Genomic DNA, 72,089 nt, shown 5'->3' with positions numbered 1-72,089 from the left:
CACCGTGGCTGTCATCAGACCTCAAACGACCCACTATGTCAAACGTCAATACTCGGTCAAAGCCCTACGTTGGTTACATTACTTGTGCGACAAGGAAGACAAGTGGATTCAGCATCCTCGCAATGGAGGGGGTGAAAAGACCATCGGAACGTATTCGGTAGATGGCTGGGACTTAGAAAACCCCAAGATCGTGCACGAATTTAACGGTTGCTTATTTCACGGATGTCCCGTCTGTTACCCTGACCGTGGCACTAAAAATCTGTTTTTGCAACGAACCATGGAAGACTTGTACCAGGACACTTGTCAGCGACGCCCAAAGTTAGAACAGCAAGGATACCAAGTGGTGGAAATGTGGGAACACGAGTACGATCACCGTATGAAAAACGATCCCGAGTTTAAACGCATCGTGGAAAGTTACCAGTTCATGGACCCGCTGAACCCGAGGGATAGTTTGTACGGAAGAAGGACCAATGCCACCTGTTTGCTGTACCAAGCCGACGAAGAGAAAGGAGAAGAAATCAAATACTTGGACGTGTGTTCGCTGTATCCCTTCGTGTGCAAATATTGTCGCTTTCCTGTATGGCACCCGCAATTTTTAACGGAACACATCGACCTGAAAAACATTCGACAATACGAAGGCTTGATCAAGTGTAAAGTTTTGCCGCCCACGGACTTGTACCATCCCGTCTTACCTCACCATTGTCAAGGCAAACTGATGTTTCCCTTGTGCCGTACTTGTGCCGAAACGTGCAACCAAGATCAGCCTTGTCATCACACCCAGGAAGAATGGGCTTTGACGGGAACCTGGGTCGGAGTAGAATTGTTCAAAGCTATGGACATGGGATACCAACTGTTAGAAGTGTACGAAATTTGCCACTTTCCCAAGATACAACAATACCACAAGGGTGACCCCACGCAGAAAGGCATTTTCGCCGACTACGTGGATGCCTTTTTGAAACTGAAACAAGAAGCCAGCGGCTATCCTTCCTGGTGTCACACTCCCGAAGACCAAATACAATTCAAAGAGAAATGCTATAAACAAGAAGGCATCTCTTTAGACCACATCGAGAAAAACGAAGGCAGGCGATCGTTTGCCAAAGTGATGTTAAATTGCTTGTGGGGAAAAATGGCACAACGACCGTGTTTACCCAAGACGGAGTATTTGACCGAACCTTCCCGCTACTTCCAGATGATTCACGACAAAACCAAATACATGAAACACGTGGACGTCGTTCGTGAGGATTTGATCTTGGTCAATTACGAAGTAGATCTGGACTTTGTACAAGATGACCCTTTTGGAAATGTCATCATTGCGGCTTACGTGACAGCTCATGCTCGCTTAAAATTGTACGAAGCTTTAGAACTGTTAGGGGAACGCGTCCTGTACTTTGACACGGACAGTTGCATTTACATCCATCACCCGAGTCAACAGCACCCTGACATCGAAGGAGACCGTTTAGGAGACTGGACAGACGAGCATCCCGACGACAAGATTCTAAGTTTCGTCAGTGGCGGCCCCAAAAATTACGGCTACGAATACCGGGACAAACAAGGAGAAGTGCACACGACGTGCAAAGTGAAAGGACTGACTCTGAATTATCGTACCAGTCGAGTGGTGAACTTTGGGGTATTGAAAGAAGCCTTGCAATCGGGAGAGGATGGAAACTTTAAAGTGACCACCTATCAACCGAACAAGATTGTACGTTTACCCACTCACCACATCGTCAGTCGGCCCTTGGACAAAGTCTATCAAATCGTGTACCAGAAGCGAGTGCGACTTCCCAATCATTTCACCTTACCGTATGGACACGTCGGTATTGGTCTGTAAATCAAAAGGAACCCTAGGCAAGACTGATAGTTCATTGTGACTACCAAGACCAAGCGAACAAGATGAATACTTTCAGAGAAACACAAAACAAGTTGTTTAGAAAGGTACAATTCAAGTGTGAGGCTTCTGAAGTGGAATGCGATTGTGAGCCTTGGGATGGGTACGATGCTGTACGTTGTGACCTGAGCGATGCCGTAAAGCATCATGGGAACTTTGTTCTTATGACCCCTATCATGGAAAGTGATGCTGTGCGTGTCAAACCTGAGGGATGCGAAAGTGATGCCGCTCGTCCTCTTGGACATTTTGCTGGGTTTCGTTTTAAAGGGGAATGTTCACCTTCACGTCTACCCCCCTACGGATGTCATCCAGCCCTGAGCAAACTCCTGCCCATGTCACTCAACCCTCATCGAAACGAACCTGTGAAAGACGAATATTCGTTCCCTGTGCGTTTGTCGGAATACTGCGACTTTGAAAATCGTCTTCAATCGTTCAAAGGAAAATGGCCTAAGTATCTGGGAGGACCGACCCCCGAAGAATTAGCCAGAGCCGGATTTTTCTACTTGGGCGAAGGAGATAAAGTCAAGTGCTTCAGTTGCGGTGTGTCACTTCAACACTGGGAACCGCAAGATTCGGCCTACGTAGAACATGCTCGATAGTCACCGAATTGTCATTACTTACCCTTAGTGGGACCGAGACATTGAAGTAACTTACCATAATCTGTTCATGGATACTTTACAAGAGAACATTCGTGCTCTGCCTGTGGAGTTGAGAGAACGCATTTACCGAGAGCTGGTCAAAATACAAGTGAAACGTAAAGAACAATTGCATCCGTTACGTCACCGGTGCTTGAACCACTGGTACCTGAAGGCTATACAAGGACTGATTGAGTTGAAAGTGTTCCATTGGACAGACATTGATCAACGACACCCTGGTTTTAAAAAGGAATGGTTTGCTCTGGATGATTCTATCTACTACATTGTAAACGTACTGCATCGAATTCCAGAGGAAGAGTTAACGAATTACCAACATCTTTTACGCAATGTCGACTTAGTGAAAGAGGAAACTTCTGAACGAATTGTAACGTGTAAATTAGTAACTAAACGATTTAGATTCGACAATGAATTAAAACCATGTCTGTGCAAACAGTACATGTCTTGTGTCAGACCAAAGAGGATTTAATATGACCTATTCATGGATACTTTGCTAGAGAACATTCGTGCATTGCCTGTGGAGTTGAGAGAACGCATTTACCGAGAACTGATCAAAATACAAGTGAAACGCAAACTCAAAGTTATTGAACCGTTTTTAAATTATGCTCTGTTCCAAAAGTATAAGAAGACTGATTATGAGTGGATATTACATCAGGCACAAAGGTAAACGAGGCTATTGGCCACCACCCAAGGATTCCAAAAACAGTGTATATACTTATGGATACTTTACAAGAGAACATTTTGGGCTTGCCTGAGGAGTTGAGAGAAAGGATTTACCGAGAGCTGGTGAAAATGCAAGTGAAACGTAAAGAACAATTGCATCCGTTACGTCACCAGATCTTTAACCACTGGTACCTGAATGGTATAAGATAACTGATTCGTCAGAAATTGTTTCAATGGTCAGACATTGTTCAAAACTTTGAGGTCGCCAATGATCGACATGTTCATAATTTTGGTTACTTCGACATTCACCTAGTGCAACGCATTGAGGAAGACAAGTTAAAGGATTACCAACATTTGTTACGTGGAATCTGCTTAGCGGAAGACGAAACATCTAGACAAACTCTGACGTTTCGGTTACAGTATGCAAGATTTAGATTCCCTACTGGAGAACGAAGATATCTGCCTAGAAAGTACGTGTATTGCATCCGAAAAAAAAAGAGAATATAAAAACAGGCTGCCATGCCACGACTTATGTCACATGTCATTGAACAGATTCCGTGGAAGGAACTCAATAACCATATTCAAACCGTGGATCATTACCATCGATTATTACAAGAACTGTATCCATTCTATTTGGGTCGACAAGTGGTGTGTGTCTTAGTGACTTGTTTTCTGGGATTTCGTTTACCAGCCGATTCTTTGTGGACTCTTTACGATCAGTACTTACCACCTCAATTGCCTTAAATGGTCACGAAAAACTCCTTTTGCTCAAAGCCTTGCGTTTTCATCTGGATACTTCTCGACCTCAACAGGAAAAAAAGATTCGTCAACTTTTAGCTACCCAAGACGTGTATGACGATGTGTGTGTAGCTTGTGACTTACATCCCCATTGGACAGATGTCCGTGCCTGGAAAGAATGGGATTTTGAGGCTTGGACCCAAGAAGTGGCCCAGTATGCACGAGAGTTGTTCAAGGAAAAAAGTTACTTTTCAACTCGTGTTAGTGACGGTGCCAGAAGAACCCGTCACCCAGGACGAGACTGTCGTGGACAGGCCTGAAAGACCCTTTCGGGAGGACACTTGTGTGACCTTACCCCCCTACTATAGAACTGGTTAGAACATTACCCAACATTACCCAAAACATGTTGTTGTACAGACACTTGTTTTTATTCCACGTTAATGGTTATCATGTGCCTTTTATTCTTGTACTTAAGCCTTTGGCTTTTTTGTACTTTTGTCTTTCGTATTCATGTTTAAAACATTCAATAAACGTGTTCTGAAAAAGTATATAAACTCTCGTCTTGTTTGTTTTCGTGTCACAAGTGACATTTCTCACACTATGGCTACCTCTGCTGTCTCTGCTCCCTCTTCCTCTACTGTCAAAGTCATCGACGAACACTTAGATCGTGCCAGTTGGGAGGCTTTGTATCTTCGCCATCCCTTTAACATGCTCATTGCTGGACCTAGCGGTTCGGGCAAAACCGAATTCGTCAAACGTTTGATCGAACATAAGCATCATTTGATCGATCGGCCACCTCAGCGGATCGTGTGGTGTTACAAAGAGTGGCAATCGGCGTACAGCCTCTTGCGAGAAAGTCAAGGCGATTCCATCGTGTTTGTGGAAGGCATTCCTAAAGAAGACGACGGCATCGTCTCTGACTCCCGTCAAACCCATTTGGTCATTTTCGACGACATGTTAGGAGAAGACGAAGATGAAATTAAACTGTGGTTCACGCGCAAAGGGCATCACCGTAATGCCAGTGTCGTTTACATCACTCAAAATTTGTTTCAACAAAGTAAAGCCCATCGCACCATCAGTCTCAATGCGCATTACGTGGTCTTGTTTAAAAGCCCTCGAGATAAATCGCAAGTGCAAGTCTTAGCCAAACAGTTAGGAACGCCTTGGCTGACTCAGGCGTACGACGATGCCACTCAAACGCCACACGCCTATTTACTCGTCGATTTGAAACCTACGACTCCCGAGGATTTGCGATTTCGTACCCACTTGTTTCACCACTGGTGCCAAGACGGAGGGCCTGTCCTGTACACGTCTCCGTCCTCGACTTAATTTCACTCCACATAAAAACCTCAGACCCTTTTTCGTCTGTCTCACACAACGTCAACATGACGTCCCTTCAGTCGCATCTTCCCGTCAAATTGATTCGTGCCTTGTATGGCATCAGTCGAGAAACAAATCCACAAATACGAGCTCGTGTCTTAGAAGCTAGTCTCAAAGAAGACTTAAAATGGTTCACGGTGAAGCACGTCAATTACTCCAAGGAATCATTCAGATTCCTCATCAAACCAAACGCTTTTTCGATCGAAACAAAGTCGCTTTGGTTCAACTGGACGATCCCCGCATCGACACTCAAACCAAAAAACAAATCATTTTGAAACCTGGAGGGAGCGGTACTCTAGAAGGGGTCATGATTCGCTCTCTCTTAAGATGGGATCCTAATGCCCCCAAACTTCTCCCCAAGAAAAAAGTCCAACGAAGCCCCAAGAAGAAAAAGACCAGGTCCCCACGAAGAACTTCTCCAGTGGCGGGACCCTCCTCTTACCAGACACCACCCCGGAAAAAGAAAAGAAGCCCCCAGAAAAAGAAACAGAGAAAAAGTCCCCAGAAAAAGAAAAGTCCACAGAAGAAAACTAGTCGCAAGAGAGGCACTTCGGCCAGGACGCAACCTTACACTCGCAAACCACGACCTGCCACGACTGTGACTGCGTCTCCGACAGCCTCACGTTCATCCACTTCTCCGTTGATGACAGCAAGAACTGAAGAGTACTTGGAGACGTTGATCACACCAAGAACTTCTCCGTTGATGACCTCAAAAAGAACTTACCCAGTGGCAGGACCCTCCCATTTAGTGGCAGTGGCTGCTGCTCACAAAGCACCTTCTCCCAAAATCAAAGTCCAAGAAAGATCGGGCATGTTACAAAGTTTACTGGATTTGTCCAAGCAAGAACTGGTTCGATTTAGTCCGTTGCGTACCCCTGCACGACGTGTCATGCCTGTCCTCAAACTGATACGACGTAAAGACAACCAGTGGCGACGCGTTCCAGCATAAAAAGGCCTGTGACCAAGTCGGGGTATCAGTGTGTTTTTGGTGCTCCTGAAGACTCAAAGATGTCACCCTCCAGAAAACCCCAAGGAAAGAAAAGAAAAGGACTACCACCACGTTTAGGGGACATGTTATCTGTCCTGTCCAAAGCTTCTCCACCCCTACGAAGAAAACTCATTCAATCAGCCTCCAAAGAGGTCATCGATACCGTGTGCGAATGTTGTTTGAACGTCTTGAAAGGCACGATCCCTTTGTCCAAACACCAGAAACAATGCTTAGGCAAACATCGTCACATTCTTCGCCAAATGGTTCAAAAGAAAATTCCCATTCGTCAAGAAAAGATGTTGGTCCAACGTGGAGGCATTTTACCCCTCTTGTTAGGTCCCATACTGAAAGGAGTCTTGGGAACCATGTTGGGAGGACTGGTGGGACAAGATAAAAAGGCCTTCGGAAGTCCCAAGATCTCAGAATCGACCCCTGACCACCCCATGGAAGGACGAAAACTGGCTTTAGTGCCTTACAAACGATGGATGGAATACCATCGGTGGCAAGAACAACGCACCTCGCATTTACCTCCCAATCCCAATTTGAGCGAGATGTCCCAGTTACAACACGAATTGCAGTCCTTAATGGATCGCCAAGATTTGTCCGAAACAGAAAAATCGCAAAAGTACGGTCAACTCTTGCAACGATTGCAACTCTTTCACCAGAAAGCTTTAAACGAAACAGCTCTACCAAATCTGAAAGATTTTAAGACCTTGATGAAAAGTCCAGCACCATCATCATTACCACCACCACCACCACCACCACTACTACCATCCCCAGGGGTCACCAGAGATGCTACCCCACGAAGGCCTGAGAAAGAAGTGATGTGAGAAGTGTTTCAAACACCGTCAGCAGCTCCCATTTCGAGTAAGATTGCAGCATCCTTGTTGACCCCGTCCCCCACACCCGAACGAGAAGAAATGAAAGCTTGGGTTAGAAAGATGATGTCCACTCCTCCTTCGACAGAAGTGAAAAAGAAAGAAGGGAAACCAGAAGTGAAAAAAGAAAAGAAAACCAAAGCCATTCCATTGCCACCTCCACCACCACTACCATCGACTTCTACTCCCGTAGCCCATCGGACACGTAAATCCGTTTCTAAACCACCCTTTCGACCCACCCAAAGTAGCATCACCGAAGAGTGGGTAACTTACTAACACACCAAAAATGGAAAAAGTCTTAGCCAGCATTTACTACGATCCCTCGCATCCTGCAGGTTACGCAGGAGTTCAAAAATTGTATCGTGCTGCCAAAACTCGACTGAAAAGTCTCCGTTTACCTCAAGTGCAACGATGGTTACAAGAACAAGCTACCTACACTTTACACAAACCCATTCGACGTAAGTTTGCCAGAAGTCGCACCCGAGTGGAAGGCATCGATCATCAATGGCAAGCCGATTTAGCCGATGTCTCTCATTTGGCCAGCTACAATCGTGGCTACAAATATTTGTTTTGTGTCATCGACGTCTTTCCCAAATTTGCCTGGGTCGTGCCCTTGACTTCCAAATCGAGCAGCGAGTTAGTGCGAGCCCTGCAACGGGTGTTGAAACAAAGCGGTCGTCACCCTCTTCGATGGCAAACGGACAAAGGCACCGAATTTCTGAACCAAGCTTTCCAAAAAGAATTAAAGAAACGTGACATTCATTTTTTTACCACCGAGAATCCCGAAACCAAAGCCAGCATCGTGGAACGTTTCCAACGCACTTTGAAAGAACGCATGTGGAAATATTTTACGCATCACCACACTCTGAAGTACATCGACATCTTACCGCACCTGGTGCAAGCGTACAACCAATCTTACCATCGAAGCATCGGACGTGCCCCGCAAGACGTGACTCCCGACAACGAAGTGCTTGTGTTTGAGCGCCTGTTCGGTACGTCCCCAACGAGGGCTGTCCCCAAGAAAAGTGGAGAGTTGGCCGTAGGAGATTGGGTGCGCATTGGCAAAACCAAACGCACTTTCGACAAAGGTTACTTACCTAACTGGACGACCGAATTGTTTCGTGTCACTGGACGAGTGCATGGCCGTCATCCTGCCGTCTATAAATTGGAAGACATGAATGGAGAAATACTCAAAGGAACGTTTTACTTGCCCGAGTTACAACGTGTCACCAAAAAAGAAGACGACGTGTACGACATCGAAAGCATTCTCGAACGCAGAACCCGTAAAGTGGGCAAACGACGTGTCAAAGAAGTCAAAGTACGTTGGAAAGGATATCCACCCAGTTTTGATTCTTGGATCGACGCTTCGCAAGTCATCGACTATAAAAAGAAGTGACCATCATGCCCTTTCACACAGACGCAGCTACGTCGACCACTCCTTCACCTAGTTCTTCTGTGCAAGATTTACAAAAAAAACCCTTGTGGGTGTGGTGTGGAGAACGTGTGCCTAAAGCGCAAATCGTCTTTTTCTGCCAAATCTTCATGGTATATTGTGTCATCGGGGCAGCCATTGCCAATTTGAGTTTGCAACAAGGAGACAAACAATTGTGGACCATTTTATTGAGCAGTTGCATCGGTTACCTGCTTCCTAATCCCTCCCTGAAATTCACCTCGAACGGGAACCACGGGAACCTTGTGTCCAGTGCCAGTGCCTGTCACCACTCCAACAACCCTATTTTAGGCGGAGACACGCCTCTGACGTCCAGTAACCCCTCGGACAGCCACAGAACTCTGGAATTATGAGTCACCAAAACCAATTTTACTTAACCTTACCCAGCGACAGTTCCATGGAGGTGTTTCCCCACAACACGTTGTGCTGTTACACGGCCAAATTACCTCAGACCATACCCTTAGATCACGAAGCCCATTGGGAAGTGGCTTTAGTAGAAATCATTCACCCGACCCAAGTCCTCAATGTCCTTCCCAATCAAAATAGATTTGATGTGGAAGTTCATGACGAACGAGTGCAACAGTGGTTGGATACCCATGGCAAATATGACAAGAAAACCCGTTAACAAAATCAAAAGTACACCACCTATCACTTGTTCATTCCCCCAGGCTACTATTTTAGTGGTCAACATTTGGTCAGCACCGTAGCCTCCAGGTTTAATGTCGTGTTTCAGAGAGCTTTGGAGGATGCCAAAAAAAGTGTCACCCTGGAATACCACAAAGCAGCTCGTCGCTTCTTGATGAAATTTGACGGGAGTAAAATCGTGTCCATTTTACTTTATCCTGAATTGTTTGACATGTTGGGCGGAGACATGAACCTGAGAATGACCATGATGAAGAAAAACGAATTACCCATCGTTTACGACAACGAGTCTTTTAACAAGTTATTTCGTGCCCCGGTAGAACTGAACCAAGGACTGAATTTGATGTTCGTGTATTCCGATGTGGTGGAGTACAACGTGGTGGGACACACATCCGTGCCGTTACTGCGTGTCATTCCTTTCAAAGTGGTTTCTGCCACGAACGCTGACGAGGAAGGTGGAAACACTTACCACGTCCACCGCGAATTTGTCCATCCTCACTATTTGCCTGTCAGCAAGTCGTATTTAGACACGGTCAACATTGCTATAAAAGGAGATTTGGGACAAAATATCCCATTCACCAAAGGAAAAGTCACGGTGAAACTCCATTTTCGAAAACGGTTCTCTCACGACTCGTAAGTCATGTATCCAGTGTACCGAGGGGTTGCTCGACAGCGAGGACACGGTTTAGGAGATATGCTAAAATCGGCTTTTCGTTCGGTGGCCCCGGTGTTGAAACCGATGGTGAGACGCGGATTGCACGCCTTGAAAGATGCGGCACTGACGCAAGGCAAAGAATTTCTCCAAAATGTCATCATCGACAAACAAAACCCTAAAGAAGCCTTCATGAGGGCAGGCAAAAATGTCTTGCTGAAAACGGGCAAAGACCTTTTAGGCCGACGAGACACACCTATAAATGGCCTGCACGCTACCGAGTCAGGCATTCAGCAAGGATAAGGCAGAAAGAGACGACGAAGAAAACACCCTTTCACCAGGCTTCAAGCTAGAAAGGCCATGAAAAGAAGAACCGTTCGAGACTTAGACGTTTTCGATTATTGAGACACAGAAAAAAATGATGCACCGAGAATCTTGCGCTTGTTCCAAGTCGGAACTGGATCTGTTTGCCATGCCCGCCACCATGATGACTATGCAAGAATCCCAGTGGGTGGAATTTCACCCCGTCTCCTCACTTACAGCCTCAACTCCCATCGAGTTTGAAATCAAAGGACAGCCCGAAGATTACATCGATCTGAATAGCAGTTACTTGTACTTGAAAGTCAAAGTTGTCGATGAGGACAATTCGACCCTAGATGGCGATGAGGTAATAGCTCCCGTCAACAATTTCATGCATTCCTTGTTTAGCGGAGTGGACTTGTACTTGAACAATAAACTGATCAGCAGCAACATGGATACTTATCCTCATCGCGCCTACCTGGAAAATCTCTTGACGTACGGAATAGACGCCAAGAACACTCATCTCAATGCCTGTGTGCTATGGGAAGCTGACGAAGCAGATCAGTTTGAAAATTTCGAAACTAATGCAAGCAAAACACCAAGCAATGACGGATTTGTAGAACGAAGAAACAGAATCATAGAAGCCAACACAAGTTTAGAACTAACGGATCGTTTGCATTTGGACATGTGGTTGCAAGAGAAATATTTGCTGAACGGGGTGAATGTTCGCCTGAGACTGAATTGTAGCAGTGCCGCTTTCCATTTGATAGGTACTACCGCTTGCAAAACTGTCATCGAGGAAGCCAGGCTCTACGTACGACGCGTGGAAGTGTTACCTAAAGTGGGTAACGACATCAGTCAGACGTTGAGCAGAACGACCGCTAAGTATCCGATCCGACGTGTGGAAGTGAAAACCTTCACCATTCCCAAGGGACAGCGATCCATGATCAAAGATCATCTGTTCCAAGGACAGCTACCCAAACGTTTGATCGTTGGTATCGTCGAGAATGAAGCCTTCAACGGAGCTTTGGGTAAAAATCCTTTCTACTTTCGAAACTTTGGCGTGTCCAAGATCGAAGTCAGTCGCGATGGCAAGACCTTGTGTACCCGACCTTTCGAACCCAACTTTGAGAAGAAGAATTACTTGAGATCGTACTTGTCCTTGTACGAAGCCACCGGTCAGTTAGGAACCAACACCAGTCTGGTATTACGTACGAGGATTATGCAGGAGGTTATGCTTTGTGGGCTTTTGATTTCACTCCAGACCAAGGCAGCGACGAGGGACATTTCCACCCTATAAAATCCGGCCAGATTCGTGTGGAAGTTCAGTTTAAAGACCGAGACCCTGATGTAACGTTGAACGTCATCCTGTATGCAGAATTCGATAATACGATAGAAATCAACAGTTTGAGAGAAGTCATTCTAGACTATTAGAAGTCATGGAAGACTGTTATCCCTCTTTACCTAGTGGAGAAACTTTGGAGATGGAATGTGAGGAGACCGTGGAAGGAGAATCCAAAGACAAAGTCGAAGAAGTTGTCATGATGAAGTCGAGATGGCCAGAACAAGAAACCCATTTAGTCTGCTGTTTTGCCAAACACTTGGCCGAAAAAATGACGGAATTGATCAAGAAAAATTGCTATGGATGTCAAAACGATCATCCCAGTCAAATTCAACACGATAAATGCCTGATGTTGAGTCAAGAAGAAAAATTGGACGAGTATCTGGACGAAGCTTAGAGTCTTATCTCGGACGAAGACGTGTGGCACCAGTGGTATAAAGACTTGCGTGAACATTCTTGTCCACCATTAACCACTCAAGAGATCCATCGCATCGAAGCTCTCCTGAATCAAAGTGAGGAGACGAAACGAAGAAACGGTTATTTGTCAGACATTTTCAAGCAAAAAGTCAGGATCGAATTGATGACTTATTATTACCTGTGAAGAAGAAGAAAAACACACAAATGGATACCTGGGAACTTTATTACCTTTTGAACCACAGTTCGTATACGGCTTCTTGGAATCCCGTCGTCTGTGCTAAAGATGAACTCCCTCATCGCAAACCTCAAGACCATCAAGCTTACGTGATCAACACGGACGACAGTCATCTCCCAGGAACCCACTGGGTAGCCGTCTACTTTCCTCAAGAAGGATGTGTGGAATATTTCGATTCGTACGGATTGCCCCCTTTGGAAGACGATATCATCGACTTTATGAGAAGAAATGCTCAGACCACCCGATTCAATAATGTGAAATTACAAGGCACAGATTCCTTGGTGTGTAGACAGTATTCTGTGTATTTTCTGCATCATCGCAGCCTGGGCTATTCCTTAGAACATTTAGTGACTCATTTTGATCCTCGTTCTTTTTCTAGAAACGATGTGACAGTAGATCGATGGTTTTGTGACCATTATGCTTATCTTTTGTCTCAAGCTAGGAAATGTAGTGTCCATCAATGGCCTAATGATTTCCAACAGTGGAAATCACAATTTCATTCACAACGTTGTCAGCCCTGTTTAAGGTAAAGTATGAATTGAGAAAAAATATTTGTGATTTGAAAAAATGTTTGATGTTATAGTGTTGGATTATTGTTAGAGTTATATTTGTTGTTTAGTGTTAAGTGATTTTTGAATAAAAATGTTGTGTTTTGAAAAAAATGCCTTTGTCTTTTGTTTGGCTATAAGAATGTTTGATTCATGCTCTTTCACTTCTTACTATGCCTCTCATGTCACTCATTGAACGTTGCGGCTCGAAAACCGTGGAGGGATGTTTTCCTTCACGTCCGCGCTTTGACTTTAAGAACCGGGGAAGTTTCCAGTCTAACCATCCATTGTCGACTCATCCTCCTACGAAGATGTACTCCAAACTAGCTAAGCACAACGAAGCCTACGTGAATTTGCATAGGGTCAGACACAGTCTGATACCGAAGCCAGAAGAAATAGAGAATGTGAGAATGCTAAAAGTCACTGAAGACCTGATAGAAGAGCTCTTCAGAGAAGAAGTGAACAGGGAGAAAGAAGGCTGGACAGAGAAGTACAGACTTCAGAGACAGCAGTAACAGCAACAACAGCAGCAGCAGTAACCTGAACCTGACAGAGTCTTTGTCGATTGTCGTATCGACACCAAAGAGTTCTTCTTCTCTTTCCGAAGAAGCAGACCTATTGCCAGAAAGTCTATCCTCAGAGGACATCGCATTCTTAGAAACTGAAAGATTGCCATAGCAAACAAAAAAAACCAAAAAAACCAGCCCTTTTCATGGTTACCCAATACTCAAGAAAAGAAATAACCATCAATTTGCCAATGTGTGTAGGTAGAGTAGTGTGAATATAAACACTAACTCTTTTTTAATAGTGAGAGGGTATGTGTTTGTGTATAAGATTGTGTGTTTGTAAGTGCTCACGTACGTTGGTGTGGATAGTAGATTAAGATAATGTTTTTTTTGGTGTTTGAAGTGTGGGGAGAGTAGATTTAAGGTTAGATTACTTTGCGTATGTGAATAGTCTATTGAAGTGATTCATGAAAATTTTTTTTAGAATAGGAATGGGAAGTATAAAAAAGTGAGTGAGTGTTTCTTTTAGGTCCGCGAGTTGTTTTTTGGTCATGATCTAGGTAAGATCAATTTTATGTTTTTAGGGGGATGTTTTCCTTCAGGTCCGCACTTTTAGTATAAATTGAAACTCGTTCGGCAGTCCAGCTACCCTTGTTGATTGATCAACACCAGAATGAACACGAGACTGGCGAAACTGTTGGAACTTCATGTGCATCTGGAATATGCCAGGCGCCTGTTGAACGAACTGGCCGCGGAGGCCATTGTCGAAGAGGGAAGGATGAGAGAGGAGGAGGAAAGAAGAAACAAAGAAGAGGAGGAGAGAAGATACAAAGAAGAGGCGGAGAGAAGATACAAAGAAGAGGAGGAAAAGGAGAGAAGAAGAAGAAATTTCAGAATCCCAGAGACCGAAAATTGGGATTCTGAAGCCACATATCCTGCCTCTGCTCTCTCCCCCAAAAAAGTAAAAAAAACAACTGTGGAACATAATGTGTATGTGGCGCCAGGCCTGGAAGGTGCCACCATTAACCAGGTGTCCATGAAGTTAAAAAAAAGCCCTTTTCAGGGCTACCCAATACTCTAGAAAAGAAATAACCATCAATTTGCCAATGTGTGTAGGTAGAGTAGTGTGAATATAAACACTGACTCTTTTTTTAGTGTGAGGGTATGTGTTTGTGTGTTTGTAAGCGATCACGTATGTTTGTGTGAATAGTAGATTATGGGTTTGTTTATTGATTCTTAGCGTTTGTGGAGACTATAGTTAGGGTTATGTAAAGGCTCACGTACGATTGTGTGGACAGTAGATTATGGATTTTGTTTTAACGATCTGAGTGTGTAAATAGTAGATTTCGGGTTTGTTCATTGCTGGTTCACGTATGTGGATAGTATATTATATGACATGAGAAAGTAGGGGGATGTTTTCCTTCACGTCCGCGAGTTGTTTGGTCATGATCTAGGTAATATCGATGTTATGTCTTAGGGGGATGTTTTCCTTCACGTCCGCGCTTTTCGTATAAGAGCCCACAGTATTCGTCGTTCAAACCATTCATCAAAGAAGATGGCTTCGAACCACCTTGACAAAATGCAAAAACTACAAGACGTCCTGGACAATTTAGGAATGATGGAGCAGATGTTAGTGAGACTCAATGAAGACCATTATTCCTATAGTCCCCATCGAGTAAAGATGGTGATCAACAATTTAAGAAAAGTAAAGGACATAATAAGTGGTGTCATGAAAGAGATAAAGGAGGAGAAGGAGGATGAAGAGGAAAGGGTAAAGATAAGAGAATGGAATGAAAAAATTGAAAAAGAAGAAGAAAATGAGAAGAGGAAGAAAGAAGAGGAGGAGAAGAAAGAAGAGGAGGAGAAAAAAAAGAAGAGAAAGAGTGTAGGAGAGAAAATAAGAAGTTGGTGGAGAAAAAGAAGAAATTAGAAGCAGAAGAAAGCAGAAGAAACCCAAAGGCCCTTTTCAGGGCCACCCATATTTCTCGAAAAGAGAATGAATTTCCATTGCCTAGCCCATTTTTTTATTTTTTTATTTTTTAAAAAAAAACAAAAAAATCCCATGTTCAATTCCGCTTGTCCCTAAAGTAGTTTTTTTCTCCCATGTTAAATTCCCTTTGTCCCTAGACAGACCCAAACTCTATTCCCATGTTCAATTCCCCTTGTCCCTAGACAGACCCAAACTCTATTCCCCATGTTCAATTTCCCCTTGTCCCTAGACAGACCCAAACTCTGTTCCCATGTAATGCTAATTCCCCTTGTCCCTAGAGTGACCCACGATTTTTCTCCATGTTAAATTTACATAGTCCCCAGAGTGACCCAAGGGTGTCTGTAATGGTAATTCCCATTGTCCTTAGGGTGACCCCATTCACTACTCATGTGCAGTCTCAACTTGCTGAGTCGAGGTCTGCCAAACATCAGATGACAGTCTCTAGTTTATCAAATGATTCATCTGGTAGTTCATATTGGAACCCCTAGTGGCAGAGTGGTCTAAAGTGCTCACTGTTCCGGGTCACTGCCATCTTGCCGCTCTCTGTGTGGGTTTGAGTTTCAGGCCTGGCTAACATTGGTACGTGATAAAGTTTGCCAGTAGCTTCTCATGGGTCGGTGGCTCTTCCCGTGGGTTTCCAGGCTTCTTCCGCCACCAGTTATACTAGCCGCTATGTATAGCCTATTTTGTGCTGAAAAATGGCGTTAAACCCTACAAGAACAACAACATCGGAATGATAATGATGCCAAAAGTGTCATGGGGGTATACATTCTAAACAAATGTTTCAGTATTGAACGTTTCTATTTGGCAGCCATATGGAGAGAAAGCATATACAGCCAAGCAGTGTTACTGACAAATAAGTTCAGTTCATCTTATTCAATAGAGACCAATTTCCTTGACAGCCATTACTAGTCATCTTTCAATAAAAGGTTATTTTTATTATACTGTCATTTTGTTTTACTGATACTGTGACACTTTTCTACATAGTAAAGCTTTGATTTAATATTACAGTGTATGTCATTATCAGGTTTCTTAAAAAGTATTTGGACAATGTCCAGTAAACCTTTATTCAGAAAAATTGCATATCACTCAAAAGGTCAGAAGAATAGTGCATAGTCATTAGAAAGGCGTGAAAAGATTTAAAAGTACTGAATTGATGTTCATGTTATCCAGATTTGATTCATGAACTCCTTTAATTTTTTCTCGTTAATATTTAAAATATTTATTTTTTTGTGTGTGCAAGTATGCTATCCTATTATGAGCATATGAGTTTTGGAATATCATCAGCAAATACAAAATATCAATCTATATAAATGCAATCACCACTGAACCACTGCAATGTCATTGAGGGTGGCATGCATTTCAAGACAGTCTTTATATTTCATATAAGTAAAATTGTGTTTTCAAACAATGGCTGATGTGTGTCATTAAAGAGCAACTATTGGGTAAATACCTTGAAAGCAATGTATAAAAAAGCTCCTGAAATGAATTTCTTTTTCCTAAAGTTCTTTCTAAACCAAAATTTCATATAAAACATTTAATAAAGATAGAACATCTGGAAAATGGATGGATTGACATCAAGTTGTTTACTTATTCCTTATTCCTTACTCCTTTTTCCCGATTAGATAAGGAATAAGTAAACACTAACCGATTTAATAGGAATAAGCAGTCATTTACTTATTCCCGATTAAACTATTTATTTGGTTACTGATTCCTTATTCACATCCAGTTGGGTATTCATTCTTTATTTACATTTTCATAAGTAATTGGTTATAACTTACGTATTGAAGATTAAAAACCCGTCAGGGCATGCATTGGTGTTATTCCACCCAGTTAGAGAAATAAAAATGTTCTTTGGTGCCAGCTATATAAAGCTGACTAGAGACAAATCACATATTATGTGGAGGAAGGGATTATACTATTGGATGGTTTACATAATTAGTATTTTGAAATATGATTAATTAGGTGTATTAGATGTTGTTGTCGCATCCTGTTGTTCATGGCTCTAAATATTAGCATTTGTGTTCGAAAAGCTTACTAATGACTCAAGTGAACGTGAAACCACAAAAACATAAAAGTGTGAAGATTTCTCTTATGTGGCCACGATATGCTTTGAGAGGAATTATTTCAGGTATCTACGGGCTTAGGAAGCCTTCAGTTGACATCAAGGTTAGTTAGGACTAGTCTGCCTGGTGATAATGTGACTGATGCTACATGTTTGGGGCACCATGATGCCCCAGTGCTAGACTTCACTATAGACTATCACACCGCTGACATCCAAGCAATATGACTGAAAAACTGTTAACGCTACATTACAAATCCCAAACACACACACACACACCATTTATGATTAATCTCTCTCTCCCGTCTTGCTCCCAATATAACGTTTCATTATTTAGTCTTCAGACTCAAATTCCACACACATAATGTCATGGTCATCATATTTAAAGTGCCCTGACCTGTCACTCAGTATCATGAGTACACTGCAGCATACTGAGTATGACATGTATCACCATTCCCTGGGAATTAAGGTGTTGTCAGTATTAATACATCCTATGCATTAATAAGTAACACTTTAGTTCTGTATTTCAAATTCTAATTGATCACATATTTATATAAACACTATTCATTATATATGTCGCTTTTGAAAATCCCTAAATCAATTACAATCAATAATTTTGGGAATTATGTTTTATTGGTAGCCAACCCCCATCGCACCGATCTCAGTATACCACTGCCAGTGTTACACGTAAGTTTGGTTACTAACCCTTCCTAGTTATGTCAATTAATCTATCTGTAAATAAAATACTTATAAAATCTATGTGAGGCTCAAGATAGGATAAGTCATTATGGCACACACCTGCACGTGACTGTTTAGGAAGAGAAACACTGTAGGAGAGAAATAAGTATAGTAAGACAAACACTTCATTCACTTGTATTTCTATAACTTACAGATGTTCCAATCTGATACATGTAAAGCAAAGACAATTCTAATTGCACTGATACATATTTTCAGTTTTTATATTTGGAAAGAATGCAGTTTATCAGTGCATTTCATGGGCTCAAAATATTGAAATACACTATTGCAATAAAACACGTTGTTTGCATCACAATGATTAGATAAGAGAGGGTAAAATATTCCAAGGATGTCAGTGTTGCTGTTCAAACTACCTAGTTGTTGCAGGATTTAGCTTAGACTTTTCACAACATTCATATTCATCTAGCTTGATCGGTAAACTAGCTGTTGTAATCATATTCATGTAACTTGATGCTGAGACTTGGCACAACATCCCTAGTCATCTAGCTTGATGGGCAATCTAGGCGTATTAATCGTATTCATGTGGATTGATGGTTAGACATGACACATCATTCATAGTCATCTAGCATGATGGGTAATATAGGCGTATTAATCGTAGTTATGTGGATTGATGGTTAGACATGACACATCATTCATATTCATCTAGCTTGATGGGTAAACTAGGCGTATTAATCGTAGTTATGTAGCTTGATGGTTAGACTTGGCACAGTATGCATAGTCATGTAGCTTGACTGTTAGACTTAGCACAGCATGCATAGTATGTAGCTTAATTGCATATAGATATTATGAAGTGGCCCTTTTCTATGTTTCACATTGTCGCTGGTCAGATCTGTTAATGAAATCCTGCTCCAGATATAAATATTTAAAATACATGATTTGTTTGTGATTTTATTATCCAGAATTTTCTATGAGACCAGACTTTCAAAATAGACATTCTTTGCTTCACTGCAGTTGCAAATATCTGTCATGTCAGTATACTACCAAGGCACTTGGCACATGACATTTCATCAGGCTTCCAGGTATTTGAGACATAATATGCAATGTCACTGTTCTTAAAGACACTTGACACATACTATGTCATGTTGTCGGACTTCCAAGTCACTTGACACTTACATGTGATGGCATCATGCATCCAGGTATTTGACACTTACATGTCATGTCACTGGACTTCCAGGCACATACCGTGTCATTTCACTGGGTTTCGAAGCACTTGACACATACCATGACAGATCATTGGGTTTCCAGGCACTTGACACATACCATGTTGTCACTGAGTTTCCATACACTTGATGCATATCATAACAGGTCGCTGGTCTTCCAAACAAACGACACATAACATGTCATGTCACCAGGATTCCAAGGACGTGACTCATGCTATGTCATGTAATCGGCCCTGCACGCACCTGGCACATACCATATCATGCCACTGTCCTCCCAGGCATTAGACACATGACTACACAGCATATTTTTAACTTTAACAATATCTTTACCATTTTAGAAAGAATAACAATTCTAGACGTGCGGTTAATTTTGATGCCATTATATATTATACAGTTTATGTTTATTTCAAACACACATTTGTAACAATATGTAAAAGTTTAAAAGAAAATAGACTTTCTATTGATACGATGTATAGTGCCTTTAAAATTTATGTTTTTGTTATAAGAATAAATACGAATTTAATAGGTAACGTGACAGGAAAATTACTCCAGGAAAGAGGTACTCATTAATTCTTTGAGGATCTTTTGATCACAGGTCTTGAAACATTGACTGGGGGCCTTGTTTGCATGTTTGCAAGGAATCAGACAGGTTTAAAAAAGCTTAGATAACAATCGCTTTGTACATCTAGGCCTGGATTTCCTCCTATAAATTGTAGGTCCAAGTGGTCAAATGTTGTCAGAATAATGGTTCCTGGTTAAGATCACACCCACTACCTATTTCCTGGAGTAATTTTATGTCACGTTACGCATGAAAGTAGCCTTTCGAATGTGAATTTGGGTGCTGTGATAGTGTTAATATTATTTATTTTGTTCTTAAAATTAACCCGAGCTCTAAGTTGATTATTCTTTCTAAAATGGTAAAAATATTGTTGAAGTCAAAAATATACTGTATAGTTATGTGTCAAATACATGCAAGGACAGTGATGTGATATGGTATGTGTCAGGTGCCAGGAAGGCCGATTACATAACATATCATGAGTTAAGTCCTTAGAATCATGCATGCTATTTTTCATTTGCCTGGAAAGTCAGTGGTTTGACATGTTATGTGCCTGGAAGTCTAGTGACATGACATGTAAGAGTCAAGAACCCGGATGGCTGATGACATGACATGTAAGTGTCAAGTGCCTTGGAAGTCTGACAACATTACATAGTATGTGTCAATTGTCTGGAAGGACAGTGACATTGAATGTTATGTCTCAAACGCCTGGAAGCCCGATGACATGGCATGTCATTTGTCAAGTGCATTGGAAGCCCACTGACATGACATATACTTTCCACTGCAGTGAAGTAAAGAATGTCTATTTTGAAATACTAGTCTCACAGCAAATTGTGGGGAATAAAATCAGAAACATACAATCCATTTTAAATGTATTTATTTCTAGCAGGATTTCATTAAGAGATCTGACCAACGAACATGTGAAACACAGAAAAGGGCCATTACATAATATTTATATGTAATCAAGCTACATGACTATGCATGATGTGCCAAGTCTAACCATCAGGCTACATGACTAGAATTACTACGCCTAGCTTACCCATCATGTTAGATGACTTGGAATACAGCGCCAAGTCTAACCATCAAGCTACATGACTACGATTACTAGGCCTATTTTACTCATTGACCTAGATGACTGTGAATGATGTGCCAAGTCTAAGCATCAATGAGAATGATTAGTATGCCTTGTTAACCAATTGGTTGCACGCTGTGCCTAATGTAATGCAGCTATCGTACTTATGGTCATGCCCCATGATAACGAGGGTCAGATGAGATCACTTTAAAATGTGAGAAAGATGATACAATTTGTGAAGAATTTAAATTCTAAAGAACAAGTGCAAGATTGTGTGGAAATAATCAATGGGGTTGTGAAATGAAAGATAAAGAAGAGAGATAAAAATACTGATAAAGAACTGGCATCTTGAATAAATTTATTATGCTATGAATTATCTTAAACTACACCGGTTTCTTTTATTTATTTACTCATTAATTTATTTGTACTTAAAATCCGATTTGCTATAAAGAATTTTTTAAAAAGACATTTAGTTTGTTAAGCCCTAACTATTCTTTTCATGAATGTCCGCAACATGTGATATAAACTGGAGTCGAGTCTGTGGGTATGCTATGTCAAACAAATTATTAACCATTCTATCTATCTATCTATCTCTTTATCTATCCATCTATATATATCTATCAATCTCTCTCTCTCTCTCTCTCTCTCTCTCTCTCTCTCTCTCTCTCTCTCTCTATATATATATATATATATATATATATATATATATATATATATATATATATCTACCTACCTATCTATCTATCTATCTATCTCTCTCTCTCTCTCTCTCTCTCTCTCTCTCTCTCTCTCTCTCTCTCTCTCTCTATATATATATATATATATATATATATATATATATATATATATATATATATATATATCTTTCTAATCCTATCACATGCTATCAGAATTTGAGGTACGAAAAATATTGCAAATAGCTGAGTTTTGATATTCATTTTCATCATAAATTGTTCTTGTTATGACAATGGGCTGACAGATTTATAATATTTGATTCACACCATATTTGTAAAGAGAAGGGGTAAAATCCAACATTATGTCGTCCAAATTAGCATGATTTTTTGTATGACAAGGAAAACAAATATACGACTGACTATATGCCAAAAGATTAAATTCCGGATTAACTGGCTGGTTAGAACTGACACAGACATCCGTTTGATTAATTGTTCCCTCTTATCTAACTTTGCTAATGTAAAAAAGTGTTTTATGAGGGAGATACAGTATCTCAATGTTAAAGGCTCATGAAAGGCACTGGAAGGTTTCACCACTTAAAATAGAAAACAGTTAAAATGTATATCAATGTTCAATTAGAATTGTCTTGTGTTAACCTGTAACATTTTCTAAATACAATTTAGGGAATATCTATTTTTGGCCTTCTTTCACCACTTTCTTTCCTCAATATTTTATCTTCAGAAACAATCATGTGCAAGTACGTACATTGATGACCTAACCTATTTTGAACCTCTCTACATTTTCTCAGTATTATATTTACAGAATAAATGACACTGCTAGGGAACGTTTGTATTAACTGTAATTTTCATATTAGTAGTGGTCTACAGAGATCAGGAAGTTTAGGGTAGAATATTAATACAGCCTCATTTCCATAAGCATTGGTTGCAATTGATTTTGAAGACATGAAAAGTGATATATATTACAAATAGTCTGGTTTCAAAAATACAATCAATTGAAAGGTGATATATATATATATAATTAAAGTGTTTTTTTGTAATATATCGGATATATTATTGTTGATATCATCCCTTATAAGTCCCTGGTAAAGATAAGCTATACGACGATGCACGTTCTACCCAGTTTGCTGCAGTTATCTTTATCTTCCTTCCTCTCATGACTCACACGACCGAGGTCAAGTTAGGGCCTTTTTAAATATGGCAGCTGTAAGAAAACGTGTCTGTAATTTAAACATGAAGAATAAGACAAACGGTTCGAATTATAAAAACAAGGGGGTGGGGCAAAATGGAATATAAATTGTCTCAGTATGAAAATGAACTGGTGTCTTTTATGAATTTATTGGATCCATGAATCTTTATTTTGTTTTTATTTGTTCATCGGTTATTACCTTTAAATATTTTTTATTTAATTTGCAAACAAAGTTTTATAACACTTCACAATGTATCCTTTTGACATTTGACAATACAGAAAAACTTAATGTGCGTAGCTATGTTCATATGCAACGTTTATAAAAAGATGTGAAGAACATGTGGTTAGTTAAAATATATTAGGTTTGCGTTCGTAATAATTGTACGTATCATTACAACTCATAATGCATGCAAGGCATCGGGATTGAGCTGTGCCAGTATGGGGTGGAAATGGGTCTATAAGGCCAGGCATATGACTAACCAATTTATCTACTTATATATCTTGTTTACAAAATTATAATTCTTTACCACCTTGAAGTATTATTTGTTATGTTCAAATCGCAATATGACTGAATTGTAAGATAAATATTGCAAATAGCTGATCTTCAACATTAACTAGTCTAGTTCAAATCTTGGGCCTACACATTCCGGTATTTTGGTCAATACTTCCTTCTAAAGTTAAGAGGTAAAATCCAAGATTATCTTAGACAACTTGGCATGTCTCATGTTATAACAAGGAAGTACAAATACATGGCTGACTATGTGCCAAAGATTAAATCCTGCAATAACTAGGTAGTTGGGACTGAAACACTGATATCCTTGGAATATATTAACCTCTTTAATCTAACCATTGTGATGCAAACATTGTGTTTTATTGCAATAATGTCTTTCAATATGTTGAGCCCATAAAAGGCACTGATAGGTTGCATACCTCCAAATACAAAAAGTGAAAATATGTATTAGTGAAATTATAATTGTAATTTCTTTACATGTATCAGATTGGAACATCTGTATAATATAGAAATACAAATGACTGAAGTGTTCCTCGTCCTTTACTTATTTCTCTCCTGCTGTGTTTCTCGTCCTAAATAGTCATGTGCAAGTGTGTGCCATAATGACTTACCCTATTTTGCGCCTCACATAAATTTTCTAAGTATTCTATTTACAGATAGATTAATTGACATGACTAGGATGGGTTAGTAACCAAACTTAAGTGTCACGCTGGTAGTGGTATACAGAGATCGGTGAGACAGGGTTTGACTATCAATAAAGAATAATTACCAAAGTTATTGATTGCAACTGATTTAGGGGTTTTGAAAAGCGACATATATAATGAATAGTGTTTCTATAAATATCAACTAAAATCTGAAATACAGAACTAAAGTATTACTTATTAATGTATATGATATAATAATACTAACAACATCCCTTTTTCCCCAGGGAATGGTAATACATGGCATACCCAGTGTGTTCCAGTGTATTCATGATACTGAGGGACAGGTCAGGGCACTTTAAATATGAGATGCATGATATAATGCGTCTGGAATTTAAGTCTGAATAATAAAAAATGAAAAATTATAAAGAGAAAAAGATGGGGGAGGGATATTAATTATAAATGGTGTGTGTTTGTAGCTTTAACAATTTTTGTATGTAGCTTATACAATATTTTAGTCATATTGCTTCGATGCCAGCGGTGTGATAGTCTATAGTGGTGTTTAGCACTGGGACATCATGACGCCGCATAAATGTCCCACCCAGTCACATTATCCTGACAGTGACACCAGACAGACCAGTCCTAACTAACCTCGATGTCAACTGAAGGCTTCCTAAACCGGTAGATGCTTGAAATAATTCTTCTCTAAGCACATTATGACCACATAGGAGAAATCTCAAATTTCACACTTGTTTTTTTGTGGTTTCACTTTTACTTGAGTCAATAGTAAGTTTTTCGAACATAACTACTAATATTTAGCGCCATACAAAACTGGGCGTGACCCTAACATCTAACAAAACTAGTTAATCATATTTTAGATTACTAATCATGAGTGCCAACCAATATCATAAACCCTTCCTCCACATAGTATGTGAGTTTTTTTCTAGTCAGCTTTATATAGCTGGCACGAAAGAACACTCTTATTTCTCTAAGTGAGATAGAATAACATCAATGCAAGCCTGAAGAGCTTTTAATCTTTAATAAGTAAGTTATAACCAATTGCTTATGGAACTGTGAATGAAGAAGAAATACACAACTGGATATGAACATGGAATCAGTAACCATATATGTATATATAAATAGTTTAATCAGGAATAAGTAAATGGCTACTTATTTCTATCTAATCGGTAACTGGATACTTATTCCTTATCCAGTCGGTAACTGGTCACTTATTCCTTATCCTCTCGGTAACTGGTTACTTATTCCTTATCCAATCGGTAAATGGTTACTTATTCCTTATCCAATCGGTAAATGGTTACTTATTCCTTATCCAATCGGTAACTGGTTACTTATTCCTTATTCAAACTGTAATAAGGAATAAATAAAAAGTAACCAACTTTATGTCAATAAATCAATCTTCCTCTTGGTCCATCTGTATTAAATAGTTTATATGAAATTTTTGTTTTATTAAGAACTTTAGGAAAAAGAAATTAATTTTAAGAGCTGGGTTTTACATTGCCTGCAGTGTATTTACCCAATATTTGCCCCTTGAGTATATTGTTATAAGAAACCAATTTACTTGTAGGAAATATAAAGACTGCGTTGAAATGCATGCCACCCTCAAGTACATTGCTGTGGTTTAGCTGTCTTTTTACATAAATTGATATTTTGCATTTGCTGATGATATTCCAAAACTCATATGTTCATAATAGCATAGCACACTTGAAAAAGTGTTTTGTTTTTTCTTCATTTGAAACATTAACGAGAAAACAATACAGATATTTCATGAATCAAGTCTGGATAACATGAAATTAAATTCAGTACTGGTAAAGCTGTTAACACCTTTCTAATGAACATGCACTATTTAGCTGACCTTTAGACTGATATGCAATTTTTCTCAATAAAGATTTACTGGACATTGTCCAAATGAATTTTAAGAAACCTGAAGACATACACTGTGATATAAAATCAAAAGTTCACGTTGTAGAATAAAGTCACAGTATTGGTAAAACAAAATAACAGTATAATAAAACTAACCTTTTATTGAAAGATGGCTAGTAATGGCTATCAAAGAAACGGGTGTCTATTGAATAAGATGAATTGAACTTAGTTGTCAGTAAAACGGCTTGGCTGTATATGCTTTCTTTCCATATGGCTGCCTAATGGAAACGTTTAACATTGAAACATTGTTTTAGCATCTATACTCCCATGACATGTTTTGCATCATTATCATTACGATGATGTTGTTGCTGTTGTAGGGTTTAACGTCATTTTTTAGCACAAGATATGCTATACATGGCGGCCAGTATAACTGGTGGAGGAGGAACCTGGAAAACCCCGGGAATAACGACCGACCCATGAGAAGCTACTGGCAAGCTTTCTCACATACCAACATTAGCCAAGCCTGAAACTCATAAACACACTGCGATGAGATATCAGTTATCCAGAACAGTGAGCGCTTCGGACCATTCGGCCACTCGGGGTCCCATTATCATTGTGATATAAAGCACAAATTGGAATCTTCATTTTCAGTACACTGAATCTTATGATTGCAATTAAAGTTTTTTTTTAAAGAAATATGAGATTGTCTCATGATGATGCAAAACATTTGGTTGTGATGAAGATGATTGATTTAAGACATCAGTACTTCTTTGTATCTTGGATGCAGCATAACACATGTAGATGTAGACTAATTAAATATCAAATAACGGAGGACATAAAAAGCCTCCAGTTATAAAAGCATTACTTATTCCACAATTTGCAAGAATTTCTAATTAGAACTAAACAAACGGAAAATAAGAAAGACAATTTTCGTCAGCGAAATGTAACCGACACTGATGCTCTAAAAGTGCAAACATAAGAAAAAGTACTTCTCTCAGTAGCGCTAGTACAGAAGAGGTATTTTCTCTACTTTATAACACAAATTGCATATCAACTGATGTGATATATTTTATAACCTGTAAAATATTTAGCATGCAATATGTTGGACAAACATTTCAACAAGTTTCAACAAGTTTCTAAAACAATGAATAATCATCGCTTCCATAGAAAAAAGGAAAGAGATCCTCACTTTTCCTATAATATTTCAACACACTTTAACACCAATGATCGCCCTCTGCTCGATTTTTATTTCATGCCAACATATATTGTGCATGGTGTCATGCATAGACTCATAAAAGAAACTTACTGGGTTCATAAGTTAGATAATTTGTATTCTAATGGCCTTAATGCCAATGCACTATTTCAAATTGTATAATTTTTTAAAATTCATATATTGTATATCCATTATAGGAAATTAATTATATGTAAAACTTTTTGTCTCTATTTTATTATTTTATTATTCCACAAAGGAAATATACTCTTAGTTGGAAAATGATATAATTTATGAGAAAATAAAGAGTCATACCAAATTCAGTCTTATAAATAAGTGGTATTGATAATTGGATGTTCAAGGTATTCTATATTCAGTGGTGGTGAGATGGTTGAAAACGTCCGGTACAATTTTTTTTAGTGGTACCCTACCAAGGTTTGGAGAGCAGTTGTTCTTCTGTGGTTCCCCTACATTGCTATAGATAACAGTTAAATATGTCAGTTGCCAACCTCGCTCCTCCCACCACCTTATTCAATATCAGTTTTGTTATGAATTGTCCCATTATATTAAGGTGAAGATGACATAGAGTGAAATTTTCAGCTGTAAAATTAAACAAATAATGACATCCTGGCAGCTGGTGACAATGGCTTTCTCTCAATTTGCAACCCCTTTAGCTGTCCTATGTCTCTATTGACATGCCCAGAGAAAATTTGAATGCAGTAATTTGTTAAAATAAGGCTTTATTATTAACAAACCCAAATTTATTTATAATCAAAAAATCACTGCTAAAGTTATTAAGAAATAAATAGTAGTCGATGGCTAAAACTTCTGTAAAGCAAATGTTTATCCAAACATATATTATTGCCTTTGGAGTTGAATGTATAAGTAAAACAGCCAGCTGTTGGCTACCAAACAATTACTTGAGATCTGATATCTGTTTTGAAGCCATATCCAGTGAGCATAACCACTGGCACTGCAGACATTAGCCAAATTCTGGCCAAGCATACATTTAGCCAAAACAGATTTTAGTTACTATGTCTGTTATGTAAATGGACATTACAAATGTAGCCAAGTCTGTGTTTCTCATAGACATACTTGTAGGTTATAAATAGGAGGCGTTTCAGAAATATACAAATCTGGGCTAAGCATAAATTTATCCGAAATTGGTTTCTGCCTAAAAGTCATACCTGTACATTATTGAAAGAGATAACAAATCGATAGCCACATTTAGGAATGGGGTTTGACGCCCAAGTTTTATAATTGTTTAAGATGAGACTTTCTAATCTTATTCTGATACATTAATATTCACCGGTAATGGTGGTGGTTTGAGGGGTGAGTAGATTTCATTTAAGCATTGCATCCCCTTAGTGGTGTGTATGCTAGAATAACAAACACATTAAGTAAGTTATGCATTTTTGGCACTTTCATTTTTGTTTCTGATTACACTCAAGAATCAAGGGAAATTACATTATTTTTAGCACACAGAAAAAATACCTACAATTTTTTCTGCTTATAAACAATACAAACAATACAAACCTCATATTCAGGCAGCATGTAAAATTTTATATCTTAACAGATGACATCACAACAATGCATGATATCAGACTAGGTAAACCAATCTGACAATGTATAAATTGTTGATTAAACGATTGTACATAAAAGGATGATGATTTCATTATACTTCATATCTGATATCATGCAATCCGTACAAACCATATCATAAATAATATGAGAGCAGTATGGCCGTTTCACTATGACGGTCAAAATGTAGATTAGTACAATAATATTAACAGCATTGCAGAAATAAAAAGAGCACATTTTGTGACAATCTATATATTGAATTATTAGTTCTTATATTGATCGAATGAGGCTACGCACAAACACAAACACAGGACTGCTCAGAAGGCCTAGTGGTTAGAGCGCTTCCCTTGAATTCGGAAAGTCGCGGGTTCTAACCCCGGCGAAGTCATACGAAAGATTCAAGAAACATGGCACAAGCATTTGCCTCGCTTGGCACTCAACATTAAGATGATAGTGTTAGGACTGGCCTGCCTGGTGTCAGGATAATCTGATAGGGTGGGACATAGTTCTACATGTCTGCGGCATGAAGCCTCAGTGCTAGATATCACTATAAACTGTCAAGCTGCATACATCGTAGAAATTTAAATGAATTTCTTTTTAAAGATACGTTAAAAATCCAAAACAAAAACACTCACATACACACATACACACACACACATACACACACACCTAACTTGTCAATGGCAGCCAAACATTGGAAAAGGCAGAACTGGCCTTTATGCAAAAGTTAACGTTTCAAAATTGTTTATTAGGTATTAGTGAGTTATCAAGATTATGTTATGTCCACTATTGAACAAATCCTAAAATATGCATATATCGTGTTATTTCTGAGAGCTGGCACACGGTAATACAGAACCTTGTGCGAAAGAGTCGTTTGGCATCGCGCTATTATTGAAACATTTGCTGATAAGAAAGCTTGTAATAAATTGATGTATATTATGACCGAATAAAAATATTATCATATGAAGAAGAAATAAAAAGTTTTGTTTCATTTTAGCTCTCTTGTCTGATTTTGTACCCCAATTATTTGATTTGGTGCCCTTCTAAACATTGCTCCCTGTGGAAGCGCACTCCTTTCAAATATATCGTACCATCCATGCTCTCTCCAAAAGTTAATACAATAATTAAACTATCTGTCATTTAAATTGAATTGTCAACTATCATTTTGGACCAAAACGTTCTTTCACTACTGACTGACAACAAACTGTAGGTTTTAGGTTTTCCTCTTTGTGTAAATTATGCTTGGAAACAGTTGTTCATGATTCCAAAAAAAATATCTGGATTATCCAGTCACAGTCATCGATATGAAAAGAGAGACTTCTAATGTTCGAGGTCTGTCGTCAATAAGGAATCAAAAAAAGACATACATAACTATTATTCATGTCTGATGAACCAAATCTTAGCCAGCCTTTACAGTCAACATTGAATATTGAATAATTAATGATCACAATGAAAATTGTGAATTCCATTTCTGCTGGAAAAACACGAATTGCTTTGGCCCTATAACTTAATGATAGAAAGTGCCTCACTTTCGAATATGACATATTTTAAACTTTAAATTACACTGACAATATGACTGGAGTATGGGAGCATGAGCCACACCTAACCTGAAAGTAAAGTATTGTTTAAAACCACTTTTTAAATCTAAATATGCATAATGGGAAATATAAGGCAAAATTTAAATATGAGAATGAACACACACACATATTGCATTTCTGTTGTTCTGGCCAAAAAGGATAAGCCACATCTCCCTAAAATTCAGTTCTAGCGTGACCCCTGCACACTATATATACAGAGGGACCCCGCTATAACACGGTAGTTGGGAGCCATAGAATCCGACCGTGTTATGTACCGAACCGTGTTATATGCAACCAAGTCAGTTAGCTGAAGAAAATGTCCCCCTCCAAAAAAAAAAAAAAAAATCAAAAAAAGATTGTGGGTGGGTGGATGGGTAATAAATGCGCGTGGTAAAATACGTGCTTCGTAGGCACATTTGCTATCTTGAATTAATGCATATTAAATGAGAATACACCTGTAGTGAAAACAGAGAAGACATCATATAATAGTTTACTTTATTTAGAGAACCATGAATTGGTACATATACGTGAATACTGTTCATATATAAATATCTAATGTATAGCATCATCAGAGTATCAACGCAGTGTACTCACCTGCGAACCTCATCATATACATTGAATCCACAATACAAGTGATTCCATCGAAAATATGCATACACAGCTTTAAAATATTCATTAATTTTGTAACAGGTCATATTGGTCTGAATTCAGTGGAAAAGCATAGCACAATCACGTAACGAATGACGAAGCACATTTACTTTGAAGTATATTCGAAGTCTGTAAAAGTTAGTTTGCGTTTTAAGCCGCCGCTGGCATAAACTTTTTCCCTACAAAAAGTAACCTTTCACAGCACAGTTAAAGTGTTCCAGTCATGTTGGAAAATGCAAAAGTCCATCAGATTCCATCACTTTTATTTAAGTTTGGTACTGACTTCCTTTGAAGAAAAGTTCTTTGCTGTTATTGAAAGATTGTAGTCGGCTTTATTTGATGAAGGGTGCATGCGCTAAAGACCAGCTTTGGTGAACCAAACGAATGCCCATTTCTTATTGTGGCGGCAACATCAAATAATTGTACTGCATGATTGAGTCGGGGATTTTTTCCATTTGCTAAGTACATTTTCATAACAGTCGGTGCTTCAAAGGTAATCTGTTTCCTTTGAAATTTCAGCAAACTGTTTTACCTGGATACATTTTTAAAAGGAATTGGCCGTCGTTTAGACTATTCTAGTTACTGTCCCTCTGTGCCTGCTGAATAAACCAATAAGATTTTTCTTTTTTACATTTGTCGTAGCAGTGTGATCCTGCCTTCTACGCATGCGTCTGAAAATTAACAAAGGGTCAACGGACGATAGAGACGCAGGTGTTTTCATGACATAGATTATTACAGAAAACATGAGTGTTCTGAAGGATTTAATTCAGAGTGAAAAGAAGAGGAATTTTACTTACCATCCACACACAAATGCCAGTCTTTGTAAATATATTAATTACTAGCGATCGGCCTAAAATCCGATGAAAGACATATTACGAGAGAATGCCTCGTCCAGTTGATCTCCGTTCCCAGAAATGTCAACAACAAAAAAGCGGATATTTCACAACATACAGAACTTATGCTAGATGTCAGGATAAGCGGATTATGATATAACAATGCACTGTTTAGATGGTTTGTCAGTATAGACAAAGAATTTGTTTATGTAACAATAGACAAATTTCAGTGCATTTTATATCCAGTTTGCAACTTCCTTTCATGGGGCCTCTGAATTTCTGCACTCCAAACCAATGGTTGTATATAAAATTTTAAACAGCCAACAATGTCGCCAACAAATAAAAAATCCACATGTTTTGCAGCCAATAAGGAAAAATAATCCAAGTTTGCGATATTGGCGAAGACCTAAGCGATCGCAGAATAAAATTTATATGCGTTTTTTTCTTCTTCTTACTCTTAAGAAGAAAGAAAAAGTACTTTTTCGTGTACGAGAAAAATACATATAAAATTTCAGGAGCCAAGCCACGATCGTCCTGCATTTTTTATTCATACGCGATCTCTATCTCAAAATGATAAGCAACTTTTTAGGTTTTTTTTTGTACTTTTTAAGAAACAATTTTGTGCACAAGAAAAATACATGTATATGAAATTTTGGGAGCCACGCCACGACCGCATTATATCCAAATTCGCGTTATAACGGAGCGCGTTATAGCGGGGTTACACTGTATATCACATTTAAGTCACATAACAAATACACGTATTTGCATTTCCAGCAGAGTTAAGACTGACAACCGGCAACTGTGTATTGAAGGTGTGAATGAACTCTTCACATTACTGTCCAGTATGCTAGCTACTAAATACAGTTCTGTACGTTTTGTGGCTGCTCATGATTCCTCTTTGCAATTAATAAATTGCTTCTTTCCCTTTTTAAGCCAAAGGCAACAGAGTATCCACCGAGCTCTTGTACGTGGCATCATAGGAGCCAAACATAATTTAGGCATAGGCGTGCAAAGTAAAATGAAAATGTCAGCAGAAGATCTTTCGAAACTGAAAGTTTTCGCATAAGAACTGCATAAACCAGTGTGCAAGCATTTTATACTACATAGAGTCATCGCGGTCTTGGCAGGCGATATATGGTCGGCAGATCTCGTCGATATGAGATTACAACACGTACAACGATGATTTCAACTATCTCATGACGGTAGTCGACGTGTTCAGCAAGCATGCTTGGGTAGTTCCTCTCCAAAACAAGAACATTCTATCTTTGAACCGTTTGATAGGATTGTGGGTGCACGAAGGTTTCATAAATTTTATATCAAAACCGTCTCAGATTGGCTTGAGCAAAACAACATTGACCCTTGATGTTAGATTGTCATTTTATTCAAATTCTGCTTTTATATTTAAAAAAAACCTCATTAATTGTGAAATAATTGGCGATGAACCGTGAATAATAAAGCTAATAATTAATTTTTGTGTTATCTTTAATGCAGTTTACAATCATCCATGCATCATTAGTCTACTGGTGAAAACCCTATGTTGATATAGAAATCCGTTTGGAGAAGACATTCCAATAGTTTCGATATATGAATTTACATCCAAGAGGGGTAGCAATGATAATTTTTTTCAATATGGTTTATGTTGCTGCCAAAGTAGACATCAGATCGGCACTATGTTCATTGATGACCAACTGGACAATATATGATATCCTTTGGTGAAAACCCAGAGTCAATATAGCCTTATTATTCCAATAGAGGTGTGATGACAAAATTTTCAACACAGCTGCTATTTATACTTACAACATATTAGACACCATATACGACAACCCCTTCTGCAACGGGAAAGTGACCTCTAATAGTGGTGACCTTTCCAGAGAGATCTATATTTGTGAGAAGCACATGCATGTGTATGTAGTAATAGCAACACTTCTAACTCCATGGAAAAACCTATATCTCCGAAAACTGACTAATGCATGAGATGGTTATGACGTGTTGCTGTTGCCTTGGGCTGAAGCTGCCTTCCAAGCATGTGTCAGCAACTAAAATATGAGGTCAATTGGCACTGGATGCACAGGTATTATTTAGAGACAGCGATTCATACGACAAAAGTGTGTGTTCGGAATAATGTAACACATTGTCTCAAGAGGGATTATTATATATTCATTTTTGTCCCCTTCAACTTTACATTGTCGAAATAGTGCAGTATTTTACGATTCTGAACACCTTGATATTGAACACACTTGTAAACTTGATAGCCTTTTCGAAGCACTTGGAAAGTTGTTAATGTACTTATGTTGGCCAATACAAATACAGATGTCAAATGATTCTACATCAAAACAAATGTGTCAAGCAATCATAAAAGTTTAATGAAACGTTATTAGAAGTTTTGGAAGGATAAAAAATTCCACGTGTTACTTATAAGCTGTAGCAATGTTTGTTTAAAGAGTAATGTATTCTTCTGGAATCATAAATGTAAATGTTGCTTAAAGATTAATTTGATTCTTTTGACAAAATAATTAAGTACGGTCCATTTTGGAAGTGTGCTTGGCGATTCTCATCCATATCACGAGCTTTACTACCGTTTTGTAATATTCTGAAGGTCATCATCATATAATTAAATTAAATGTATGACGTAGTTTAATTTTAAGAAGACTCTGGTCATGTTTGACTTTAGTATTTTATTTTCATTCACTTTAGAGCAAGGTATGAGCCTTTATTCATATAATTTGTATTTTTGTATTGAAGTAAGAACCCTGTTTCAATGGGTAAAAGGTGTCCTTGTGCTGATGTTGATGTGTTTGACTTATTTACAACTTATTATTTTGTACTTAGCAGAAAAGCTTTACGGGGTCAGATTTCAGTGAGCGAGAGTGCGTCCCATTGTTTTGCAAAGGGGATTGGGAGTTATTAATAGGTTTCCGTTCATTTACTGACAGAAACAAGTGCCCTTGTATGTTCAGCTGTTGTATCATTTAAGATTGCATCTTTTGTTCCAATATAGTCACAGTGTAGTTAATTCTTTACTAAAATAAAACTGAATGTAATACGAATTGTTTTAAGTGATTATAGACAATACCCAGTTACCCTTTCCAAAGTTGCTGTTGCATATAGCGATTGCATTGATGTCTACGATAGGTTGTAGTTATTCAGTTTAGTTCCTGGGACTGTTAACGGTACAGTCATGACATTTCGTAAATAAATCATGTGGAAAACTGCTTAGGACTAGCCATAGTATGTCATTGTAAGTTTGTTTTTGGAAATGGGTGGATGATATTAGGGATCAAGCAGAAGCGGCACATAGTATATCACATTACAAATGCTCGAAATTGGATTGGCTGACTAGATAAATATATTTTAGGACAGATTGCATTTTCTTATTTCTAAGATATATTGTACTTGACTACATGAAATATATTTGTTCTTGAGGCCCTATGGTGACGCGTCGACGTTATATGAACTTCCATGATGTCATGCAATGTAATAACCCTATAACTGACTTTTCCTTGTCAACAATAATGTTACAGTTTTGTTTGGAGCAGTATATGCCTTTACATTACACACTGGCAGCACACCAAATTTGCACCACTCTCCTTGGACGAAAGAAGTGGGAGACTAGTATATATTTATCATGTCACATCAAATGTTTAGAAATTTCTGTCCACCATCCTTTCAATTCTCCTCTCATTACATGAATATCGAAAAAACAAGAATTTAATAATTTCATATATTTGGTACATGATGTAAATGTCATATAATGATGCATAATATTGTAATATACCTATAAATCGCTACCTATCCAACAATTAACGATACAAATAAATCTAAGATATAGATGAAGTGCACATAAAATGTTGACTGTACTTGTAAAAACTGTTTTCATAATTCAACTTTTATTATTTTCAATTCAAACTTGTAAATTTTAATGTCTATTGTAGAAATGAAAGTTATAATTTTTGTTTCATGGATATATTGAAAACAAATATTGATATATCCCCAATATTTTACAGTAATATAGGCCTCATTACACCTGCTTTTAACCATATTGCCTTTTCTTTGTCCAGCAATCAAGCTGATGGAAAGCGATATTTGCAAACAATTATTGTATCTTTAAAAAATAGTTGTTACAACATTTGTTTATTTCAGTAATTCCAAATGACCGCCATGAACACGTTATAATTCCTTTGTGCCCGTGGGTAATACCCAGATGCAAAGTGTGAGATCATTGCTATATTTACTAATAATAGCTATATGCACTGACAGTAAACGTAAAGCTTGACTAATTACTTATTTAACAATTGTTAGTAGTTGTATTTGCACAAAGTGCAGCAAGAGATATAACAATCCGATATTGTTTACAACTGAAACTGATTAAAGGATAGCATTTCAACAAATAATCACAAACAATATTATATGTCAACGGATATAATTAATGTCAGAAATCTATCCATATAAATTATTGATATATGGATGTCTCAACAGGTAGATTGATACAGTATGAAATTTATCAGCATATAAGAAAATATTTATAAAGTTATAAATAAGTCTGACTGACCATTGGATCTATCAACATATATGACCAATGCATAAGTGTGTGATTTGGATTTTAACCTAGCTTTAACAATTGTTCAGTCAAATCACTACGATGTATGCAGTGTGGCAGTTTATAGTGAAGTGTAGCATTGCAGCATCATGTCGCAGACAATATCCCGATACCAGGCCGACCAGTCCTGACTTCTTAATGCTGAGCGCCAAGCGAGGCAGCTGTTAGAACCATTATTAGAAGTCTTTAGAATGATTAGGCCGGGTTCGAACCGGCAACCTCCTGCATTTGAGGATGACGATCTAACCACTAAACCACGGTGATCCATAATGTAACAAGAATACGAGACATAGATATGTACCTAATATAGCCGTTTTGGTATACCATATGAATACGTATTTATCTTAACCGAAAATGTAAACCATAAATGTCATATCACTTTGATGCTTAACAAACTACAATACAGTTACTATAACATACGACACAGAGCCCTATTATATCTTGAAGACTCCAGTTAATCTCGTGACAATGTATACGTGACTAAACCTACATTGCATTTATTGATATTTGCTCTTGCATAGATGTGTATCTCAGTAGGTGTGCATTTTTCTTTTCCTCTAAATATTTTATTCGATTACCAAGATCATTTAGTCTGGGCCACAGAAGTGCTTAGAAATAATGTTATCAAATTATGATTGTTTATGAGTGTGTATATCTCTGTTTGCATATGAGGATTTATCTGAGTGATTCATTTATGACAAAATTGCTCTGGTGGGGTTCAGGAAAAACAATGTTACCTTTTCAATATATATTTTAACGAAATAGTTTTAGTGATAGTTTTCAAAATTTATTTCAAAACCAGGTGGCCTACAAAATATATAATCCTTTTTAACTTTGTGTAAAGTTATTATTTTGCTGAACGCATTATTTTTAATAATATACTTTTTCAAAAATTAGTATATGACTACGGTGGGGTTTTAAAGTATTTCATGGTTTTAGAACCTTAGCAAACAAACGTGTTGCGCTCACGAAGGTTTCTGATGTGCTGAAACTGCTGAGTGGTAGTCGACATATCGACTCTATATTGCTCCCAGGAAGAAGTTCCACATCTATCTTCTTGACAAAATCAGAGCTCTACGTTCTCTGTGGGCAGGGTAAAGCTACCATTTGACTATAATGAGACTGCAATTTGCACCTTAGCTGTTTAAGAAAATTAATTTTGTGACATTGGAGGCATGGCTCAAAAAAGAGAAGTAGATGGTCAGTGGCAAGAAATGCCACTAGTCACGGTGACCAAGATGAACGTCTGTGTTTTGGAATGATACATCCCAGGTCAGACCGAACGGCTCTGGGAAATAGCTGATTTCATAAATGACAAGCATAGAGAATCGATTGAAACTAGCAGCACATCACGGCTTCAATACTAGTAAAATGTACTATCGTGTATGAAAACGTTCTGGCTTTCCTATGTGAGGGGTAAATATTTCTAGTCTCCATTGTACAACCTACACTGGTATGCTTGTGGTATTGAGGTTGACAGGTTTCTTAAAGTTGTCGAATATCATTTTCATCACTTTTAAAGGCAAGAGTGAAACATACTGGCGTTTTCCTACATCGATAAAGTAACAGACGAAGACTTCTATACTTGAACATTTGATCCCAAAATATTTTTAAAATTGTAAAAATTCCGCCTTTTACGTATCTAAACAAGGCAAATACTATAAGTTTAAATGATCACGGTTGGGTATTTATCGATGTGTACATTTTACGTAATCATTCGCAAAGTAAATAAAGTCCAAATACATACCCAACCATGATCATGTAATCCTAATAATTAAAATTAACTTCCTTTTCTAACATCAGAGCAGCAGATTTTTACAAGAAAACATTCATTTTTATTGACATAAATAGCCCGATATTCGCTAAGCTAAGATTCGTAGATCCTTTTTACAGTGATACGGGGTAGAATGTCATTGCGATCATAAGCAGAAATATTTTTCGAAAATTATGCTTTAGTGTGGCATGTGTTGCTATAGCAACAGTGTTTACTTTCTATGCATTTCGATGTTTCCAAAGCAAAATCGTGTCCATTTTTAGTACGATCTATTGGTTGACATATGACCCCGACCTTTAATAACCGCTGGTGTAACATGTTGTTGAGATGATATACAATATGTTCTGAAGACTGGCTTCTAATAGGCCCTAAACTCTACTGACCAGTGCCAGTTTACATCTGTCCCCGTTGGAGTCTCGGGTTCGGCCACTGTGAACATTTGAGAAAGCTTGCCAGTAGATTGTCGTGGGCTGGTGATTCTTACCTAGGTTTTAACTGGTTCTTCCTCCACCATGTATGCAGGCCGTCATGTATAGCATAATGTACTGCAAGGAATGGCATTAAAGCCTCAACAACAGCAACAATTCTCTCATGCGTTTATATCTACCACTTTCAATAGCATAAGTGGAACTGTATGTCGATTTACTGCTTAATCAGCCAATGCGAATCAGGTACTTTTATTGCACATTGTCTAAAGACAATGTTTTACCTCATATACTTTGCATCACTGCCGCTAAAAACTCAAACAGGTAATGGCATGTTTGTAAGTTCATGGCATGTTGGTACGTGACAGGAAGATTCTATTTTAGAGGAATGTGACGCGTCTTGACACAAAATATTCTCATTAGATTGACATAGATCCTTATTACTAAATATTCCGACAAATACCAAAAAAGCATACTCAAACTTAACTATAAAGTTATAAGATGATAAATAAAACAGATAGAGGACCAGTACAAATCAAGATCAATTAACCGTCCACCACTCTGTGTAATGATAGGCTTTGTCCATGTTCTAGCATATATCATTATGCACTCATTATCTATATGTAATATTTTGCAGAGGCGACATGTCTTGGATATTTCAAATGTTCCAGCGATATAAAGTGTATGCGTCTTCTGGAAACGAAGGTAAATGAAACAAGTTTCCTAGTAAATGTTGCAGATGGGAACTGTATTGTTTCGTATATCGTTTATGATATTTACAAAACTATTTTAAACATTTACAATATTGGTATTTTCAATCTATGAGGCAGCGGGGTTCCCAAAATCTCGGTAATAGTACGCAAACTTTCCATTTTTTGGTTCAATGGAAATTCCGATAGGTGAGTCCTCGGCACGAAATCTTGCTTTTATTGTCGGCGAAATTCTGTCTTTTTTATAGTCCGTTTCTACCGATTATGTAGTGCACGAGCTCTCAAACAAAGGCCAAATGATTTTAATGGGATTAGTTGAAGCCGCATCGGTTATATCATTCGCACACACTCCTGTTTGTTTGTTCCCACTTCCACCACCGCCGATTTTAGAAACAAAAAGCACTACCGTCGCACACAGGTGTCGCTGTCAACAACATGAATGATGCACCTTCTGGGGGGTTTAACTACGTCGTCTACTTTTAATTTCTCCGTGATCTTCATGAATAGCGTAAATAATGGTGTAAATTCTACAGTTTTGAATCTTATCTTGTTCTTTTTGAAGAGTTTGACAAGCAAAATAGTGTCATGCAGATATTTTACACATTTACTGTGAAGTTACTTATTTTAGCGTTGGAACAATGCTAGAGATTTTGTGCTGTCAGATTGAGATTACAAAACAAAAACAATAATCCTGCTAAAATGAATCATCTGCTTAAATTTGTATCAGGTCTTAAAATTTGATACCAAAATCATAACAGATTCGTCATTTATTTTTATAGTACGAATGCTGTCGTTACGTAGAGAACCAAATACGCAATATCCTTATATAATCTACATGAAATGCTGTTTTGTCGCTCATACGGCCTACATTGTTTGATCTTACTATACAATACATAAGCCACAGTAATTGATAAATTGATAAAGGTGTTACTCGGAGTACGTGGCCGGCAAACTCTCTATTGAAAAGGTCATGGACAGTTTTTGTATTGAACCCCATCCAACATCACATCATTGGCCTGCCGTTTATCCTGAAAGTGACAAATAACACAATTTGTTTAAAACGGTCTCTTATAATATCAAATTTTAGAGCTCTCACATAACAGATCAACGCTTGTTAACCTTAAATCAATTCAGATTATGTCATGTTCTCGAATTTCCTTTTAATTTTTACAAAATCTCCCTTTATATATATATATATATATATATATATATATATATATATATATATATATATATATATATATATCTGTGTGTGCTTCTTTTACATACATTTATTACATAGTCTGCACACTTTACCTGTAGTGTGTGCCGTTTCATATGTTTGATATTTTATCTTGTGAACATATCATTTTATCTGATTCATATTCGTCCAAATAAGTCCATTCAATCATTGTGCAGTATTTTATTTACTGATTGCTTGCGACGGTGGGAAAACGTTTTTAACTCCGCCTTCTGGAATGTTGCATTGTCAATGAATATTTTAGCCGTCATTTTTTTGAATTCAATTCACAAGAGGAACTGGGGGAAAATGGTCTGGTCTGTCTGAATATGGTTACTTTACCATCGTGAGGCTTGTTATGTGACGTATAACATATCATAACATGTAAAATGGCTAATACCACAAGACAACTATAACGACATCAACAAAAACAAAAACAAGCGAATCTAAGGGTTTCGCTCAATTCATAGCGAATGTATAAGTTGGGATTGGAGCGGGTGGTAAACCTGAAGCATGGAATCCACCCTATATAAAGGCGTGGTTTAAATGTTAACTTACAGAAGCAAAAATCTCGCCTCTGTTAACAGAAGTACGTGGACATAAACCAGTCTGCGAACTGACAGAAGTTTATCCAGCCACTGATTATCTACGCAGTAAAAATGTGATGTAATCTCGACCCAAAATGAAATTTGTTTATATATTCTTTATTCTGCTTTTCCAAGTCAATTACTGGAGGTATCAGGTAACATATACATTAAAGTAAATATTGGAATTTCTGCATCCAGGAAACCTTCTTTTAAGTGGATATTGCAACAGTGTAATGCTTAGTTGTGAAATTTACATGTTAAACAATTTGTTTCCTTATTAATAAGTAAGTATACAATAAATCTGAAAATATCTTCTAAAGGCCTGATCCTGAGAAAAGCTTTTTACTAACTATCTCCAAAAAAGCATATTGCTTATTATGAATTATAAATTTTCTGCATTTCATGTGGCGTATAGACTTTAGTTATAAGATTGCGTCTCTTCAAGAATTTCGTTTTCTTTGGTAAGGATAGCGTTGTAAATTGTTATGATACTTTTCATATATTTGTTGAGTTAGTTTCGGTTCCCTAAGTTGCAAAAGTATTTTATCATTTTCTCAGCCTCTTCAATTCACCTAACTCTAGACCTAATCACATGGACCTTATGCTTTTCCTGACGTAAATCTTTTAGCTTCATTTTGATTTTCACCTATCAAGTTTCTACTAATTATTTCAATATCATCATATAAATTATTAATCTATTTAATGAGATCTTTCTCTCTAGTCGTTTTTTGCCTTTTCGTGAAAGAAGAATAAGACACTGTTTAATCTCTACTGTCTATTAAAATAACTTTAAAAACTAATTGGTCATTTATCTGAAATTGTATTTCATCATTTGGAACCTCCCTGATATCCATGCAAACCGATGGCCTTAGCGATTTCTTATATATAGGTACGACAGTCAAATGCAAGTGACGCATATATTGCTCTTATCCCACGAATAGGGATTAACTTGCAGTGACTGTGTTCTAGTGATATATGTCGTGAGTATTGCACATTGCAACCATAATGATAGGGCTTGAGGAGTTATGTCCTCTTTCCCAGATTTGACTTAGTAATATAAGTATCTTTGAGGTCCACAAGCCGGCTCGCTCCAATTCAGATAAATCGGAGCACATATACTAGATCCTGTTTGAGATCTTTTTCGGTTGTGCCAATACAGGGGAGAAGATGTTTGATGACTTTCTGATTGACCACAAACAGTAACCATTTCCTGGCGATGAATCCATGCTATGTCATTAGGATCACCAAGCCATCTGATCTAAATTGAAAGTGGGCTTTTCATCATAAAAGGCAAGTAATTCACTGACTCTGCAGTTCTTAGGAAATGCTATCAGGGTACAGGGTTTGTATGAAAGAAGTTTCAACGGAATCTTTGTCAAATGGCTCGAATGTATTTGCATTCAACCAAGTTAAAACCAGGAAAGACTCCACTTAGGAAACAGTTCGAGTGATTTACTCCTAATGAAGTCAAAGTTGTACAAATCCGAGAGGTTTCTGTTTTCACCAGAATCCTCCCATCTATGGCGACGAAAATTGTGCTATATGGTATCCCTTAATGATAACTAAGGGCAACATTTTCTCCTCGAAGCACCAAAGAAATAAATCATCTACTAGTGGGACAGACACACTAAAGAGAACAATGCTTATGACTTTGTACCAGTCCCTTAAAAGTTGCATTTCCTGCTTCGCAAGCCTTTAATGTGGAAGACATGAAGAGTGATAAGTATATTGAAAAGAATATAATAAAATATACTAACATTGAAGAAAGTGTTCAGATAGCTTCGTTTCATTCAGGGCTCTTATCCCTATTTTAACCGATTTCGACATTTCCAGCTTCCACCGCATTCCAGCCGATTGAAATGTATGTCAATAGAGGTTAAAAACATTTTGATTTTCTGGTGTCAAAATCTGAACTTATTAGAAAAATACACCAGAGTAAGTGCAACATGATTTTAATTTTGTTAGAAAATGTCGATATATGCTTCCAACTGTATCGGATATTCCTGATATATTGGACTCTCATTCTCCTGGCAGTCGACATCGGAACACGCTACACAACATGGTTATTTAGGAACCAAGGCAAAATAATGAATATCAAGGAAGACAGTTCAAACTGTATAATATTCTCACACCATAACGATTTCTGGACTTGTAAGGATGTTAAGCAGTGAAATCATCAAGGACGTAACAAATGGACAAAACTTAAACATTTCATTCACTGATTTATACGTTCTAACCTGATTGTTTGAAAGGGGTCGAACTCATTGTCAACTTGTGAGCATTTTGAATCAAACGGGAGTTTATTTCGAAATGAGGTCACCATATTTGCTTAGGCCAGTTTATGTTTTCAAGGAGCAGATTCAGTTTACCGTCTTTTATCATCTCAATATTTCCGTAAAATTTGAAGTTACATCACATGCATCCTCCTATTTAATTGTTCAATTCGTTTAGAAATATTATAACTAAACATTCCAGGTATTGGACGCATACAACACAGGTTTTACTGAAACAGACTAATGTGTGTAAACCAGAAATGAACAAACAGCAGTCCGTTTGTTTGCTTACATCGGGAGATTCCGTTCCGTTGAAACGCACATATTTCGACGGTGTTAGAAATTGTAAATCAAGTTAGAAATTATAAATCAATGAATGAAATCACTGAGTTCTAAGTTTTGTGATTTTTTTATAGCCATGATGCTTTTCATTTTCAAAACGGGCAGGGCGGTTACAGATAAATGGGAGTGTTTGCAAATACTATCTACCTCATAGTCCTTCAATAGTTGTGTTGTTGGTGCGAGGTCATACTGCCTAAATAACAGCATTGTGTAGTGTGTTCCAAAGTTGATTGACATTGGAATGAGAGGCTAAATTGTCAGGAATATCTAGGACACTTGGTAACACACATCGACGCTTTTCCACAAATTAAAGTCATGTTCAGTTAGGTGGACCTCACGTACTCTGATGTCGTTTTTTCCTATAAAGTCAAATTCTCACACAAGCAAATTGATGGGTTTTCAAATTCCGTTGACCTACATATCACTGGGTTTAAATGCGATGGAAGCCGGTTATGCCGAAAGTGGTTAAAAGAATCATACGTATTTGGAACAAAGCGAGCTATCAGATATACTTTTTTCAGTGTTAGTATATCTTTATTTGTTTAGTAAAAGAAATATACTTCAACATAATCGATTTTTGGCATTCCGGGCTTACATCGCATTCCCTTCAGCTGAAATGTATGTCAACGGAAATTTAAAATGTAACTATTTGCTACTGTATGATTTTGATTCCAGGTACTAAAATGGGTCAAGAAATTCGATGTTTATTCATCACGCACAGCTTTCAGTAACATCACTACCAGCAATATTTAATCAGGGTAACCTCGTCCAAAAATGTTTTGCGTACTTTAATATTGATTTTCCCATATGAATTTCTCAGCGCGTCTAAACTTATAACCTTCTAAGTGAAGCTGGATAAATGATGATCTAAACAACGGAAATTGTTGCCATTTAAAAGTTGGTGTAATTAAATTCTAAAAATAATTATACCCATTACGGAATTAGTAGGCACTTAACGCCTACATGATTTGTATGACTCGTATTATATTACAAACACAGCCAAATCTTAATCCCATGTTGTAAATTTAAACTATTGCATGCTCGTTGAATTTAAGCTTTGCGGGACGGGCTGCCGGGTAGCGTGAGTTTATTGGGTTTTTTTTGACGGGCTTGACTGGATGATGGCTGTTATCTTTATCTTTTTTTCAGACTGCAGGAAAAAGAACATAATAAACTTTAACTGTGGTGAGCCTACCCTCCAAAAAACAGAAGGTAAGTGTTTATGCAAGTGAAGCGGTCTTCTCGTTAATCAACATTATTTGCAACCCTGCAGTCCATGTGAAAAAGCTGGGACTGCAATAAACGGTATAAACTCTTATTCAAACGCGTGATTATCCATCATTGAATCTGGAAAAATCATAATCAGTCGTATGAAAGACGTCGTCTTTCATTAATTCTGGAACTTACACTAGATTTGTTTCAGTCTGCAACATTGCACTTAAGTTTGAGCTACTGCCCGATATAAGCAAGGCAACGGACTAGTGTACCTGATCTGGTTGTTTGCTATGAATGAAGTGCGCAGTATTTTTGCACCATTACCACTTAATTATAACAAGCACGGACGTGTTTGTGCGTTCATGGCAAGATGGCACATGCTAGGAAAATAAAGTTTGGTAAATAACTTATACAGTATTCAGCATTATAAATTAATACATTTAAAGCTGTCGTTTTGGTCATTAATCATGGTGGTTTGTACTCAACCTGATGTTTGAGTTATAAATCCTGGTAGTTTGCTCATGGTTTGTACTCAAACAAACAGGTGTATTCGTTGGTTTTTGTTTATGTATCATCTATTTATTGTACTAAATATCCAGCTCACTCTAGAACACACCTATACACACCCACACCCACCCACACGCATTTGTCTAAAACCTGCGAAACGGGGACATAAGATTTGTATAATTAAAACTGGGACACCTTTATCTTTCTTTAGGTTTGGAGGGTAAGATTAGTATTACTATGTTTTGGATATATCTTTCTTTGCAATCAATTTTGTCGTCGATTTCCAAACATCACTATATTTTAAGTGTTACCTACAGAACGGGGACATACAAATGTGCTTAAAGTAAAGGGATTTATACAATCAAATACAGGACATTCCAAACAAGAGAAATATATATATCGTCCATATTAACATACTAAACTGTAATGCATTATGAAACTGTTTTTTTAATACCACGTTTAGTTTATATATAGGTAAATACATATGCACCCTATTTTGAAATATAGAGAGATTAATCACCAAACCATCCCCATACGCTAATGGCAAGGCAATCATCATTTAACATCACCATTTTCAAAAAACATTTTCTAGGACATACACTACTATCTCTGTCTCTGTCTGTCTATATGTCTTGTTTGTCTCTTGGTCTGTCTCTCTCATTAAGAAACCTGAGATAAAAAAGAAATGTCTTTCTTTGATAATACATTATTTTGTACATTAGACAGTTTGAGTGATGGGCGAAACATCAAACCCGATTTGAATCTATTATTTACCTCCTAAAGTACATGCATTTGAAAAAATAAAGAGGATGGAGATAACAGTGAGAGTGCTAGATTATTTACACATTCGCGTTCTATAATCATTATTTTTGGATCAGAATCTCATTATCCCAACGACCATTTTTGTGATTTTTTTGTGTCTGATGTTTAAATTATGGTTTTGACGGTCAAAGTTACCTTCTTTCTAAAATTGAAAAGTACAATACATTTACTGGAAATTAGTTCGACTGAATACCAAGAGTCGCTCTAAATCCACCCTTCTGTAGTATGATATGCACACACAGATATTTAAAAATTTCTGTCTCCATGGTGCTACAAATACTTTCGGTATATTTATCTAATCTTAATTATATCGTACAATTCTGATGTCCGATTCGCTAAAATTTATTAATCTCTTTTTACTCCAATTCTTATTTTTTTCCACAGCATTACGTATCGATTGAAAATAATTATTTAGAAGCATAGCGTTCAAGCATTGCTATAAAAATGCAAGTGAATAAATACGAAACTCATCGCAAATGAAATTATATGACATCATTTCGTAAATGCTTTAGGAAATAGTCCGATATACATCGTATACCTATAAAGTGGGGATAGGGGCATGAATGTTGCACATGTGCATGATACACTTGGTAGAGAAAAGCCGCCTTTCCAGGATTTTTATAACATACACTTTTCCAGTTCCAAAGGTAGTCCACTTGACTCAAACAAATTACACTGTTTGAAGTTCTGTAATTATTACCATGTCAAGAGATTATACACGTCTGTTGATATAAACATGTTTCTCCATAAGTATTACAATTTTAATGAATTCAAATAGTATAACATAAATTCATTGACACAGTTTACACTGATAAAACTGAGTTTAATATATTACTTAGGCATGCAAATTATTAATAGAAACAAAGGGATTCAAACTTTAAAGAAAAAATATCTTGATTTTACCAATAACCTTCAGTTTCTGCATTACTTGTAAAGATTTATAAACAATATAGCTCGAAAGAAAAAAGAAAAATGAATGAAACCGCGCAAAATGAGAAGAATGTAAAAAATACTGGCTAAATAATTATGAAGAATGAGAAATCAAACAAAAACTAGAAATAAAGACGGAAAATTAAAAAGTGGAATATTCCACAACCTCTCTTATCAATTATCAAACACTTTTTGTTATACTTTACGAATACTGTACTTCGTACATGATCAACAAATATACATTGATAAACACCCAATATATTTATGAGATATATTTTATGTTATGATTGTTATTACGTGTAAATATTTACAGAATATTTTTTTCTGCCCAGATCAACTTGCTATAAATGCGCTGAAATACTTCTTTTAATCTGTATATTTCTCAATACGGGTTTATGTTCACACATTTTGTTATCACTATTGTTTATTCATACACACACACACACACACACACACACACACACACAAATACGCAAACACACACACACACACACAAACACACACACACACATATATCTATATATATAGTATGTACACTGTATCTATGATGTACCACGAGATGTATACATTTTTCTTCGAGTGGAAACTCGACAAGTCTCATTTTCTTTTAATGAAAAAATTATACAACTATTGGTATATCATTGATATAGCGTTTATACTTTACATGTATTTTATTTATATTTATATCACATACAAAAAGGAGATATTTGCCCTTTGAACGGTGTTAAGATTTACTAAAGGAAGCTGTGTATTGACCGAGTGAATGAACTCCTCACATCCCCACAGCGAGTCCACTACAAAATTTAGTTCAATGCCTTTTGTTGCTATTCACTATCACCTTTGCCTATTGATAGGTTGATTGTCTTCTATTTCATTCCTATTTTCTTCAAATTGATTAAAACCATATTTTACACACTCATGATTTAAACATGAAAAATGGTTTTAATGACAAAATAAGAGCACCAAAACACATGGTTTGGTGACCATTCACATGAAAACTTAGCCATTCAAGCTCCGGCGCATGGAAATTAATGTGGAGTAAAAACTAGGCAAAATAATGAACCATCAAGAGGTAATAACAATATTTTTAAAATGTTTACAGTTGATCTACGTCATTATTCTGCTTTAGTTACAGTACCACCGACCATACACACACATTATCTCTCTCTGTGGTCGGTTTGAATTCAATACTTTCTCTCTCTGTCTCTGTCACTCTCTCTCTCTCTCTCTCTCTCTCTCTCTCTCATCCTTTGATCGGTTTGACGTTACTTTTACCATCATTCATGGGATGACACAAACGAAAATCCTTTACGCCCGTCATTTCATAGATTTTAACCCGTATCTTACTACGCTGGTCCAGACACAGAGAGAAAGAGGGACTTTTATAATTTTCATATGTAATTATTAAAAATAGATTTTTAGATCATTATAGTATGCTTAACAAAAAACAGCAAAAACAAGATATAAAATATATCCATATGTATGTTGCACTTAACAAAGTAATTTACCGCAAAATGTCAACATGGTTCGCGACTTTGTATCATTGACACACAAATCTTCTGCTTTCTCCTACCCCTTCCTTCTCATGCATAAGGAACAAAATAGGCAGAAATATGAAGAGAGAGAGAGAGAGAGAGAGAGACAGAGACAGACAGAGAGAGAGAAACTGAACTTACACCGAGTAACTGCAATAGCTTGGTTTGTCGTGATGGTAAGTGTACCCTTTCCTTACTGGTGCAAAGTTGGTTACGAGACAAACATAATGTAATCTATTGAATGATTTATAGTTGTTGTTGTTTCTGAAACATATAATAATGTTCTAAAACTAGATTATTATTAAATAATTTTTTGTGTCCAAAGACCCCCTCCCGCTCTTTTTCTCTCAATGCATTGGAATGACTGGCATGCAGATTAATCGATCAATAGATAAACATAGGTATTAACATATTTATGTTAATGGCTGATTGTTCAGTGTTTAAAAACTAACCCTGTGTTTGAAGTGCTCTCCTTCCGTCATTAAAAGCATCTTTAATGTTTAAATAATAAGTGAGTCTTATATTGATTTAATCAACATTGAATAAAAAAGAAGCTAAAACAATGTGTGTGTGTGTGTGTGTATGTGTGTGTGTGTGTGTGTGTGTGTGCATATTGATAACTGCATTGTATCCTACTGTTCATCGAGCGTAATCAAACTTTACAATTTACTAAAGACTATTCAAACGTAGTCCGTTATTTGCATTCCATCATTTCAAAGAAAACTAATATAAATAATATTGTACGCAAACACATTACATGGAACATTCTACTTAAATACGCTTGAAATCAAGTTCAAAACAAAATTTTACTCTATTGGCTATTAGAGGTCCAACTTATCTGAACATACCTAGTTGTATTGCAGTAATTTATAAATCTTAACATACTCATTTGACATAATAACATTGCAGAGCTTTTTTTCCGCCTTCCAGAAGTGTCAATGGTATAATTAAAGTCACGTACGTTCTCTTTAACTGTGTGGGGACCATACTATCTAACCTAAAGAGGATTTTGAGGTATGGGCAAGAGAACTAGAATGTTATCACCAATATGAAAAGTTAGTTTGTAGTTTTGTCTTACCTTAATTTCACAAAACAAACCGAGAAACAAACAAACGTGGGTTTGAGTTTGAGTTTTGGTTGGGTTGGGATAGTTTGTTTTGTGATTGGCTTCGTCTTGGCACAATGAAACGTACTAGCTTTCCGAACACAGCAACGATGTCTAAATATGTTTATTGCACAATTGCTAATCATATGGAATGAGCGTCGTGCGAGTCCTTCTACGTGGACAGGAGCGGGAGGTACGAAACCTTCGTTCAAAGATCGCCATAGTAAAAGCAAAGAAACGGTTTGGGATTGGCACCAACTGGCTGTATCAAAATATGGAAAACAACGAATGAACAAAACAACAGCAAGAACAACAACTATCTCAAAAACAAAAATTGGACAAGCAGTTTGTGGTGCAAACATGGCACCATATAAAGATCTGGGCGAGGTAGAGAAGGCGGACTCGTTGAAAGATGGTTTTGTTGCACTGATAAATTATGTGGCGTCATGACAGCAAGTAGAAGGCAAGCCAGATCCATTCGACGGTCGTTTTGTTGCAATGATAAAGTGTGTTGTGGAAACTAAACAAGTAGAAAAACCTTTGGCCAGGATGGAAGAGTATGTGGCAGTAAAACATATGGTGGAGAAAAAGTATAGCCCCAAAGAGGATCTTTTGGCCAAGCCGGAGAAGTATGTTGAACATCAACAAATTGAATCGAGGCTGATCCGTTGTAGGATCGTGTGACCAATATGGAAACTCCCGTATAGCTTCTTGTGTATGTGGATTCCCCAGTGTAAAAGGTTGTGGAGGAAGATCGACTGGACGCGGCAGCAAAATCGTAGTGGACAATGACTAACCTTGCAAACAAGCCCAATCTGCTACGAGATGGAACTATACCAGCTTGGGTGCCACAGACAATATCGTTGCTGGAAAGAATGCTGGCGGTTATTCTTGGTGTAGTAGGAGCCCGGAACGGAAGATACGGCCACACGTTGTTACCGGTTGGCTATCGGAAGGTACATGGACTGGTCTATGAACTGTGCCACAAATCGAAGAAAGCGAAAAGTGGAATATTGATATTTAGGGTTTTTGTCTACTCTATCGACCCGACCTACTTTGTTGTAGAGATCTCTTGCAGATCCATCCAAAGCTAATAGAACGATAAATTTGTTGTCCAGAATGTATATATGGCTCAATTCATGCTGCCCAACCAAAACAAAACCAGTTGTGTGGACAAGCACAAGTTCGACCTTGCTTTTGAGTATCTCCTACCACCTCGTTTTCCCAAATAAACATACTTGGTTCCATTACAAAACGACAAAAGCGGATGAGTTGCTAGGAAACTCTGTGTGTACGGATAGTGTAGAGGAACTCCTCCTACTGATGCACACGCGTTCGCCGCATGGATGTTGTTTCGTTGGTGTATTTGACCTGCTTGTTTCCAATGACTTCTTTGTTTAACAAGAAAAGTGATTGACACCAATTCATATCGTTTTATCTACGGAATTTGGTTTGACCATTGTGTACTTGTTTGGAAACTCGTCTGTTACCGTGCTTCTCAAACACATCGTAATCACATGGTTGCGTGGTGAAATGCATTACAGACTGCTGAAGAAATTCTTGCAAATACCCGCGAACGATTTCACGCGTGCTTGTCTTTGCCAGATCTAGAGCGATACAAAACAGGGACTGTTTGCAATCCCACTGCATGATGTGTTTGTCCAGTACCTGCAGTTTCGTATCTTTCGCACAGGCACATGTGTTTTCATTCGCAAAATCCAAAATACATAGGGGGTATCGGGTAATATTTCCGATGGAGAAATGCTGATCCCTCGGACTGGTAGGGATTCACGAGACCAAATTAATATTCTCCTTTGTTCCCTTTGTATAGAAGCCAATCGGAGCCATATCCACTCCCTCTAATTCGACCTGTATATCGAACAGACTATAGGAAACCACCGAAGCCCAATATCGGAACGTCAGGCCATCTGTCGTCTATGTCTACAGGTGGTGATACGTGTATTCCATCAATACGACCAGTTTTAGTTTTGTACACACCATGCCACATAAGGCTGGAAGTTTTTGTTTGTCTGCCAGTACCATTGACATATCAAACAATTTAGCGAGATTGATCCTTGTCTGTACGGTGGACGGACCAGAAACGCACCGCTGAGTCTATCTACATTGTATGGAGCACACGCATTTTGCAATAATACCATTTACAGTACGTCACCAAGGATAGCTTATGCTTTATCCTTGTCTAGTTTTATGCCCTGACTATATTTTTACAATGAAACTTCGATGCGTGTACAGCTTCATGCTGCACTATCCTGGTACAAAAATGTTTTCCGAAGACGCTTGTTGCGACAGTCCACATACTCTGTTAGATGCCCTCAACAACTTTTGCACATCTCTTTTGCTTAAAAATTGAATATGAATTTTTTTGTGTACATTATGCATCGAATGGTATAACTTAGTGGATATATTTGTACGTGGGAAAGTTAGTGGCCGTCATCGCTACCGATTGGGTCCAGTAATGTGTCTGGTGCGACGGTGTTTCCTAACCCTCCTTGCTTTCGTTAACCTTTTTGTTCCGCCAGACTTTGTACAAGAGTACCCGAAAAGGTTTGGGTGTAGTCGATCAACTTGAAAGCAAATCCTCTTGTCAGCAAGTAGTACTTGAATTCGAAAAGTTTGGCCTGCAACGAATCTAAGAGTACATTAGACACATTTCATCGAGCTACAAATAGTGTAACAATTGTATTGTTCTTTTTGCTTGCGGCTCTATCCATGTTTTATACGCCCGATGGTAGGTCCGAAGTTCAATTTCCTGGACCGTCTGGACTTTGTTCTTAATGCAGAGAGTGTCTACAATATTACGGCTGTTCTTCTTCTCCGGGTATGAGTGTGTGCATTGCTCGGATAATTGTTTCTGCAACGTTCTCAGTATTGCTCCTTATAGCCTACTACATACCCGTTCCTGATCCTCCACTTATGTACATGGGTTTCTGTTGCATTTATTACACCAGACATGTATATGTCATCGAAAAATATAGGGCAACCTTCCACACCTGTCTGCAACTAGGTCGGAATCGTAACCGCTCTCTCGCAGTAAAGACTACTATTAAAATGGTATTCAACGATGGCACGAAAATTATTAATATTAATTCTCAAAAGATTCCTTTTAAATTTTCTATTGTTTTGGAATAAATAACAATATTAAAACCTGGACAAAAAAAAAAAAATTTGACTGTTAAGTACATGAGGATTTGTAAATAGGATGCTCTGCTAACTGAAAAACCTAAGTATGCATGCATTGTCGCTTATTTGCGGCCTATGTTGTGCAGGTGAAATTTCAAGTGGATCAAGTTGTACAGCATCAATTGGCTATCGTGTCTTTTATTCGAAGATGGCCAGACATTATATTAGATAGTAAACCCTATTTTAAAATATAACGGGTTGCTTTTTGTAATGATTACACCGGCACACTATGATCAGGTCGTCTACAATTTACAGTATCAAGCCATAATGACTTTTCGTCAGTCATTAATAACAGGCTCTGCTGACTTTCAGTGAATTCGCTCACATAAATGATAACTCTTATGAGGAGAAATATTCAACTTCAAAATTGTATGAGACTTACAGGTATGGAGATATTAAAATGCTACGGAGAAAACACTGCTCTCCTGTGACAGTAAATTTGCCGCACATCCCATATCACTGCAAAAATGTTCTTGAAAATCTTCAATGCTGTTCATTATCCAATCTGCCATAGCATACATATAATTTCTTTTTAACAAGAAATGTCTCAGCAGCTAAGATGTTGTACCTATTCTAAAATGACAAATCTAATCATGTTTAAAATCACTCAGCTTATGTTGATAGCGAATTCATTATGACGTTTACACTGGTGATACAGGTCTTACCTTTACATGATTGTTCCGGGGCACCAAGTGGCCAAGTGGTCTAAAGCGCTCTTCGTTTTGGATCATTGCTATCTCACCTATGTCTGCGTGGGTTCGAGTCTCCGATTCGGCCAATAAGCTTGTGAAAAAGCTTGCCAGTAGCTTCTCGTGGGCCGGTGGTTTTTTCTGCAGTTTTCTCGGGTTCTTCCTCCCCCATTAATACTAGCCGCCATGTCTAGCCTATCGTGTGCTGAAAATGGTGTTAAACCTAACTACAACAACAACAGCAACAACGTAATTGATGATGTTGGAGTGTAATGGTAGATACATAAATAAGTGCATGATGTCATAATGACAAAGCTACGAACAGAGATGAATCCTTACTAATGACATTGCAAGAGGGTTAGTGATCTGTCAGTTAGGACGTTTCCTCGAGATTTCAGTAACTGACATAACGATAAAGTTTGCCATTTTTATGGAACTCGTGAACACATATATTTCATCAGAGAGAAAAGAACAATTAGCATGTGTTCTTCAGAGAGATGAAACAAAGACATCTTGGATTATATAATTATGATTCCGCGAAATACTGTTGGCATATCAACACACTTCAGTCCACTGGCACATGTGTACATTTGAAACTAATGGCACATCAACACATTTAGTGTTATATCTTATATTGAAACTGGAACTTAATTAAAACTTTATTCGTTAGGACTGGTAATATACCTTGTTGCACCGTTTGGGATTTACTTCGCATTTCTGTAAGTTCTATTTAAATATTCACTTTGTATTCTAATGAAAATACAATAACATATTAATTTTGCGAAACCTATTGGTTTTCAGTCTTTTCTATCAGTTTACGATCATAGAGTTGTTCTATATATCTATCTATCTATATATCTATCTATCTATCTATCTATCTATCTATCTATCTCTCTCTCTCTCACTTTATCTATCTATCTATCTATCTATCTATCTATCTATCTATCTATATATATATATAAATCCGAGAACTGGAAGAGGTATGGAAAAAACGTGACCGCACTATATTGCAAGTTCTCGTCCTGTTGGAAGAAAAGAAAGCTAGAAAAAGAATCTTAAAATGAAACAAAACTAATATCACATTTGCAAAGTATGTCTGAATACTTATGAATAAGAGATGAATCGCCTACAGTTATTATTCTATGATATTAATCGATATTTCCGTAAATCTTCTTTTGACATTGAATAGCTGATGTGACAAAGCATGCACAAGTTATTGCATGGGATCAATACTTCATGGGGGTAGCTCTCATCTCAGCACAAAGGAGCAAGGATCCCAATACAAAGGTCAGTAATTCGAATAATTATTTCACCCTGTCGCAACTGACATTTCGAAATGCTTGTTTTTTGTAACTATGTGGTAGCTTTAAAATCATCGGTAAGATGATCTGACTCCACGACTTCTGGATATGACTTAAGTTGCTTCAATATGATAAAACAATTTCCTCTCGTTAGGTTGGAGCATGCATCGTAAATCCTAGGAAACGCATTGTCGGAATAGGATATAACGGAATGCCAGATAGGGGCATAGTGGGTAATGATGAAAGGTTGTCATGGGAGAAGGGTACTGAGACTGATAAAAAGAAACACTTGTATGGTAAGTCTCTCTCTCTCTCTCTCTCTCTCTCTCTCTCTCTCTCTCTCTCCACAAACTAGCCTTTCTCATTCATGATCCTTTTCCCAGGTTTCATACGAGTGATCAAGACATTTGATTTTTAATCTTTAGCCTAGGCCACTGGTCCTCAAAATTTCTGATATATAATAAATTTGAACCACTTGCGTTCAAGAATATTTGCTATGCCAATTAAATCATGAGCTACTGACATTAAAATCTTTACTACAAAACGTGGTTATTTACCTTTGAAATAGTTGCTATGATCATAAAAATACATTGGCCACCTTAGGCCTGTGGTGGCCATTCTTATGAGGCAAATTTGGGCTATCAAAACAAATGTTATAAAAACAGAACAAACTCATGTAAATGCCAGAAAAGATGGTATAACAACATGCATTCTGGTCCACTGGTCGTCAAGTTAAATGCTATAACATCAAAAAACTGTGACCAGTGGGCTTCACAATAACTGATATAACAAGATGAAACTTTGATTTAGCGATACAACAACTATTTTGAAGACAATATAACACACACACACATGCGTGAGAACAAAAATGTACACAAACTTATAACGTATCATTTTGAATCTAATTTCAAACTCTATCTATTAAATTATTAGGAGAAAAGAGTACACCATATTTTAAGTCACTATTGTGTTGTTTTCAATTATTATCAAAATAAAAAATCCTAAATGTTAATATTAATGGCATTTTCTCCGACGTGATTATTTCTATTTTGCAAATTTTCTAGAATAGCTATTCTTACGTCTAACGTCCCGCACCTATAAAGGTAACCTGAATTGTGTATCACACTCACACTGTTTCACCACACTGTCATGAAATTCCCGTGGACCATCAAATTACAATTAGATCATATTGATATTTCAAATCACACATGCTCCGGCCTTAAAATACGTCCATTTGTATGAAAATTCAGGGTACAAGAATGTTACGATTTTGAGGGCTGTAATGATACCGGGGGCGTAAAAGTGTATTCTACTTATTTCGTTTCCTGTAAAAAATACAGATTAACCTGAAATCAAATAATCAGTTTATCTTGCTAATGTCAATTTAATGATTATATTTTAATAGTCTTAGTACATATAATTTGTATGAATGATGGGTCTCAGTTATTAATATATACATATTCATCAATCATATAATAACTGTGGCAGCATATCTGAACGTCATGTACGTCATTGTTTCGTAGCTCCTTGAATTTGTCCCTTTGCGCAGCCATAATATATTGAAACGTTTCTGATTTGCCCTTTTTATGTTTAAATGTTTGCTTCAATTCTCTTCCCAAAAGCAGCTTGACTAATATTATTTTCTTTTTTTAAGTTAAATTTTCGATTGCTTTTTATCACCTTTCATTCATTTTAAAAAAAAAAAAAAAAACATTAAATGTTTCCGAAGCAGATATGCAAGTGATATTCAAGATATTTTCAAATGGTTTTCCAGATTATATTTATTCTCTTCAATGCCTTTCATCAAACTATTACAGGTTGTTTGCCAGCTTCTGTTGTTTCATCTCTTCATTTTGAACAACATACAGTTTAAATGAAACTGACGAGTTTTATCAATTATTGTCATAACATGTTCTACTATCGATTTTCATCACCATATCACTGAGTATCAATAACCTTCAACAACAACTGGAGAGTCTAGTCTAACGTTTGAATCTGAAAGCTGTAAATACATTCTGATCGTATCGAGAATAATAGCCTTCTTCACCCACAATATAAATATTAAAATAACGTGCTACGTGGAAAAAACTGGAATGCATGTTATATTTTGTATTCGAGCACCTAGAATATATATCACATATAGTCTAATACTCCAATTTAGGCGCACTATGCCTTTGTTTGGTTAATCCATCGTGCGTTTTCTTCATAAATTGCCTGAGATTCATCAGACACATAATGCGTTCAACTTTGCTGCAGGACCATTTGGGATATGCCCTGGTTCATTATTTTAAATTGTATGATGTTTGGACGGCACTGGATTTGTGGCTCCGTTGTGACTTCAGGTAGTTAGTCGTTTTGTTTTTAAAGCAAAATATTTTGACAAGCGCTAACCTAGGGTATTGTTGTTATAACTAATTTGATGATCACTGGCTCTGGGAATCTGAGCAATTTTTATTTCCATTTCTACTCTCAGCGTAGAAAGTTATTTGTTTAATTATGACTATTTCTTGTTGGAAAACTATTTATTAAACTAAGTTCGATATGAATCATCATAGGACCTCATTCTAAGAAAATTTCTCTGCTCATATCGAAAGAGGTCTAAATCAAGGTAGGTTACTCTCTAATTAATAATGTTCACTGTTTTAGGTGAAGTTCCCTGTTTTATGTTCTCTTACTTTTTTCACTGACGAAGAGCATTGCGTTGTGGAGTTAGTGAGTTCGTTGCTGTTAACTTTCCATGTGTGGAGATAGAAAACGTTAATACTCGTGGTATAGATAGGGTATAATAAATACTTGGTTACATTTTATTAAGCCATCAATGGTTTCCTTAGAAAATTCTCTGTTGTAGTAGTAGATGAATTCCAGTTTGACAACAGATGTTGGCACTTCTTATTTCTAATTAGGGATATAAAAGGTCATGTAGTATCGAGCTAGAAAAATACGATCAACTGGCAATAAAGCTTCATCACAGAGCCGAGGTAAATATTGGTTCGTTTACCCATCAAATGTTTATCATTACAATAGAAATTTCAATTGGTTTGACTCAGCTCGAGAGAACAAAGCAGACAACATGAAATGGTGAAATACTGTTCTGTTGGTTGATATGGTTTCTCGCATGAAGCTAAACTAGAGTCCCTAGACCAGGGTATTTGTGCAACAAGATTGCAGGAAGATTGTCGATTTTTATTAATGAGTGTACATATCATTAGCTTGTATTGGACAAACATTAACTATCTAGTGATATTGAATGCTAGTTAATAATAGAGACCTAGTTTCTTCTTTCTTGAAAATCGCTTTTATTATTTGCGATTACAAATATTAATTTCTCCCACATTTTCTCTTGGAAATTGACAGTAATATTGAAATAATAAAACATGATCTCCAAGATTTAGAAATCTAGGTCTGTCAGGGGCGCTGCATTCCGAAACAACAGATCGAGGCTAACTCTCGTTGGCCACCTTTATAAAACATTGTAGATATCATTAGCCATAGCAAGAAAAAGCCAAACCCTCAAGTGATAGCAATAGTTATCATGTGAAGCCAGTTTTATAAGCCATGAATCAATGATGACTAGTGATAGTCACACTGTTTTGTACTTAGGGCCTTGCTCTGAATATATGACCCCCATATTCCCCGTGTATAACCACTTATGTGATCACTATAGCTATATGCTTTAAATTAGACACAATGCACGTTAGACAAAACTACATATTCATTTTAAGATGATTTGGGCTTCTCTTTCTTTAGTTTGTCATGCAGAAATGAATGCCATCCTGAATAAGATGGGTGCCGAAATACAAGACTGTACGATATACACCACGTTATATCCATGCAACGAGTGCTCAAAATTGATGATCCAATCTGGAATCAGAAAGGTTGTCTACCTTGTGAACAAAGATCCTGGCAAACAGGAATACGTTGCGTCGAAAGATTTGTTGCAGATGGCCAATATTAAGATTAAGTATGATACAATTGTTCTAGTCGACATTGTGACTGCACTTTGTTTAAATCAGAAGTCAAAATAGTGCAAGCAAATATTGTCTATTGAAGCCATACTTTCAAAACATTGTCATTTTATACCAACTCGTAAAGCAATTAATTACGGATGTTAAAGTCAAATTCTTACTGTGACTAGAACTAGATTTGTGTAAGAACGTCCTCAGCAGTACTTTCTAAACAGTTAAAAGAAGAGGAGTGATTGATAATCATACAATTTTTTTAAAAATATTTCAATTTGATCAGTTTACAGCAATGGAAACAAAATTGTGTAAAGTTTATTATTATTTACCTTTGAAACTGTCCATACAAGACCAAAACTACCAGTGTATTGGCAATTTCGCTGCATATATACAAATTTTCCTTAGACCATTTGTATTGGCCGCCGCATAATATACTATTCTGTGTCCATTGGAGGGGTAGGGTTGAGTCTAAATTGAGAGTTTAATTAGTATCTTCCATCCACCCTAGACTAAAACAAGGTTAATAGAAAATATGTCCCCAGTTAAAAGTAAAAATAAAAGGAACATAATTTATAATATAAATTGTTTACTACTACACAATGTTTCTTCAAACATCTTCATATATATTTGATAAATCAAATCAATTACTGAAAAGAAAAGATTTAAAAATTTATACTGTTATATATATCTTCCAAGAGAAAAGATAATTTAAAAGAAAATGTTTAGAGTGGGACGAAAATTTTCCAAAGTACATTTTTTCTTACGCCATTATATGTAACAGCAACATTTATTATTATTATTATAAATATTATTATTATTATTATTATTATTATTATTATTATTAAGTCATTATTTAGTTTTGAAGAAATGCACGTATCTCTATTAATATAATTTTTTTGTATAAGATGTAGCGGATCAAACAACGCTTTTAACTTCATACATATTTCAGGTTCATATTATTTTGGTGAAAGACCGATGCAAATTCAGCATCTCACTCTTTCCTGAGCTCATGCGTTATATCAAATTTGTCAATAACCTCTGTTATGATAAGTGATTGAAGTTTCAAGCAACTTCAATAGCTTATACCTATGACAAAATTACTACATTTGTTTTTTACGCTTGTATTATAAACCAAAGTGATGTCGATATTAAATGAGATGACACCTTGTAATCGATTTGTCTTACAAACAGTATCATGATTTGTTGCCATGTTTAGCCTGCCAAAATCAAGTGATTCATATGAGCTAAGTGCGCATCAAAGGATTGATTTCATTGGTCAAATTGGTATTTGTTAGTGGTACTGTGGATAGGTCATTTACTACTCTTGACTTCCTCATTCATTTCAGTCCTATGAATTCTCACACCTGAATTTTCAGCCAAAATAAAATGCACAGTTTCATCCTGACATAACTTTGACGATTATATGCAGTGACTTAGTTTTGTTTTTAAGGCATGTGATCAAATATGCACTCAAAATCATTACTCTTAAAGAAAGTTTATGTCATAGTCATTAGGTTAATTTACCACGTATGGTAGCGACTATACCATTCTGATGTAAAAATGCATAAATATAAAAGTATAGTATCTATCACTTTTTCTTCAAATACAATGCATTTTGTGATGTCTAAGGCATGCCGAAATTCGAACAATGTATCAATAATGGATCAGGTAACGCGTATATTCATAAGTAGAATTATGTTCTTTTTTAAAGAAAACGAAAATACATACTGAACTGTTACCAATTTCACGATCTTTGATTCTGATAGAAATCCTGTACAAACTGATTTTATACATACTTTGTGAATTATTGCTGTTTCCACGAAGTAGACATATTAAACAGCGTGATCATCATTTTCGTACAATACATTTAACGGAAAACGAAACTTTTGTTATAATTAATAGTATTTTGTGTCGAGTACTTTTATCAGACAAAAAGAATGAAGAGGAAAGAAAATAAAGCAAGGAATAAGACCACGGGTGCTTTGAAATGCATTGAAATATTAATATGCAGAGTGCTGTCAAAATAGACTTTTAGAATTTTTTAATTTTTGTTAATAAAAAGTACGAGTTGTTTGTCACCTTGATTGTTTATGAGACCATAGGATGCTCCATGAAAAGTCTAATGATTGTGCCCCCACCCCCCTTGGCATTTAAAGTTTAGAAGTTTCAGTAAATGTGTCACAATTTGCATCTTTTTGTGTTTCTTTATTATGGTACTGCTTATTACAGACCTAATTTGTCATAATATGATTGTCATTAATACTTTCTAATAACGTATTTTATTTTTCAGACAGTACCAGCCAAAGGGTAATTTGGAGAGCCTTTTTCAAGGACTTGGAAAAAAGCTGTAAATGTACTTATTCGGTCAATAACTAGAAAAATGTCACATAATTTTGTATCAACACAGATTGTCAAGATATCATTAAAGTTTAGCGGAAACCTATTAGACGTTTTGAATGGATAGCAAATTCAACTTGTTACTTATAAGTTTTAGTGATATTAGTTTAAAGAGAAATGCATGTTATTGTAATCATGCAAGCACTTGTAAAGCTGTAAATGAATTTATTTTGGTCAAAAAATAGACAGAATACAAATCAATAAATAGACAGAATACAAATCAATAAATAGACAGAATGCAAATGTGAAGGGATTTTTATCAAACGTAATGACATTAACCTTTAGTGAAAATCGATTAGAAGATTAGAAAGGAAATTCAGTGTGTTACTAGTGCTTCTGTAGATATATTAGTTTAAAGAGAAATGTATCTTACTGTAATCATATCTATACTTGTAGCGCATTGCTTAAGTTAAATCTTGTATATTAAAGATTTGTCAATTTTCAATCATTCTTTCTGATTATCATCAGCCATATCAAGAGATTTATTTTCGTTCAGTAAGGTTTTGAACATTATCTTTATTCTAAAGCCAAATTAGGATGTAGTTTAATTTTAGAATGACCTTGGTCAACTTTGATTTTATAATTTTAGATGATCCATCTTATCGGGCTAAGATTCCATTTTTAACGAGTAAACAAACTTTTCTTGTCCCTTGGGAGGTTTTAAAAATTTTCGTAAATCATAAATCATATAACATATTTACGGGTGTCATTGCTGTCCTGAGCGTGTTATGGTGCATATAAATATTTCTATTATTTGTGAAAAGAAGCTAAAAACTGATGCTGAAGTCTCCGACATTAAAAACTGTAATGCTGATTCTTTTGAAGTTAGCACGAAACCAGCATGGGATCGGATTTCGAAGAGCAGGTGTTTGTTCATGTTTAATTGAGAAGGGGAGTGGGTATTATACTACATATATTTGATTTAATTTATATTTGATTTAATTTGTGTTTGATTTGATCTGATTGTTTGTGGGTTTGGAAACACATATTCTTTACAAGTCAATGTAAGTTAATTTTGTTTACTAGTTATTTTATATTTTCCAGAAAATTCACCTTGACCTGAGTTTTTCCTTACATACCTAATAATAGAAACACTTGTTTCTATTTTTGACTTAGTTCCTAGCCTTGATTGAGGGTCAAGTAAACAACTATTTCTCGGAGTAAAATGATTGGTTTCCGTCAAAGACACACGGGAACTATGTGACTTTTACATGTAAACATGACCACGTCATCCTCTAATTCGCAATTAGGCATTTCCTAAATTGCAAAATACTTAATATTAATAGTGTTACTTAGAGAGATCTGAGGGTCCGGAGGGTTTAACTCTTAATGTCAAGTTGTTTTTATTTCTGTTGTGACCAGTACTGAAGTGATAAAGATTTTGATTTCTTGAGTTATATGTTAATTTTTTCTTTAGAATATTTGGTTTCTAGAAGATTAATTAGTTTCTCTGGAAATATTATTGTATTCATACGGAACACTTGAACAAGAACTTTTTTGAAACATTTCATTGGATTTCTAAGACCGGAGGATGAATTATTATGTTTGTACAAGGAACTGTTGAGTTCAACACGGTACAGACTACCGCATGCGTATTCGCCTTCCATTTTGGATTCTTTGTTGGCAATCTAGCTTGAAATTATTAGAACATTTCAATATTAGGACTTCAAACATTTTATGCGTGGTTTAGTCCTTTACTATTGTATGATTTGATTCGGGAAACCGTAAGTTCTCATATTATTTCATTTTTACAGCATTTTTCCAGTGAAAAAAGTTTTGGCTATATTTTTCAAAGGTTGTTGTTTTCAATCTTTCTTGTGTTACTGTTTATTCGAGCCTAAACACGTAACATAAGAATTATAAAAAGGTTTCCATTTTTTGTTGAAACAAAAAAGTTTTTGTTCTTGCGCAGCTGGTGTAACCTGCAAGATTTCATCTATTGTATAAATATAGTCACCATATAGTTATTGTAAAGTTAGAGATTACACAAAAAAAGATTTGTCAAACTGCTATGTTTACTCAAAGAAAACGTACATGTAATACAACGTCTTGTTGTAATTGATTAATGTACATTTCTATCCTTTCAACTTTGACTTGCCCGTGCACCAGAAGCAAGACCAAGCTATCAATGGCGTATTTGTATGTAGCGCTGCATTGACGTCGACGCTAGCTTATAATAGTTCAGCTCAGGTTCTGAAATATAAATGTAAATTTCGTGAAACTTGGCTTGTACGTACATCTTGTGCAGGCATGAAACTACTCAACGCTAGGTATAACATATGATTGTGAGTTTCGTTCAGGCGCATGGGTGGTTACTGTTGGGGATGAGGCGGGGGCGGCACTTAGTACCACGTGGTAATTTCCGTGATTCGATTGGCTGACTACATAAATATAGTTTAGAACAGCATACATTTCTCCTGACCTACGTAATGCTTATTTAACTACGAGAACTATATATGTTCTAGAGACACAATTGTCAAGCGCTCACGTCATATAAACTCACATTATGTTATGTAATGTATTAACTGTGTCGTGGACATTTGTCTTAAGAACTATCCTTGTTAAGAGGAGTAAATGCCTTTGCCTTGAACGTTAGCATTACGCCCACAAAGCAACACGTTCCTTGGGTGAATCAAGTGGCAGGCATATATATTTATTGCTTGCCATCAAATGCTTACATATTTACTTCTTATTGCTATTACTGCCCTCCATCTTTTCATTTCTCCTCTCATAACAACAATATCGAAGAACACAATTTAATAATATCTTATATTAGGTACATTATGCTAATGCCATATATTGATGTATAATACCGTAACATACATATATAAAGTGATACCTAAAAGGATGTTTGAAAATATAAACAAATCTATAATAAAGATACAGTGCAAGTAAAATGTTAAAGGTGCTTGTTGAAAATATTTTCATAATGCAATTTGTATTTATTTCAAAGCAAAGTTATTTATTGCAATGTCTATTATAGAAATTAACGGATTAAGTCTCGATTCATGCATATTTTATAATAAAATCTTGACCTGTCTCCATGATTTTCCAGTAATATATGTCTTTAATCGTAGTTAATTCGTACGTTCCACGAACAAGCCAATTTAGAACATTAGTTGTACTTACTCGAAACTATTCCCTTCTTCGCTTGTCTTTTAAAGCTATTGTATCTGTTTCATCATTTGATTATTTCAGTAATACTATCGTTCCCTTGTGACTGTGGGTAATTCCTAGATGCAATGTGTGACATCATCGCTATATTTACTCATAAATGCTATGGGCACTGATATTACACATAAACGGTGACTAACTACTCATTTGAAAATGTGTTAGGAGTTTGATTGGTTAATTACGCCATTATATACTTAACCGTGACAAATTACTCATTTGAAAATTGAGGTAGAAGTTGCATTTGAAAACAATATAACGGGATTAATTGTTCTCGAAACTTTATCGAAAACATTTTAATACAATTACATACATGCAATAGGATTTTATTATGCAGTTGAATTATGACGCAATCTGCAGTGAATATAAGAAACTGATATCTTTCCTAACTGGAACCGATTAAAGCATGGAATTTCAACAAAAAAGTAAACTACAGTTAAAGGCGACACAGACAAAGTCTCTGTTAGGTAGTCGAACAGTCCAGACGATCAGATGAATATTCATACGTGACTACACATATATGACATTCACTGATTTTAGCTCTATGTTAAGATGAATATCTTAGTACGTTTGCTATACATCAAGAGTGCACTAGTTTATTTCTCTAACACTTTCATTAGCTTTACTAAATTCGTATGGTCTTGGCCACACAAAAGCTATGAATAATCGTGTCATTTACTTAAATCAAATATTTGTTTTTGCTGCCTCATAATTGTAAAAAATATATTGTATCCTTCCCATTCAAAATTACATGCGTTGTTTTATTCTTTCTCTTGGTCTTTGAAATCTTTTCAGCTTTGTAAATGTTATCATGTACAGTTGCCATACAGTTATATATCTCGCTTCTTTTTCGGACATCAAAGTGAAACAATGGGAATTATTGGCACCACATAAGGTAGTATTCAATGGAGACAATCACTTAACTTTTCGGCAACTGCCCACTTTAAAACTAGAAACTTTAATTTCACAAAACTGATAACTTCCGTAGCCTTTTCCACTGGTCTAAGTGTTTAAGAGTCGTACGCGATATCCACTTGATCATTAGGTTGATCTTGTGACAAAATGATCCAAATTCTTTAAAAGTGCATCCGTCTACATAATAAACGAATTCAGGATATACGTATATTAATGCACAACTGAAACACTATTTGAAACTTGTTAAAACGATTTTTAGAACCGTAAAGCCACCTTGTCCTGAAAAGAAAATATATCCTAATAACTTTTGGGTAATCTTTTCTTTTCTGGTTTAATCAGCAACGCATGTAAAGATAAGCAAAATAGGCGATTCAGTAGACAAATCTCCGGTAATAAACAAAAATACCAAACGAAAGACCCGGGTACCGTCTCATTTTGTGGCTGTTGCCAATTTCTGACTGTTTTAATTCTGTCTGGATCTGTAGTTATGCAATCTTTACACAAAACATGTCCTAGAAACACTTATTATGTCTCGAAGTGGTGGCACTAGCTTTGTCTGATCTTGAAATCAAGCTCTTGAAATCGAGTCATTAAATATACCAGCCCCAATCGATGCAAATTATACAAAATGTCATGCAAATAGATTAAAAGAATACCAATATTAGCATCGCTTCAGTAAACAGGCATTAACCATTGAAATGTTGCTGGACTCTTTGCAAGGGCCATTGACATGAGTACCTTCATGTGTTCATTTACACTTTGTGCAACATATGGACAAGAATATGTCATCGTAAAAACATTTTCTCGGTATTACAGCGATATTAGTATAACTCCCATGGCATAACCTGGAATCTACATGGAGTTTATGTATTAATTGTTTCTCGCTGTTATCTGAGTTAACCTAGAACGATCTGCATTTTGATATAGAGCTAAAAATATCAAATATAAACATATCTTAAAGGTCAGTGGTTTTCTTTTACTTATTCGCCGATCGCAAACTTTATGACTCGCGATACTATAGCACATACATCCCAACCATCTACTTATATAACAATGATTTAGATATAAATCAAAATATGTATATAAAAGCATCCTGCTTATAAGGACCTTTCAGACTGTTTCCAGAGTAGTCCATGTAGACTTGATTGATTATATCTCTTTAGCAGATCTATATTTTGATGCTTAAATTCGACCTCACTTGAAGAAATCAGTATAATATGATTTAGACACAAAATCAGTGTTACATCTCCACTTCATATATTAACTGTCCGCCTGAGAACGTATATATATATATAACTAGAAAGATTATATTCGTTAGATGGTATGAGTTAGTAATCTTCGCATGTACCATCAGGTTTTAATATCACTTATATACTTAAGACCACTGACAACAGTGATTGCCAATTTATAAGACTTCGAATGTTTCGTTGTCTCCAAATGGTCAATGTGGCGTGCCAAATGTATGAAATATTTAACATGAATACATTATTTGAGTATGCAACATGACTTCTGAATATTACTTAATTGTAACATGAATTGAATATTAATGACCCTATTTCCACCTAAATAACTATTTGCATTATAAATGTCAATTACTGAATAGAAATTGTGAATTTATTACATATCGTTGCCTTCCTTTTCCTTTCTGTTCTGAAGAGAAATAATGAAAGATTCTACTGTCAAGGTCTATAGGGAACCAGTGTTCAACTCACCCAACTTTTGAACAGGCCAGTCCACTTGCTTGGATGTTCATGTTGCCGATCTGATGAGGTATTTGAAGCTACAGTTGTCTTGAACTCATATGTCTTGTGACATTTTAGCTAAACCTTTCTTTAAGGTTTTATTGCAGTTTCTTTTCCTCAACACTGATCGAGCTTCTTGACCTACCAATAGAAGAACCAATACGTCTGCATTGCAATGGGAATTGGGGATTTCACTATTTTGCCTAACAGGTTTCTTTTCAGCAAAAAGAAAACCCAACAACGTCACTTGGTATTTCTATTCCCTATACAGATCATCGGTCTCGTTAATGTATTGAGAGTGATTGCAATCGACTTGTTTGGCCAGTTCCGTTTTTCTCGAGGGGATAGAAAATGGTATGAAGTGTCTTTCCTTCCCTCTTAGAGCTCGGACGATATTTTGGTTTCAACTGTTCTGAGGTGTATTGTCACGACAGGAAGGAGAGATCGTCAGTCCTCAACCGAAATATTTGTCTTCATTAATTCAACTAGATTTTAAAACTTTTGACATGCAATAAGTCAATCTATGATTTGCTTGTTTCACATCATAAATTAATTTAGCTGATAAGTTCTGAACTCTGAAGATTTGTCACTCCAATATCAGTAAAAACCGATGATATTCCTTCAGTTGAAGCTTGACTGAATGGGACAGGTACAACTAAATCAAGTGCATGTTTAACCTGGCTATCTATTTCAATATAGTGGTACTCCTATACCTTTTTAGAACCCAGGAGCACTAATATTTTAATTTAACTCATTAATTTTCTTCTTAACCTTGTAGGGACGTAATATCTAAGCTGAAAAAAAACTTCTGAAGATTGAACAAAAGGGACAGAATTATATTAACAGACTCAAAAGTTCTCTCCATTGTAATTCTATCAAACCGTAATTTCACCTTTGACTTAAATTGTTGAATGCCAAATTTAGGTGTAATAACCTGGAAAGTTCCAGACCAAAAATTTGATCCTTGACCCGATTGGACAGATCTGGGAAGGCAAAATTTAGTATACAAATTTTATCAAAGGTTTTAATAGTGTTTTAGATTGAATATTCCTCAAAGGAATCGCGTCTGGAATCCTTGTTGACGCAAACAAAATGGGCAACATGTATTGGTTACCTGACTTGGTCTTAGGTAAGGAACCTGCACAATCTACTACCATATTTTTACTAAATGGTACGTCAAAGGCAGGCATTGGTTGTAGATGAGCCGTAGGTATTTTCTGATTGGGTTTTCCTACCATTTGGCAATTATGACAAGATCTACAGTATTTGCAAACATCACTTTAGATGTTTGGCCAATAAAGGTGAGTCAGGAACTTGTGATAAGTCTTATGAATCTCAAAATGACCAGCTTAAGGAGTTTCATTGGCCAGACGAAGTATTTCCTGTATGTACCGGTTTGGAACTGTAATTTGATAGTTCACTGACAACTTATCACCAGCCGGTATCTCAGGAGATCTTTGTTTTCTCGTAAGAATTCCATTTTTAATGCAATAACAGACTGGAACATCACTGGCTTCAGTTTCACTAATGGCCCTTAGAAATAAACAGGATATATCTGGATCTTTTTCCTGTTCGATGACAAGTAATTGTCGTTTGTCAATCTGATTAGAATAAACAGAATGAGTAGTTAAAGGAGGATCAGTGTGATCAATACCTTCTGACTGATTCACACAAGAAGTTAAAATGACCTCATACATATGTCAGCTTAAGTCAATACTTTCCTTATCAGCAATATTCCCAAGAGCTTTCGTTGACATTGCTCTCGTAACTGCACAATATGGAAATTGATCAAGGGAATCTTTTTCAATTGGATCGAATTTCTGATCCAAACAAGGCTTGTCAGTTGCAAGTGGATTAACCACAACCTTGTCTCCAGCTAGATCGTTGCTCTGTAATAAATGAATCCCCTCAAACGAATAAACCAGGCACTGTGCCGATTGTCACGGGTCCTTGAGACGTATTTACATAATGGAGATGAACATTAACAAAGCCGCACTCTACTCCTTGAATAAGAACACTTTCATTATAAGAAGACTTCTCAGAGAAAGGCAAAGTACCTGACAATAAAAGACTCTGAGAAGCTCATGTGACCCTTAAAATTATAACAGTGATAAAATTAGCCGAACCACCCAAGAGTGATATATAGCCCTTCAATATGAATGGTTCTTATTTCTCTATAATAAAATCAGTCTGCGGTAAATTAGACTAAAACAAATATATTGCTTTCAGTACACGACCGTGACCTCTGCCTCTTACGCATATGAGTATTTGGAATTGGTCTGTCTTGATTCTGATTCATATTTTTCAAGTTGCAATAGGTACACGTAGGAAGACACAAGGATCTTTGGTCAATCTTATCTGAAGCTTGATTGTTTGAAGTTGTGCCAGTTTGAGATTTAGAAGTATTGCATTAGGCTGAAATACTCTTCTGCCAGAGGACATCTGGGTGTAATTATTGTTAACAAAAGGAACTTAATGAGTTGAATAATACTCATCGGCAGCAAGAGTAGCATTTTCTAAGGTGTCTATCTTACGCTTGTCAAGATAAGAACTGATGTCACTATTGACACAGTTCTTAAACACTTCAAAAGTATGAGTAGTCTGAGTCTCTCGTAATCTTTATTACCCTTTCTAAAAGATCACCACATATCAAACTGTCGTGCGTTGTCCCATTCAAATTTGACATTGGTCCGGTCTTCTTTGTTATATTCATCTCAAATTTTAACGTTCAGCCTCAGAGACTAATCATAACCCATCAATATACAGTCTGTAACTAAATCATAGTCAGCACTCTGTTCTAGTGACAGTGAATTATAAATATCACTAGTATTACCAGTGAGTACACATTGTATCAATATAGTACAGATCTCTCTTGGTCACTTTAAACGTTCAGCAATTTGGTCAAAACTAAGATAATATATGTCTTCTTTTTTTCTAAATAGGAGGTGCTAACTTTATGTTCCTTAAGACAAAAAAAGTTGGGAAGTGTTTTCCCATTACCAGCCTTTATTCTTGTAACGTAATTTGAAATTCACTTTCGTCCTTCTCTGACAGTAAATGCATTTGCTCTTTATGTAACTGCATTTGTCCTTCTCTCTTCTCACTCTCTTTCTGTAACCCCATTCGTCTTACTTCCATCTCTTTCTGAAACTGCATTTGTCTTTCATCATTCTCTCTTTCTTAAACTGCATTCGTCTTACTTCCATCTCTCTTTCCATTTGTATCTTTACGATCTGAAATTGAACCTGTCTTATTTCTAGTTCCAACATTTTTAGCTGTACTTCCATTTTAAAACTTTCCAAACACTCCTGAGTAAAATTAAAAACAGTTCTCTACTTTTGATGATAGTTTTAAAAAGCCTGCCAAAATCCCCAAAGAATGCAAAAGTTATGGGAATTCAAATTTCAAAAACAACGATTTCTGAAATATTTAGCCAAAGTTAAGAAATCCAAAGACGAGGCCCTCATTCTTATGCTACTTGTTTAGGCTCTAGTAAACAGTAATAATAGAAAGAATAAACAAACATTGAACAATTTAACAAATAATTTATTTCCCTGGAAACACACTATAAAAATTAAAAAATAAGAACTTACCGTTTTAAGAATCATTTCTTAACATAATACAAGAATAATCCACGAATTAAATTTTAGGAGTTCTAATAATAAAAAGTTGTAATGAATTCATGTTCGAGTCCCGACGAAATAACAGCTTCCCTGATGAGGGTCAACTCTCCAAAATTTTGAGAACAGCGTATAAGTATTTACGCCGAAAAGCATGTAGTCCCAGTATGACCTTGACAAAAACCACAATTATTTTACTCTAAGAATATGACAAAAATAGAGAGTTGTTTTTTTTTTTTTTTTTTTTTTTTTGACTCACTGATTTCTGAATCAAGGTCGGGAAATAGGTCAGCTTTAGGAGTTTACAACTGAACAGTCAGGTCAAACTAATTTCCTGAAAATATCAAATTCCTAGCAAACAAAATTACATTACTTTGACATGTAATTAAAATAAAAAGATTTCAAATTTACAAACAAATAAATTAAATCAGATATAAATAAACAAAATATACATAACACATGTAGCATCGAGTCTTTATATATCGCTTGTATGGTTAAGACTGCTGAGAACTGCAATTGTCAATTTTTAAAACTTCGAATGTTTCGTTGTCTCCAAATGGTCAATGTGGAGTGCCAAGTGTATGAAATATGTCACACGAATACATTATTTGAGATTGCAAAATGAGTATTGAATATTGCTCAGGGTAAAATAAATTGAATATTAATGACAGTTATTTCCCATTAATAACAATTTAAAGTAAAAATCTTAAATTATTGAATAGAAATTGTGACTTTATTATATATTGTTGCCTTTTGTTTCTTTTATGAAAGAGACAATGCTCGGATTCTACTATCAAGGTCTATAGGGAACCAATTTCCAACTCAACCATTTGACAACAGACCAGGCCACCTTTTTTTGGGTGATCTTTTTGCCAACTTGATGAAATATTTGGAGCTGCAGTTGTCAAGCTCTCATGTCTTGTGACTTTTTAGCTAAACCCTTGTTTGAAAGTTTTGGTGCAGCTTCTTTCCCTCAGCACTGAGCGAGTTTCTGGAGCTATATATACAAGAACAAACATGTCTGCATTTCAATGAAAATTATGTGTCGGTTTCTCTCCGTTGCCCACCAAGTTTATTTTCAAGAAAAACAGCTTCACTTGGTATTTTCATAACCTATATAGATCCTTGGTCTCGTTACTGTACTGAAAGTGATCGCAATCGACTTTTTTGGCCAGGTGGAAAAAGTGGTAGTATGTGTCCTTTCCTCTCTCTTCGAGCTCGGTTGATATTCTGGCTTTAACTGTTCTGAGGTTTATTGTCATGATAGTAAGGAAAGCTTGTCAGTTCTATACCGAAAATTGTTTTCTTCATTTTATAACTAGATTGTGAAACTTTTAACAAGAAAGAAGTCAATGTATGATTTGATTATTTCACATCATACTGTCAGTTAGCTGATCACGTGCATGGAGTGTTTTAGTCT

At 36.6% G+C, this 72,089-nt stretch overlaps 1 protein-coding gene across 1 annotated transcript; it reads left to right on the top strand.

The window, feature by feature from the left end:
* The first annotated feature begins 39,058 nt into the window (after positions 1-39,058).
* On the top strand, positions 39,059-64,261 carry LOC149779116 (deoxycytidylate deaminase-like). The gene is made up of 6 exons (XM_089939669.1): positions 39,059-39,134; positions 44,710-44,772; positions 54,754-54,851; positions 55,020-55,161; positions 58,613-58,826; positions 61,115-64,261. Exons 1-6 carry the CDS (start codon positions 39,074-39,076, stop codon positions 61,173-61,175), a joined length of 639 nt encoding a protein of 212 aa, XP_089795795.1. The 5' UTR covers positions 39,059-39,073; the 3' UTR covers positions 61,176-64,261.
* The last annotated feature ends 7,828 nt before the right edge of the window (positions 64,262-72,089 follow it).

Source organism: Sinohyriopsis cumingii, chromosome 17, assembly GCF_028554795.1.
Source record: "Sinohyriopsis cumingii isolate HCF-2022 chromosome 17, ASM2855479v2, whole genome shotgun sequence".
NCBI lineage: Eukaryota > Metazoa > Mollusca > Bivalvia > Unionida > Unionidae > Sinohyriopsis > Sinohyriopsis cumingii.
This window is presented reverse-complemented; position numbering and strand designations above follow the sequence as displayed.

Excerpts from the sequence above, each read along its gene's own strand:
- LOC149779116 (XM_089939669.1), top strand. The coding sequence starts at position 39,074 with ATGTCTTGGATATTTCAAATGTTCCAGCGATATAAAGTGTATGCGTCT. Across the intron at positions 39,135-44,709 it reads TGCGTCTTCTGGAAACGAAG|ACTGCAGGAAAAAGAACATA; the intron begins GTAAATGAAACA and ends TCTTTTTTTCAG. Across the intron at positions 55,162-58,612 it reads TAAAAAGAAACACTTGTATG|TTTGTCATGCAGAAATGAAT; the intron begins GTAAGTCTCTCT and ends CTCTTTCTTTAG.